The sequence below is a fragment of the Ambystoma mexicanum genome, chromosome 6q (assembly GCF_040938575.1).
Source record: "Ambystoma mexicanum isolate Mex_15411 chromosome 6q, UKY_AmexF1_1, whole genome shotgun sequence".
Classification (NCBI taxonomy): Eukaryota; Metazoa; Chordata; class Amphibia; order Caudata; family Ambystomatidae; genus Ambystoma; species Ambystoma mexicanum.
This window is the reverse complement of record NC_090937.1, coordinates 777,061,286-777,133,374: the sequence shown is the minus strand read 5'-3', so window position 1 is coordinate 777,133,374 and position 72,089 is coordinate 777,061,286.

The following is a 72,089-nucleotide window of genomic DNA, read 5'->3' as shown; positions in this document are numbered from 1 at the left end:
AAAATAGTCCCAAAGAAAAAATAGTCCCTTTCAGGTCTCAGGGAGGCCTGAATCTTGCAGCATGGTCTGCATCAGGTAAGTGCACAAAACACCTTCCTTTATGAGCCTGGCGCGTATGGCGCCAGGACTGATGTCCAACATGAGCCTGGCGCCAAAGGCGCCAGGACAGAGTCCAAAGAGCCCCTATAAGGGGCCGCTGGGCTTTTACCCGGGGGCATGATGCCTGCTCCCGGGGGTGCTGGGCCTGGCCTGGTGCTCCGGGGGTAGGCATCATGACAGCACCCCCCCCCCCCAAGGCCCCTCCCAAGGTCATTCCCTCTGGAGGTTTCTGTTTATTTGGGAAATTCCGATGGAACCTTTTTACCAGCCGAGGTGCATGTACGTGGTCACTGGGTTCCCAAGACCTTTCCTGAGGCCCGTACCCTTCCAATCAATTAGATAGAAAAGTTTTGATTTTGAGAACTTAGAATCCAAAATGTTTTTCACCTCGAATTCAGGCTCCCCATCTATCTGGATTGGTTCTGGTGGCTTTATTAATCTGGTTCCTGGTTGCACTGGTTTCAAAAGTGACACATGAAAAACGGGGTGAATCCGCATGTTAGCTGGTAGATCGAGCTTGACTGCCACTGGGTTAATTATAGCTTTGATCGAGTAAGGGCCCAAATACCTTGGATTAAAAGTTCGAGGTCCCTTGAGCAATAAGTGTTTGGTAGCCAACCATACTTGATCCCCTATTTGGTATGGAGGCGCCTCACTTCGATGCAAATCCGCATTCATTTTGTATTTCCCTTTCTCTTGTTGCAAATGTGCAGTTGCATCCTTGAAGGCTTGAGTTATCGTGGAATGCAAATGGTCCACTGCGGGCATTTCAAGGCTCAGAGGTGAGTCCAGGTCTGAAGTATGGGGGTGATGTCCATATAGGGTATAAAAGGGGCTTTGTCCAGTTCCAGAGTGTATCGAGTTATTGTATGCATATTCGGCCACCCATAAAATATCCTTCCAATTACCCTCCGATTGGTGCAACATACATCGTAGGTATTGTTCAAGGGTCTGGTTCGTTCTCCCCGTCTGACCATCGGTCTGTGGGTGGTGGCTGGTTGAGAGTCTTACGTCGATTTGTGACAGTTGACAACACTTTCTCCAAAAATGAGAAATAAACTGGCTTCCCCGGTCGGAGACTAGTATGGATGGGAATCCATGCAAATGGATGATATTTTCGAGGAATTCCTTGGCAAGGACAGAAGCTGAAGGTAATCCTTTCAACGGAATAAAATGGGCCATCTTGGAAAATAAATCCATCACAACCAGAATAGTATTGTATCCATTACAAGGGGGCAGGTCCGTGATAAAATCTAGTGACAAGGTGTGCCAAGGTGCTGGTGGAATGTCTAAAGGCTGAAGAAGACCGGCGGGTTTTGTCTTTTGGCCTTTGTTTTGGGCGCAAACTCCACAGGACATCACAAAAGATTTAATATCCTTTCGCCAGGAAGGCCACCAGAATTGTCGTTTAATTTTTTCCTCAGTTTTGGCAACCAGGATGTCCTTCCATCAGGGTATCATGATGACGTGAAATAACCAGTTCTTGCAATTCCTTTTCAGGCAGAAATAAGCGTCCTTGGAAGTAAGGTAGGCCATTGTTGACGAAAAGTAAGACCCCCTTTGGATCCAATCCTGCAAGGCTGTAGAGTCCAGGAGTTGTTTTACCCGTGCTTGAATGTCTTCAAGGGTTTGTAAAGAGGTTATCCCCAAAATTCTTTGTTCGGGAATTATCGGCACAGGTTCTGAGTTTGTGTCTATTTCTCCCATTCCTATTCGAGATAGCGCATCCGCTCTGCCATTCTTACAGCCGGGGCGGTAAGTGATTACAAAATCGAACTCAGCAAAGAACAAAGCCCATCGGAGCTGACGTGACGATTGAGCTTTGGCAGTTTTTAAATATTGTAAGTTTCGGTGATCAGTGATCACGGTGATGGTATGCCTGGCGCCAAGCAGATAATGCCGCCAAGCCTTAAAGGCGGACTTAATGGCTAATAATTCCTTGTCGGTGAATGCATAATTTACCTCAGGCGGTGAGAACTTTCTGGACCAAAATGCTACGGGGTGCAGTTGGTTGGTTTCAGGGTCTCTCTGAGACAGGACAGCTCCCATGGCTAAGCTGGACGCGTCGGTTTTGACTATATATGGGAGATCAGGACGCGGGTGCTTCAAAATAGGTGCGGACGTGAATTTAGCTTTCAATTCCTGAAAGGCCTGTTCGGCTTCCTCGGTCCATTCGAAGCATTTATTTTTCCGCAAGAGTGCAGTGATGGGTTGTACCACACGTGAAAATTCCGGGATGAATCTGCGATAAAAATTGGCAAAACCAAGCATGCTTTGGACACCTTTCACCGAACTAGGTGATGGCCATTTGAGGATGGCATCCACTTTTCGTGAGTCCATTCGGACCCCTTTAGGTGTCAGGATGAATCCAAGAAACTCAACCTCGGTGGTATGGAAAACGCACTTTTCCAGCTTTGCAAACAGTTTGTGCTGGCGCAATTTCTCAAGGACGGCCCTGACATGCTTTCTGTGATCAGATTCCGAAGAGGAGTAAACAAGAATGTCATCGATATATACGACAACACAAACATCGATGAGTTCCCGAAGGACATCGTTCATGAAGAATTGGAAGGCAGCAGGCGCGTTGCACAACCCGAAAGGCATCACCTGGTATTCGAATAATCCATATTTTGTACGGAAGGCCGTTTTCCATTCGTCGCCTTCTTTTACTCGCACCAGATGATAAGCCCCCCGGAGATCTAACTTGGTGTATACGCAAGCGTCCTTCACCTGGTCAAGGAGTTCAGGGATCAGAGGCAGAGAGTAACGGTTTTTAACAGTTATCTGGTTCATTGCGCGGTAGTCGATACAAGTTCTAAGGTTGCCTTCTTTTTTGGGCACAAAGAACAAAGCCGAGGATGCTGGAGACTTTGACGGGCGAATGAAACCATTGGCTCGGTATTGATCTAAATATTGTCTGAAATGCAGATTCTCAGGTTCAGTAAGGGCATAAATCCTGCTACAAGGGGGTTGTGCACCAGGCACCAGATCGATTTGGCAATCGTACGATCTGTGGGGAGGTAACGTGTTGGCCTGTTACTTTTGGAAGACGTCCTGAAAGTCTTTGTATTCCGGAGGTAGTTGCATGGAGACAGAGGTTACAGACGCTAGACTAATCTTCAGATTTTCTGGGTAGCAGGTTTGTGCACAATCCGGGAAGGTTATTCTCTTCGCTCACCAATCAATTCGAGGATTATGTGTCTCTAACCAAGGGATTCCGAGAATAACCTGAAACTGTGGAGCCTTGATTACATCAAACACAACTGCCTCCCGATGGCCGTCCGGACCTATAAGTGTCACCTCAGCAGTGGAATGTGTTACCGGTCCAGAGGCAATTTCGGTTCCATCGACTGTGGTGATGACATCTTTGCTGGTTTTAGGACGCAGAGGGAGGTTAATCCTAGAGACCAATTCACGATCCACATAGTTTCCTATAGCCCCACTATCGATGTATGCCTTTATTGCATGCAACCGCTTAGGCTGTTCCGTATCTACGAGGACCATTGGCACAATGAAATGCGAGGTCTGAGAGTTAGTTTTCAAGCTCGGCAAGCGGACCCCTACACTTGTCGGGCGTGGTCGTTTCCCGAAACAGAGTCTTCATGGTTTTTATCAGTGGCTCCTACCACCTTCTTGGGCGGTTTTGCCGGGCAATCTCGTAGAAAGTGTCCAGAGGACCCACAATAAAGACATAATTGCATCTGCCGTCTTCTTTCACGTTCTTTTTGAGTTAAAGGTCCTTTAACCCCTCCGATTTGCATAGGCTCAGAGACATCAGCACCCTTGGGGTTAGCGTGGGTCTTGACCAACACCCGGGTCTCAAACTTGGACCGATCTGCTTTTCTGTTTTGAAGTCTGTGATCCAATTGGACCACTAAGTCTATATATTCTGTGCATTCTTGAGGCGGATTTACAACTTGGGCCAGGACATCTTTAAGTTCTCCGCATAGACCTCGATAAAATAACGTGATTCTTTTATCCTCTTGCCACCCAGTTTCCACAATTAGTCTATTAAAGGTTGCAATGTAGGATAGGAGGTCCTGATTGCCCTGTCGCAGGGATAGAAGTTCGTCATCCAGAGCCTGCCCCTGAGAGTGTCGAGCAAATAACCTTTCCATGCTTGCTTGAAATCCTTAAAAATCACGGAGAATCGGGTCATCTTGAGTAACCAGTGGAACTGACCAATCGGCAGCACAGCCGCTGAGATATGACAATACAAAGGCTACCTTGGTCTGGTCATTAGGGAAGGCCCCAGGTCTGCATAGAAAGTGCAAACGACACTGATTCATGAATACGGCAAATCGTTTGGGGTCCCCAGCAAAGCGTTCGGGTGGGGCCAGCGGCATGTTTCCAGGTAGATTAATCTACACAGGGTTACTGGGAACCACAGGAGCGGGGTTCCCCCCGGAACCGGGTAGAGGAGTGTGTCCAGCTTGACCTTGCAAAAACTGCCTAGCCAGGTCATCAGTTCTTTCCTTTGATATAATCACTTCCCTCCTGAGAGCATTAGTCTCTTGACGAGCGGTGTGTACTTCGGCCCGTAATTCCCCCAGTAGTTGGGCCAACTGATCAGTCTCAGAAGTTTCCATAGCGTCTGGGTGGGAATTTGTAGGAAGGCTTCGCGTTCTGTAACGCTCACCTGACTCCCACGGAGGCGCTGGTCTAGTCTGGGTTGCTGTGGCCTCTTCGAGCGTGATGCGCAGAACTCGGAACACCGACTGAACAGGACCCTCAACTCTTCCTTGTCTGGCCCGTAGGAATATCCTTCTGCAGATAAGAAAGGGGATTAACAGTCTGCAGAATAGTATGCTTGCTCCCCCCTTCCCTCCTTCATTCTTCTCTAACTTCCTCCGAAATCCCCGGTTGAAGCTCACCTTATGGTTTGAAAGGATGAACTCTCCATCCTGATTCTGGTGCAGGGGCGCGTGTTTGACCAGTTACTTCACTGGTTTTCAGAATGGCGCTGGCAAAATCCACTTGACTTTTCTGAGCGGAACGCCGTAAGTATGAAGATTACAAAAGTTCAAGTGTTGAGCCTCCTTTTCTGTTGCCTTCCTAACCTGTGATCTGTCCTTTATTTCAGGTGCAGAATGAAGGCGATGCGTTGAGGGAGTGAATTGCCGATGGTAAACTCAGGTGAGTTAGCGATGGGGGCGATCCCTCTTAATGTCTTTATATTCCTCCAATAATGTCTTTTGTCCTTTCCCCACAGGGGCCGGGGTGCGGTACCTAGCAACGAAGCAGCGCCGACCCGAAATGAGTAATGGTCCACCAACAGAAGGCCGGTAAGTGTTATGGCGGAAAATTAGGCTTTCCTCATATGTTCCTTCTGCTCACCTTTTGTCTCTTCTTCTCTCCCCTAGGCGCAGAGATGTGGCGACCGGTGCAGACAGTCGCGGTGGAGCCAGAAGAACTCCCGAGGGCAGGTGAGTGAAGCGTGGCGCTGCAGCGAGCAACGCGGTGCTTTTAAATGAAAGTCTTTTCTCAGGAACGCTGGCGTGAAGGTTCCGGATGCAGGTAAGAAGTTTGATAAAATTCTTGGTTTTCACCTTTCTCTTCTCTTCTTTCCTTACAGGTGTTCTAGGATCGAGGCGGGCGTGGCTGGAGACCAGATGCAGGAGCAGACACGGTGAGCGTTCAGCTGCTTGGATGCAGAACAACGCGAAGCGTGAGCTACTGTCTGGGCGTGGCTTAAATAGCCGCCAAAGTAGTTCCAGGTAAGTATCCTTCCCTGGCCACGCCCGAGTGGCAAAATAGTCCCAAAGAAAAAATAGTCCCTTTCAGGTCTCAGGGAGGCCTGAATCTTGCAGCATGGTCTGCATCAGGTAAGTGCACAAAACACCTTTCTTTATGAGCCTGGCGCCTATGGCGCCAGGACTGATGTCCAACATGAGCCTGGCGACAAAGGCGCCAGGACAGAGTCCAAAGAGCCCCTATAAGGGGCCGCTGGGCTTTTACCCGGGGGCATGATGCCTGCTCCCGGGGGTGCTGGGCCTGGCCTGGTGCTCCGGGGGTAGGCATCATGACACTTGTCCCCATCAATGCACTACAAGTCCAATCCCCAATGTTATCCTATGGGAGTGAGTGAGTCTGGTGCCACAAGAGCAAGTCTAACTCCGAGTGGTTCTTTGAAGGGATGGAGAGGCCATTAAGGGCCATGTAGGTGATTGTGGCCTGGCTCCAACCTGACATCTTGGAGGGCTGGGGACATGAGGGGCAGAAATCATGACAGCACTCCCCCGCCAAGGCCCCTCTCAAGGTGGCTCTTCTGTCTGGTCCTGGTTTGTTTGGATAGTTTTGATGAAATCGTCTAAGCAAGCAAGGTGCATGGATGTACTCACAATGCTCCCATGTCCTGTCTTGTGGACCATACCCCTTCCAGTCTACTAAGTAGTATAATTTGGATCTTACGTACTTTTAATCCAGGATGCCCTTGACTTTGAATTCTGACTCCCCGGCAACTACTACTGGCTGCGGTGGCGTTGCTACCCGGGTCCCAATTTGAACTGGTTTAAGGAGAGACACGTGGAACACAGGATGAATCTGCATGTTTGACGGCAAAGCTAGTCTGACCGCCACAGGATTTATCACGGAGGTGATGGTGAATGGACCCAGGTATCTTGGACGGAAAGTTTGGGTTCCTTTAATGGACACGTGTTTAGACGCCAGCCAGACTTTGTCTCCTACTTGGTAGTTGGGGGCCTTTGCTCGGTGTTGATCAGCAAACTTCTTTTGGCGATTCTTAGCTTGAAGTAGGTGTTCAGCTGCCCTTTTAAAGGTTTGAGAAATGGCTGTGTGCAAGGTTTTGACTGCTGGCATTTCCAGGGTTGTAGGAACGTCTAACTCAGAAGTACGTGGGTGCCTGCCATACATGGTATAAAAGGGTGTCTGCCCAGTGCTGGTGTGTAGGGAATTATTATAAGCATATTCAGCTATCCATAATAGGTCGAACCAGCTTCCTTCAGCTTGGTTTAACTTGCAATGCAGATACTGCTCGAGCGTCTGATTTGTCCTCTCAGTTTGACCATCCGTTTGGGGATGTCGATCTGGGCCATAGAGCTGCATTTTCTCCAGAAGTTAGATACAAATTTAGTACCTCGGTCGGAGACTAAAACTGAAGGAAATCCATGGAGCCGTACGATGCCTTCAAGAAATACCTTTCCCAGAGTGGAAGCATTTGGGAGCCCCTTAAGAGGAATGAAATGTGCCATTTTTGAAAATAGGTCCACGACCACAAGAATAGTGTTAAACCCTTGACTGGGTGGTAAGTCAGTAATAAAATCGAGGGACAACGTGTGCCAGGGTGCTGGTGGGATTTCCAATGGTTGTAATAGTCCAGCCGGTTTCTGCTTGGATGACTTGTTTTGAGCACACACTCCACAAGATAGGATGAATTGGATAATGTCTTTACGCCACGTGGGCCACCAATAATTTCGTTTTACCTTGGCTAGGGTTTTAGAAATTTCGGGGTGGCCCTCGATCAAGGAATCACGATAACCGGACATGACTTGTTCTCGTAGTTCTTGGTTTGGTAAGAATAAATGATTCTTCGGCAACTTATCTTTTATGATGTAATGTTCTCCTTGTGCACTCCACGCTTGTAATTGCTTCGTACTCATCAGGTTTTGGATTTCTTCATGTAATTCTTTCTGAGTTAAGGTTGCTGTGATTCCTAGGAGCTTGTCACTCGGGATGATTGCTATTGGGTTAGGGGTCTGATACCCTTGCTCTTCCACCCCAAATGGGAAAGGGCATCAGCCTTCCCGTTTTTCACCCCTGGTCGAAATGTAATCACGTAGTCATATTCAGCAAAAAAAGAGCCCAATGTAATTGTTGTGAGGATTGGGCCTTTGCCGTTTTTAGGTACTGGAGGTTCCAGTGGTCAGTTATTATGGTGATTGTGTGTCTGGTGCCCAAGAGGTAGTGCCGCCATGCCTTAAAGGCTGACTTAATGGCCAGGAGTTCTTTGTCTGTGATAGCGTAATTGAGTTCAGGGAGGGTGAATTTACGCGACCAGAAGGCAACAGGGTGTAACTGGCCTGTTTCGGGGTCCTTTTGTGAGAGGACGGCTCCCATAGCCATGCTTGAGGCGTCCGTTTCCACCAGGTATGGGAGATCAGGGTGAGGGTGGCGTAAGATTGGGGCAGATGTGAAACTTGCTTTGAGTTCCTGGAAAGCTTCCTCGGCTTCTGTTGTCCACTGGAACTTTTTGTTGCTTTTCCTTAGCAATGACGTGATGGGATGCACAATTTGCGAACATCCTGGGATGAACCGGCGGTAGAAGTTTGCAAAACCCAGCATACTTTGAACCCCCTTTAATGAATTTGGGGATGGCCAGTTCAGGATAGCATCTACCTTGTGTACATCCATTCGGGCTGAGAACAAAGCCCAGGAATTCCACCTCAGAGACGTGTAATGAGCACTTTTCGAGCTTGGCGTAGAGCTGATGTTGACGGAGTTTCTCCAATACGGATCGGACGTGTTTAACATGGTCCTGCTTTGATGCGGAATATACTAGAATATCGTCGATGTACACTAGAGCACAGACATCAATCAATTCCCGTAGGACATCGTTCATGAAATATTGAAATACTGCAGGCGCGTTGCAAAGGCCAAAGGGCATTACTTGATATTCGTACAAGCCGTATTTGGTGAGAAAAGCGGTTTTCCATTCGTCCCCCTGTTTTACGCGAACAAGGTGATATGCCCCCTCAGGTCTAGTTTTGTGTAGATTTGGGCATCTTTGACTTGATCAAGCAATTCAGGGATCAGTGGCAGGGGGAAGCGTTTTTTTACGGTAATCTGGTTCCGTGCGCGATAGTCGGTGCACGTTCTCAAGTCCCCCTCCTTTTTCGGTACAAAGAATAGAAGACTGGCTGGTGGAGACTTCGAGGGACAGATGAACCCGTTGGCCAGGTATTGGTCAAGATAGGCCTTCAGGTGCTGGTTTTCTGGTTCCGTGAGTGCGTATATTCGCCCACAAAGGATTTCTGCGCCGGGTATCAGGTCGATTTGGCAATCGTATGGTCTATGCGGTGGCAGGGTATTAGCCTGTTCTTTCTGAAAGACATCTTGATAGTCCTGGTATTCACTTGGTAGGTTTGCCGATTGCCACAGTCGCAAGCGTGGAGGTTCTGGTGTCTGTTGGTTGTTTCTCTTGGCGATAAAATGTGTGGGCGCAAGTCTCGGGAAACGCCAATTCTTTTGCTCGCCAATCAATTCGAGGATTGTGAGCTACCAACCATGGCATTCCCAAAATCAACTGGAACTGTGGTGCCTTAATGAGGTCGAAAACGATAGATTCTTGGTGTCCATCCTGGCACAGAAGGGTTAAAGCTGCAGTGCATTGGAATACTGGACCAGAAGCTATTTCCATGCCGTCGACAGTGGTAACAGTGTCGGTGGTTGATTTAGGGCGTAACGGAAGCCCCATCTTTGCCGCAAGATCCTGATCGATGTAATTCCCAACGGCTCCACTGTCAATGTACGCTCTTACTGCATGCATCCGAGATGGTTGTTGGTTATTGATCAAGTCCACAGATAGTGCAAAATGGGAGGTCTGTAGTTCACTTTCTTTGCTTGACAAGTGGACCCCTACACTTGCCGGGCTGGGGAGTTTTCCGATTCCTTGATGGCATCTTCCTTGTCTGTGGCCCCTACCGTCCTCCTCGGTGGCTTCACAGGGCACTCTTTAAGGAAATAACCTGACCTTCCACAGTACAGACATAACTGCTGCTGTTTCCTTTTATCCCTTTCCGCTTTAGTCAAGGGGGATCTGACCCCCCCCGATTTGCATTGGTTCTCCTGAACCTTCCGTTGTGCGGGCAATATTGTCCTTTGAACGCACATACATAGGGCAAGGGTCCAGTCTGGTTCGATCTGCTCTTCAGTCCTGCAACCTATGATCCAGTTGAACAACAAGGTCAATGAATTCTGAGCAGTCTTTCGAGGGGGTTGACTACTTGTGCTAGAACATCCTTGAGCTCCCCCCACAACCCCTGATGAAATAATGTGGTTCCCTCCTCCACTGGCCATTCTGCTTCAACTACGAGTCTATTCAACATGGCTATGTATGTTAATAGGTCTTGATTCCCTTGGTGTAGGGACAGAAGTTTGTTGTCTAATGCCTGCCCATGAGTACAACGGGTGAACAGCTTTTCCATCTCCTGCTGAAAGCCCCTGAAGCCATGCAGCAAAGGATCGTCTTGGGCCACAAAGGGTACAGACCAGTCTGCAGCGCTACCAATCAGGTAGGATAGCACAAAAGTGACCCGTGATTGGTCATTCAAAAAGGCCCCTGGTCTACAAAGGAAGTGCAGGCCGCACTGGTTCATGAACATTGGAAACCTCTTGGGATCCCCCGTAAATCGTTCAGGCGGGGCCATGGGAACTGCCCCAGGAAGGGTTATCTGAACAGGATTGGCTGATGGTGCTGGCATCGAGGGCACGCTTCCCGGCAATGGTGCATGCCCTGCTTGTGACGGGAGAAGTTGCCGCCTTAAATCATCAGTGCGTTCTTTGGCTACTATCAGCTCTGTCCTCAGGGTGTTGGTCTCCTGCCTGGCTGCATGTACTTCGGAACATAGCTGCCCCAACATGTGGGCTAACTGGTCGGTTTATGACGTTTCCATGACGCCCAGGTGGATTTTGATGTGAGGCTTTGTGTTCTGTAACGCTCACCTGGTATCCACGGGGACGTCACTCAGCCTGTTCTGACCTCTTAGGACCTCAAACCCTTCCCTGGAGTCTACTCGACTGGAGACTGGGCCTTTTTTTCTTGGAAAGTGTGCTCTCTGTCCTGCTTTCAGCGCAGGGGTGCGTTGATTGATGCGGGCTCGTTGCTGCCTAGTTACTTCAAGGGCAAGAGTCCGACAGGTAAGTATAATGAGTCTTTTGAACAGTTCTCTAACTTCGTTCCTTTCCTTCATTAGATGATGGCCGGCATCCGGGGATGTCCACATGCTGCTGAGATGAGTAGCGCTGAAGGTGAGTGAGAGGAACCGCTCTTCATGCCCTAAACTTTCCCTTAGTCCAATTGGCCAAATCCTGTGCGGACATTACAGATGAATTTTGTGAACAATAAGTACAATTAATCAAATGACAGCCAAATTAGCTTTTCTTTTTTGGAGAGCTATATATGTGGATTTTTGCAGTCTAAGGGCCTCATTACACGGAAGGCGGTAAGGGTTAACGGTCACTGGTAATGGTACAGGTGACCGTTAACCCTTACCACCTTACTACGAGGTCCCTTTGCGGGTAGGTACTTTAACGCCTGCTGTTTAGCAGGCATTAAAAACCAACCCGCAAAGGGACCAGGGTGCTAATTACGGTACCGCAATTTGCGGCACCGTAATTAGCGCCTTCCCCACTCCCATAGAGCCCTATGGGGCAAAAATGAGAATGGGGAAGGGCAATGGGGGAAGGGGGAATTACCGCTCGCCAACCTTGGAATAGGGCGGTAATTCCCCTTTCCACCAAGGCGGTGCTGGTATTTTACCGGCATGGACCAAGGTGCTAACAGCACCTTAGTCCTCCGCCTACCGTGTAATGAGGCTCTAAATCTAACTTTAATTCCAATAACATGCCTCAAGGGAAGTCAGAGGATGTATATCCCCCTGTGGCATCTGAAGTGTCGCTTGTTGAAAAAACGACTCTATCACATCTTTCAAATGATACTGAGAGGCCATGTGAGACAAATGAGCTCTCTAATGGAGTACGACCCTTGCTTTCCCCAGTTCTGGTCCGGTCATATGATTTGGTGCGGCGAATGTCGCCTGAGAAGGTTTGTTCTGAAATTGTGAACTTGGTAACACAAGTAAGCCAGTCTTTGGACCCGAAACCGCAGGAAAATGTGGGAAACCTTATGTAAGTGCGGGTTTCTACCATTGCTCTTGAGTCGGGGGACCTAGCTACACGTACAGTTGCGTGCCATATTTCACTGAAAAAAATCTAAAAACATGAAAAATTCGAAACAGAGAAATAAGGGATCTCTGCAATTCTTGAGAAACTTGAGGTGGGGTGTAACCTTAGGTCCTACTCAGGAGGAGCAGCCTAGTGTCTTATCACTTGAGGATTCTGGGTCCTCAAAAGAAAATGGCACAAATCGGACACAGGTGGCTGTTGTTAACACCGGTGTTATCACCTAGGAAAGTTAAAAATAAATGTAGATACCTTGTCAAATCTGCCTCAATAGGGGATAAATGTTTGATTAAAAAATCATCTAAAACCGGTGTCAGACCACACTGTACCATTAAATCTGAATACACTATCTGCTGAAAAAACCTTGGGTAATTACAAGGAACTGTCTTCCTTGATAAATGAAATAGAAATACATTTTAATAAAGTGCATCATGTTCACTCTAGCTCATTTGTTCGTGTTTCATCATTGGTGAAATTGAATCCATTAGCCACAATTCTGTTCCCCACAGGGCGCTGGTCTATTAAAAAGGAACAAGTCCCCAGTTTGTGATTTAACTGGGGGAATTCAGCTAAATATTGAGAAGAGAGAGAAAAGTTTGTGGGGGGGGTTCCAACCTTTTCGGATAATCATATTGTATATCTGAAACTAGTCATTACGGATCGGGACTCTCCACCCATAAATCATTCTCATATCATGGCAGTGTTCTCAGAAATTCCAAACCTCTGTTTGATATCTTCTGGAGATTTGGCCCAGGTGAAATTTGTGGCTTAAAGAAAATTTGATGTGGTTAAGGTATATTTTTCCTCACAAATGATTAGAAATGTGGTTCTGTCAGTGCTCTGTGGGATGTATTGACCCACCTTTGCTCTGCTATGCTGCATCACTCTGTTATGATGGTGCCAGAAATAGCAAAATGGCCGCAAAACCCTTGTGCACGCCAAAACCTCTGAAAATCACGCTTTTCAATGCACAAAAATATGGCTGCCCCATCTGCCACGCATGTTGTCAGTGGGGGAACAGAGCTCTGACTCCTGAAATGTGTCACTGGACTTGACAACAATTGAAAATGGAGCACAGAAGGAAAAAGTGCTTTGCTAAATGAAACTCCAAATATGGTTTTAAATCACCTTTTGTTTGTTGCTGAAACTTCATAATGCTGGTACAGAACTCCTTCAAATATTCAAAATTCTAGCTGGATGCTACAATTCACTTAGTTTAAGAAATCATTGTGAACATGCAAGGTCTTGAAAGGCTGAACGCATAAAGAGATTTTCACAGTAAAAGTGGCTGTCTGTGGATTTGAAAAAAATCTCTGTGCAGCAGAGGGCTGCTGTGATGACAGCTGTCAAGGGCCTGCCTAATTACTGATAGTAACCCATATTGTAATTGTTTTGATCCCATGATTTAAAATCTTGGGTGAGAATTCTAGCTGTTATTTGATACAACAAGTTGTTTTGTGCTAAGGAAAAGTCGACAGGGTTAACAATTAAATTAAACCTGGCTGAAGCTGCCAAACTGGAATAGCAGGTTTTTCTCACAGAAGGAAGGTCTTTCCCCCCAGCAGGAAATCACATAGAGGCATTAATTACAGGGTTGGGAAAGAACAGAGGCAAAAGGAACAATGGCAAGCTGCAGCAGCAGGAAATTCGAAGTGTGAAGACAGTCGTAAATGGCCTCTGTAGGAAGCAAACATGGGGGATGGCTCCTGGGCTTCCAGGGAGAGACTAAGGGGTGGAGCCAAACAACCATTTGTTGCTTAACATGGACAAAGAACACATTTTAAAAAGACTGATACCTTACTATCCAAAATTGTGAAAAATATAAATAATAACAGAGTTGTCAATGTAATTTCTGGTTGCACGGGCGAAGAGGCTCCATGTTCTGGACAGCAATGGCAAGAAATGTGATTTTACGCAAAATGTATTTCCGCTAGAATTGTGAAATTTCATACACTTATTCCCATGTTAAAACGCACACTTGCAGAAATTTGCTTAATAATGGGACATTGTGTTCCTAGTGAAAAGGGCAACATTTTGTGAAAAGCAGGGACAAGATCCCACAGCTATGGGGTTTTGAGGAATAGCTGCTATGTAAAATATGCAATATGTATATGTGATTTTTATAGAGGTTGCACATGTAGAAATATGTATTTTGCCAAAAGTAGATTTTGTGTTCCAGGGGCTAGGGGTGGATTCTCAACCTCATAAAATTTTACCATAAAGGTGACACTCTGTTTCTCTCCTCCTATCAAGGCAGAGAGTAGACTCTGTCCCAATCACCTTTCAAAGGGGAAAGCTTGGCTAAACCGGCCCACACACCCACTTTATGATGTAATTTCAGAGCATAAATAGACACAGCTCACCACACATAAGGACAGACAGATTCACTCACTATCCTGATGCTGGCAGAGCACCCTACTGCTGTACTCTACATCTTCCTTGCTCCAGACTCCAGAAACCTGGCAAAGCAAAAGGCCTATTGCATAGCTGAACCATTCTCAGCTAGGCATCAAATTCTAGAACAGAACCCCACAAGCCTAAGGGGAAGCATCATAATACAGCTGGTCTGTGCTGTTACTGCTTGCCTGCTGAAAATAAATATCCTCAGAACCAAGAAGGGCAGATCCGATCCAGTCCTGTGCCGTGCTGTGACCAGAGAGCCGTGCTGATGCTGTCCTGTGCCGTGCTGTGACCAGAACGCCTTGCTGACCCTGCCCAGTCCAATGTGCCCAGCTGTCTTTCCTAAACCAGATCCAATTCCCTAACCAGAATTGACGGTCCCATTTAAAACTTATCCATTGAGTATAAATAGGAAGAATTGTGTCACTAGCATATGTACTTTGCATAGTCTTATCCCTATCTTAAACCCATCCTATCTTGTATTCATAACCAGTATTGTAAAAACTATCTTTGCGCTGATCCTTTTCTCATCTGAAGAAGGCGAGTTTCCTTAGCAGGCAGTTACCCTGATCAAGTGACTGTGTTCCTGTGTGGTATTTGTTTTGTGCATAGTCATCCTCTAGTGTAAGAAGCCTTTTGTCATTTTTAAAAGCGCATTCCTGTTTTCCATTCTTGCGCCTATCTAGAAAAACGACATCTACTAAAACGCCTGTAACTCCCTCGGTTTTTGTGATAGAAACAAAATCTCTACTCCTGCCTGTAGCTAACATCCATATCTATCCATAGCATTCCAAATGAATGTGATTCTCTTGTTATCGCGAACATCGTGCAGTGAAAAGTTTGCTGAAAAGTTTTGGTTTGGGAAATTTTTACACGTGTAAAACATCTTTTAATTGCTTCCGACTTGAATTTTAAGATTTCAAATGTTTTCTTTGGATTAATGCATTGCTTGTGTTTGTGTGCAACTATCCAAAGTGGATACCATAGGAATTTAGAACAATATCAGCAATTTTGACCATATTTGGTGTTTTTGCCCAGTCCATTCTGAAGATTACTTTAAAAGCCATTCTGACAGCTTGACAGTCAATTCCGTTTTTCTCTTGTGTTTGCTGTGGGAAAGTGGGATTGATATTCTGTTTGAATTCTGCCATTCCTGAATACCTGCTCTCTTCCCCTATCTCTTTACATTGCCTGTTGGGGATTGAGGGGTGTGCAGGGGAACCTCTAACCACAGTGCTATCTGATCTGAACCAACACAAAAGTATTATTTTCTGTGCTGAATTGTTTTGCTCACTGCTTACTCCTGGTGTATTAGAGAGATTATTCTGTGTTACATCACCCCATTGGTGATTGTTGTGTAACTATTAAAACATTTGGTGATTAAATTTTAAATACATAAATACATATTTACCTTTGCAAACCAGCCTGATTCCTGGTTCAGTGTGACCGGGGGGGTTCCAGGAGAAGGGTTTGATATAACTGGTATTTCGTTCAGAATAAAGAACTTTAGACAAAAATAAATAAGGCTTTCAGTTGTGCACTACATGCTAGGCGTTGACTTGGGTGTGTGCCGGATTGAAATCACTTACAGCTAGTTTCTCTTATTTCACTGGGTTATGATGTGATGCAAAATCTAACTGAAAATAAGCATACTAGTGAGTCTTTTTGTAGCCCCAATGTGTCTACTCAATTGCAACCTTGGAAGTGATGCAGCGTTATCAATTAGATGTAAGTATAGGCTCAAATGCTGACTCAGTGCATCAAGTATCTGGTCAGAACCTGGTGGAAGTGTGTTAGTCATATGATTGGAGCTCTATATTAACTGCCCTATATGGGGAAGATCTGGCAGTTCTAGATTTGATTGAAAGAGCCTGTTCTCCTGGCCTCATGGAATTGTAGGGGGTCACACCTTTTTGTTAAAAGAATATGAGTCTAGGGCGCTGCTGAGCATTGTTGCTGGCAGAGCTCCGTGAGCTGCGAGAGACAGGGGGTGACTGGTGACGTCATGTGATCGTCAGTGGGTGATGCCGATCAGATCGAATGGTGAGTCGCCTCGCATTGTGTCAGGAATGTTGCTTACAGTTCGTGTTGCTTTGCGCTGGTAATACACGGCACAGCGAAGAGGCCATTGGGATCTTGGAGTGACTTTGGAGTAAAGGACCTGAGGAAACGTCCTAACATGGTCAGGAAGCTATGGACAGTGAATTCAAGGCTGCGTCACACAATGTGAACCTTAAGTAATGGTTGTTGGCTGATGTGGTTGTATGTGAGGAGGGACACGTAAGTGTTTACGGTCCATTGTTGATACAGTCGAGAGTATGGATTGCCCATTTCAGGTTTCCAGGAGTAAGCGTTTGGTGTGAACTGTTGCCCGGAGGATAGAAGGGCGTAGTTCCATGAAGTAAACGTGTGAAGTGTCTTTCATGAGTTGTCACGGTGGGTGCTGTGGACCTGGTCAGCAGTCTACGCGCATCAAGTGGCACACATATCCTTTAAGTGTTATTTGGGGACATTCAGAATATATGTAGTTTGTATTATGCTGTTACCGTTATGGAAAGCGGTATGTCAAAATGTGAAAACTGCATGGAATGAGCATGAGTGTGATGCTGCGACGCAGAGTTACCCTTTTCAGGATTTGCAGGTAGGATATGTGCAGAGGAGCCAATGTGGACTTGTATTTTTGGCCAGGGATATTTCAGTAAAAGCCGCATTATACCTGTTTATTATTGAGGGAGTGGTGATACCTGAGGTTGCATCTGAAGGGCAATGCCTATTGCAGAATGGTGTGTGTGTGTGGTTATGTTGCATGACAGGTTTTATGGGCAGTTAAAAGTGGTTAGATGGCGCCTGACATATACAGGCCGATTCATGGAATTAATGTGCACCGAAAATCTGCGTGCAAGCATGCGAAAGCGTGCGAATCGCAGCGCAAGTGCGAAAATTGCACCGCAAGCGTGTGAAAGCCGTGCACATTGATTCATGGAAGTCCGTGCACGTGTAAATCCTGGGATGTGCGCTAAAATCCTGCGTGGCGCATGCGGGGGCACACGTCATCAAATGGTGTGTGCTACGCAGACAGCGAAAGCGCACATAGTGCAGCGCACACAACAAAAGTGGGCGGAACACGGGGCGCAACATGCGAAATGGCGAACAACGCGTGAAAATGTGGGCGTTACGGGGAAGTACAGGAGTTAAATACGCGGAACGCCCACAGGCGCGTTCAGCACGTATTCATGGAATCGAACAGGGGAAACGCATGCGCCAAAAAAGATGCGCTAATCCAGAAACACGTACGCCAGCAGGAAGCAGGCGTACCCGGCCCTGCGCAGCGTAAAAGGGAGTAAAAAACAACAAACAAGCTCAGACACTACGATTAATATACCGTACATTGCAGCAGTGGCCGTGGGACACCGCAGGAGGAGGAGGATAGTCAGGCCCAGAATTTTTACACCCAGGACCAGCCTTTTTGGGATGCCTGATGACCAGGTGTATGGGAGGTACAGGTTTCCACCTCTCATAATACTCGACCTGGTGAGTGAGTGGGAGGATGACCTCACATCACCCACCCTGTGCTCCCAAGCACTGAGCCCCTTGGAAAAGGTGCTCAATGTACTGCACTTCTTGGCCACTGGTTCATTTCAGCGGACAAGTGCCATAGTGGGGGGGGTTTCACAGGCCACGCAGTCACGCTGCCTACACCAGGTGTTGGGCATCATGACTGCACGTTCTTCATTCCGCAGGCACATATACCTGCCCAGAACACCTGCAGAAAGGCAGGCTGCCGTCCAGGATTTTTACAGGGTGGCACACTTCCCCAAAGTGCTAGGTGCCATTGATTGCACCCATGTGACTCTACGTCCTCCCAGGGCAACAGAGCACATCTATAGAAACCGCAAGCACTGGCATTCCATCAACGTGCAGGTAGTATGTGATGCCAAGGGAATCATCCCCTCAGTATATGCCAACTATCCAGGGTCCACCCATGACAGTTTCATTTTCAGAATGTCACCCCTAAACCGGGACCTAGAAGCTGGGCGGCATGGCGATACATGGCTGGAGTATAAATGCCTCTGCACATGCATGCATGTCAGATACTGAGTAATGTCACAACCTCATTAATGATACCCATCATCACCTCCCCAGGGGACAGTGCCTACCCTCTGAGCACCCACATGATGATGTCAATTTGGAACCCCACCAAACCACCCGAGGTAAGATACAACACAGCCCATATTGCAACCCGGGGCATAGTGGAGCGCACATTCGGAGTGCTCAAGTCACGCTTTCGCTCCCTTGACCGCTCTGGTGGGCAGCTGCTATACGCGCCCCCAGTAGTGTGCAGGATCATAGTGGCAGCATGTGTCCTGCACAACGTTGCAACCCGCCGGGACCTGCCAGTGGACATGGTGGTGCCCCACATCCCCAACCACATGCACGGCCGCTGCGCATGGGAGGGGAAAGGGCATGTGGTGAGGCAGCCCGTACGCAGCTGGTGGCTAATTACTTCACCTAAAATCACACCCCTGTGGAGTGCACACAGCCCTGGCACATACCAGCTGACAATCGATGATGATGACATAAGGGACAGTCAACTGTCACAACAAACCAGCCTGAGATTGGTCACCTGGAATTGTTACATTGTGTGCATCCCTACCTACCGAAAGACAACCAATGCTGTGTCACAAAAAGACACACATTTATGCTGCATGAATGACTACCCCCTTGCAAAATACAACATGAAAATAGTGCCATGTCACCCAACCCCTCCCCATCTCCGCTACCCAACACACCATGGCATGTCATGCAATGTGAAAGCAAACAAAGGAATGCACAACACATGACACAAGTGTCACAAAGTGCACTGTCCCAAATGGAAACAGGCCACAGACAATATGCTCCCAGTAATCAATAACAAACAGCACACATGACCAAATACTTACAAGCAACACAATACAGCAACACAGGATGAAACATTGCCAAAATATGACAGTACAAAATCAAAGTAGTGCAAGTCTTACAACCTGAATAAGCCAGCACATCGACCCCTTCCAACTTCAGAGTGTTGCTGTCAGGCAAATGTGTCAGTGTACTGCATACAACATGAACTGCATCTGCTTTGGAGTCGGCCTTGTGAAGACGTGAAGAAGGTACCTGTGAATAAGGAGGAAGACATGGATGCACAAGCACATATCAATACACCATGCAGTGTTCAATACAACAACAATGCCCACTAGGGATGTACACACAGTTTTGACTAAAGACTGCCCACACAGCTCATGGGAGCCCAATGTCACTGTGTAAGTCACTGTCACTTGGTCACACCTTTTGCAAGCCCATGGAAAGGGGAAGTAGGAGGGGTGTGTGTGTCAAGAACCCAAGCATCTAAACCAAACACAGGACAAGCCTGCGTGTGCCCAGCTGGAATACACAGTGGATGCCCACGGGAGCCACACAAGGAAACACACTGTAAAAAAAAAAAAAATAAATAAAAGGCCATGTGGGGGTGAGAGGGGGATGCCACCCAGGAGGTTCGAGGACAGGGTGCACACCAACACCCACCTGCGTGGATGTTGCAGAAAAAAATACCTCCATGGGCTCATGGCCTGCACGGCTACGCCAATGTGGGAGAACTGCTGCCGCTCTCTTCACCCTCTGCTGCTGCATCAGGAGGTGGTGGTGCTATGGGAGGCAGCCCACGCAAAGCCCTGGTATGGTCCTCCATGGCAGCAAGCATGCGGGTGTTGAAGGTCTAATTCTGGAGGATGATAGTGCGGAGATCCCCATGCAGCACCTCACGGGTTGCCTGCATTTCTGCACGCATGGCCTCGCGTGATGCCCGGATCTCCTCACGAGTTGCCTGCAGCTCAGCTGAGAGCGAACGTGTGAGCTGCTCCAGCTGCTGTTCTGCCCTAAAATTTCGGGAAGCCTCAAGTTCAACCAGCCTCTCCCTGAGGAAATGGAGTTCTAACCTCAGGGCTTCCCTGTGGCCCTGGGACTCTAGAGATATGGCTTCATGCAGAGTGTCCAGTGCCGCCCGTCGGTCCCTGTTGGATGCCAACATGTCTTCCCTGTGTGATTGGCAAATGGAGTCTGTTGCCTGCTGTTGTTGCTCCATCTGCCTTTCAGGGGGGAGAATGGAAGTGGCCACCCTCTCCATTGCCTGAGCCATCATTTCAACCAATGCTCCCTGTTGTGCTGCTATACTGTACATGTAGTTTTCCCATACAGTATTGCCTGGTGGAGTACGGCCACCGCATCGGCGGGCACCACACCTGTTTGGGGCAAGGCGATCTGCACCTTGCTGTGCTGGCACTGCCTGAGGCTGCAGGACTGCATTCCCCCTATGATCTGCTGGCCCAGGAACAGGATCAGACGTTGTGGAGTGTGACCCTGCATCTGTAACCGTCAAAGGCGGATTTACCAACACTGACATCCCCATAGAGGGTTCTACCCCTGGTGCAGGTGGGTTGGACAGAACAGAATCCCTGCCAGAAACACTCACCTGCGACAGCACATAAGTCTCATCAGCCGATTCAGCACCTGAATCATAGAGGTCTGGGGAGGTGCAACCAGAGACACCCCTGGACAGTATGGTCTGCAGTAAGATTGGGTGTTCACCCACCACCACACCACGTCCTCCACTGGTGCCCGGTCATGGCTGAGATTCCTCCTGAGTCTGCACCATCTCCTCCACCTCAACAGCATCAAGTGCGTCATCACCTGCAAAAACATGAAAGACAACAAATGGAAACAGGCATGAGCACCATAGCACACACATAGGCCTGACAAGCCAGAGATCCAGTACATGAATTACACATGTCCCACATGACTATAACCCTGGCATGCATGCACTGTCAATGAGTTGGAAGGGGAAGCAAAAAGCAGACACTGAGGACACCAAGATGGAAAAGCAACACACTTGCTGCATGCTGGGTAGCACTGGCATCACACATTAGCCTGTGAGTGGCATGTCCAATACACATACATGACACATGCCAGCACATAGATGGCATGTAGCATAGCCATGGTACATTTGACAAGTACAGCCATATGTCAGTGAATGAGTACTGTCACCCATCCATGTGAGATGGACATGATGAGATGAAAAATGCAAAATAGTGTGACAAAATACGCATGTGCCACACACTGCAACACATCCAGTGTACAATAATACAGTGATGGCATGCAGATGGATACATCAATGGTTGGTCACTTCAACATGACACGAAAAAACTATCATGTTCAACATTCAAACAGGCCCCAAAAATGTTTGTGAGCAGGCCCTTACTCAATCAGCCTGAATGGTCTAATCATCCCCATAACAAGGTAATAAATATGGCCCAATGTGGGGTGTAATCAATGACAGAAGCATGTCACATATGTGGCATTAGGGCTGAAAAATGCGTTGCAAAAATGGGAGAATTGAATCAATCAGGCTGAATGAACACTGAAAAATTCAGAACAATGTTGTTGCAAGATGACAGTTCAAGGGCAACTGCAGTAATGCTGCGCTAATTGGCTACTGTGGTCAGAAGGGATACTGTCATACCCAAATCCAAGGCCGCTGAATGTTTTGGAGGAAGCACATGGGTGACCCATACCACTCAGGACTACACACCCTCACCTGGCACTCAATCTGAACACATCACCCATGCAACATACACATGGATTACACACACATGCATAGGCACTCACCGGACAATGCTTCGTAATTTGGTAGGTCTCCCACGCCTTGGATCTGTTCCTCTATGACGAAGGTTCCAGCAACAGACTCATGTTCAGTGAGTTGGTTGTCCTCTGGTGGAGACCCACCGCCAGTCAACAGAGTAGAGGCATGATTGGAAGCCAGCTTGTTCTTTGCTCTGCGTTTCAGGTCATTCCACCGCTTGTAGCAATCATCAGCTGTGCGCCTCACAAATCCAAAGGCACTAATGTGGTCCGCGATGGTCTGCCAGTGTGCCCTACGTTGACCAGGTGTGGTCTTGCACCCTGCAGTCACCACCATTTCGGGGCTATGTGCCAACACATAGGCCACAAGTGCATCAAGTTCGGCGTCATTAAAGCTAGGCTTCCTTGACATGCCGGAGTGTGTAGCCGTGTCTGGGGTCTCAGCCTGTAGTGCGAGAGCACCCTTCTTCCTCTTCTTGTAAGGTGGTGCGGATCCTGAGTGGCTTACGCCGCTCTGGTCAGTAGGGGCAGAAGCGTAGGTGGACTGGTAACAAAAGCCTGTAAAGGCACAATGACCATAGGTCTTGGTGCAGGCATTGGCTGCAGGGTGATGTTGGCATGGACAACGTCGGTTTGATGGACCTGGACTGACACTGTCCCGGCTGGGAGACTCGGAGCTGGGGTGGATTGAGCTGAAGCTGCTCCTGCAGCCTCCCCACTCTGGCTACTTGGGGCAGCAAATGACATTGCTGCCCCAGATCCACGTGGCCTGGTGACAGCAACTTTCACCGCCACATGTGGCTTAGACTTGCTGACCTGGAAGTCAGCCTCGGAGTCATCCTGTGCCGGTTCAGGTGCCAAAATGCGCCAGTCCAACAAGGGCTGAGCTGGGATGGTGTCAGCTACGTTTCCCACAACCATTGGGGGGGGGCATGGGTGTCCCCGATTGGTCCTCCACACACGGGGCTCTAGGGGCACCCTGCAAATCCTGGCCACGTCCCCTACCGCGCCCACCACGCCCACCTTTTGGAGGTCGGCCACCTTTGCCTCCCTTACTGCTTGGTCGCCTCCCAACCATGGCACTGATGTTGTTGTGCGTATGGGATTTGCAGTAAACAATTGTCCTGGGCAATTGGGGTGAAAGGGGTAGGGTACTAGATGGAATTCGTGCCCTAGTGCTCTAGCAAGGCTGTATGTGACCCCTGGGGGAAGATGATGGGTCACGCAATGCACAGGCACCCCAAAAACAAAAGCACACGTGTACGCAACCCCTGGTAGACCACGTGCGTGGAAAAATAAACCCGCACTACGCTGTGGCACCCAGAAACACAAAAATAAGCATACGTGTGTTACATGCAGCCTACAATGACCTCTGAAGGGGTATACGACACACGGGGGCAACCACAGTTGGAAAATACGTGTGTGACTCACTGTCTGCCTTGAAAAAGAACGTGAAAAAGACACACATGTGCGTGTTGGCAATACCCCCGCCAAAAGAAGAATAGAACGCAGTCTGAGGAAACAGTGAGTACGAACTGGAAACGTTGTGAAGTAATCGCGTGTGAACTGACAAGAAGTACAAGATACACCCTCTCGCTCTCCACAAAAAGCCCGTACAAGGAAATAGCGTGATACTCGTACCTTTTAAAGCCAGCCCACACATGAAACGTCACTTACGCGCTTACGCGCTAAGGCCCTTTCCTCCAATAGCACGGTGATGTGCAGTTTTCTCACGTGCTGATTCACTATGCACCCGTGTTGTGGGCAACGCCTGCGCGCGTAACGTCACTGATGCACTTATGCGCTAAGGGCCTTTCCTCGAATTACACGCTGACGTGCAATTTTTTCACGTGCCTAATCACTCCGTATCAAGCTGGCCATGCGAAAACACACGGAAGACGACGCTCCTGCCCAAAAGGCCATTTTCCTGCCCCCAAGAGCACCAAGCACGCTCCCACCAGACATCTGCTGCTGCCTGCCTGCCTGCTGCCCACGTGCCCTGCTATTTGGTGCCTGCACGTCAGCCATCTGCAGGGGTCCAGTTGCTGTGTCCACCCCTGCTGGAACAGAAGACTCCCGACTGGGATACCATCGCTCCACAGCCCAGCCACAGGACCCAGTTGCCCACCCACGCCTGCCTCGGGGGTCGCCATGTCGGGGCAAACACCATCTGAGACCACTGGTGACCCCCAGTCAGAGAGGCAGAGGGCCACCAGCTTCAGTGAGAAGGAAGTTGGTGTCCTGGTGGAGCATGTCCTGGGGCATTATGATGCCATCTTCGGAACATCACGCGCCAACAAGGAAGGACGGTCGAGGATCTAGGCGGGCGCAGTGGTTGCCATCAATGCGGAGGGGGTGGCAACCCGCGACATCACGCACGTCAAGAAGCGCTGGGAGGACTTGAGGTCCAGGACCCTCTACAAGCCCCGGCGCCTCCCGGAGGGGGGCTGGGGCAGCAGGAGAAACATCCAGATGAGGGTCCTGGAACACGTAGCCCCAGTGCTCCACGCCCAGATCCTTCAGAGGCAGACCCGTCTGGAGTTGAGCGGTAAGTGGCCAAACATTGCTGTGTGAGACAGGGCATGTTGCAGTGTGCTGGTAGTCTGATACTTGCCTGTATGTGTGACATAGGCCATGTATGGATGTGTGTGTGCAGGGACATCATGGTCATGCATGTGAGACCAGTGATGTGTGAACCACATGGATGGTGCATGTTTTCCAATGCAACATGGGGAGCTGTATGCGGAATGCATACATGAAAGCATGCCAGTCTCTGTTCTTGGACATGGAGGGGGTGTGAGGGATGGGTGCTGCTGTCATGTACATGTATGGTGCACATGTGTGTGTGTCTGAGAAGTGTGTGTGTGACTTTGAAACACCATGGATGCATGACATATGTCCGTGATGATGTGTAGATTCACTCATGCAGTGCCGTCACCGTTGTATCCACTGTGCCTATCCACTGTGTCTGTGGTGTACAAGCCATGATGCATGACCCCCCGGTGATGTGTGTGCATGGGATCAGTGTGAGCCATGATGCATGTGAGTTTGAATGCAACATTTTGGTTAACAGAGGCCCTTGTACATGGATGCTGATGTTGAATGCAGGCGCCGGTTTCTGCATGTGTGTTGTGTGCATTCACCCATGTGTCGTGGAGGGACTGGATGGAAGTGACATTTGACAGTGCCACTCATGTGTTATTGCTTCCTGTCTAGGGGAATATTGTACTGTACCCTGATGCTTGTGTTCTATGTCTCCCTCTACGCAGCGTCAAGTGAAGAAGAGGGCGGAGACGGTGCTGTGCAGCCAAGTGGCGGGGATGCCTCCATCGGGCGGCGACGCAAGGCCCATCCACCCTCCCAGGAATTGCCATCATCTGGGAGCGAGGGGGCTGGTGCCGCGTCTGCCACTACGGCTGTAGCGGAAGGGCCGGGTGAGCCCCCACAGGGGCTTGCAATGGCGGAAGACTGTGTGGAGATATCCAGGTTGGTGGTCTCCACAGAGGAGGAGGAGCCCGCTACTGAGCCGCACATGGGGCCTGGTGGGGGTAGTACCACTGGTGCAAGTGGTGCAGTCCAGGGCCAGGGTCAGGAGGCAGCACAGGTCACCACGGAGGGGCCTGTGCATGTCGCTGTCCTTGACCCTGTGACTGCACCACCATGCACCAGCAGGGATGCCACGTCCCAGGCCCGTCCGCAGGTAGGGGGGAGTGCCACGTCATCTGTCTCTCCACTACCTGTGGACGAGGGGTGCCACGACCGTATGGGCTCCATCCTGGTTGGTGTCGCGTTGCGCATGCGTGACATTTGTGATGACGTGCGTGCTTCCTGGGCGGAGCACGCAGGCAATCATGAAGAGCAGCGTCGCGACGTGGCACTGTTGGGAGGGGCCCTGGTTGGTGGGTTCCTACATATGTCGCGCACACTGGCGGACCTCTCCTCGTCTGTGGAGACTATGTGCCAGTCGTTCTCCCTGCCGTCTTCTGGCCCAGATTCCACCAGGGCCCCCTGTGGACCTGGCCTGACCAACACAGCCAGCTTGGTGGAGATCCCATCCCTGCCACAGTCAGGAGTCAGCGGTCCAGCAGGGGTGGACACCCCAACAACTGGAGACCAGCAGATGGAGGATGTGCAGGTATCAGACAGGGCACATAGACAGCAGCAACAGCAGCAGGCTCTAGGTGGGAGCAATGATGGCTCAGGGCCATCGACATCAGAGGGGCAGGCATCGGCCAGAGGGCAGGGGAACCCTGGAATGGGAGTGTTTTCCCTGTGGCTGCAGTTGGACCAGCGCATAGATGCGGAGCGGAGGCGGGCGGAAGAGGCGCGGATCACCATGGTCAGGGCGGAGTTCTCCATGGGTCGGGCGTTGAGGCGGGCAGAGTGCCTCGAGGCAACTCGCAGGGAGTTGGAACAGGCCATGAGTGCATCCCTGCGAGACCTCAGGGCCAGGGCAGAGGCTCGCTTCCGGGACATCGACATGGAGTTCGATGATGCCCTGGCCCGGGGCATCACAGAGTGAGCCGCAGGACATGCCCACCGCCATTGTATATAGTTAGATAGTGTTAGGTTTCCTTTGTTTTTCTTTTAATTTGGAGTTAATGGACAATGCTCCACTTCGTGTTTATATAGTTTTTTCTTCATAGGACTTTTTTGTAGGTTTCCTTTTGTTTGTGGATCATGGACCATTTGGACTTACATTGTATATAGTTGCAGACTTGTACATACTTTCTTTTTCTATATTCCCATGGATCAATGGTTATTTTTTATTTGGATTATAATATATATATATATATTTCTACATCGGTCATTGTACATTGATTTTCATTTTACTATTCCTCCAAGTCAGCTCTTTATGTCTTTAATACATTTTGTATTACTTCTAAGTTGGTGTTGTGTACTGTAATTGGTTTTGTGTATGTCTCATTGAACATTTCCTCAGTCACGTGTTGCCACTGTGTGGCTACGTTGTGCATTCCTGCATGGGCATGGTGGTTCATTTCCACTATCATGGCATGGGTAATTTGGGAGTGGGTTCTGTGGATGGTTGCATGCTTGGATTGGGGGTAAGGGGGATTAGGGTTGGCTTTAGGGACATGGGTCTGTTTTGTTAGGACATGTTGTTTGTTTGGACATGAGTAGGGGCCTGCTGGCAGGTGCCCCTCACTGCTGGGTGGGTGGGGGTGCTGGGGGACATGAGTTGGGGCCTGCTGGCAGGTGCCCCTCACTGCTGGGTGGGTGGGGGTGCTGGGGGACATGAGTCGGGGCCTGCTGGCAGGTGCCCCTCACTGCTGGGGGGTGGGGGTGCTGGGGGACATGAGTCGGGGCCTGCTGGCAGGTGCCCCTCACTGCTGGGTGGGTGGGGGTGCTGGGGGACATGAGTCAGGGCCTGCTGGCAGGTGCCCCTCACTGCTAGGGGTTGGGGGTCCTGGGGGACATGAGTCAGGGCCTGCTGGCAGGTGCCCCTCACTGCTGGGTGGGTGGGGGTGCTGGGGGACATGAGTCGGGCCTGCTGGCAGGTGCCCCTCACTGCTGGGTGGGTGGGGTGTTGGGGACATGAGTCGGGGCCTGCTGGCAGGTGCCCCCCACTGCTGGGGAGTGGGGGTGCTGGGGGACATGAGTTGGTGATCACTAGTGGAAGGTGACATGTGGGCTGGCTTGGGGGCATGCCCATGGTGGATGGGCTGCCTGCGGGACATGACCAGGGGTGCAGGGTAGTCCCCTGTGGTGTGGGTTGCCTGCAGGGGCCATGGAGGGGGTAGAGGGCACACCTCGGAGGACCCACACTGCCAATTCACATGTGGGACTCCCCGCGCACCCCACTGGATACACGTACCCCGCTATAACAGTGAAATCGCGTGTGAATCTTCCCACGCACCCCCGAAATCCACGTACCCCACTCGCACAGGCCCATTCGCGTGTGGAACTCCCCGCGCACCCCCGAAATACACGTACCCCGCTCGCTCAGGGCCAATTGCGTGTGAAACTTCCCACGCACCCCAGTAATACACGTACCCTGCTCGCACAGGGCCAATCGCGTATGACACTTCCCGTGTACCACAGAAATACACGTACCCTGCTCGCACAGGGCCAATCACGTGTGAAACTTCTTGCGTACCCTGGAAATACACATACCCCGCTCGCACAGGGCCAATCGCGTGTGAAACTTCCCGTGTACCCCTGAAATACACGTACCCTGCTCGCACAGGGCCAATCGCGTGTGAAACTTCCTGCGTACCCCTGAAATACACGTACCCTGCTTGCACAGGGCCAATCGCATGTGAAACTCCCCGCGCACCCCCGAAATACACGTACCCCGCTCGCACAGGGCCAATTGCGTGTGAAACTTCCCACGCACCCCAGTAATACATGTACCCTGCTCGCACAGGGCCAATCGAGTGTGAGACTTCCCGCGCACCCCCGAAATACACGTACCCCGCTCGCACAGGGCCAATCGCGTGTGAAACTTCCCGCACACCCCCGAAATACACGTACCCTGCTCGCACAGGGCCAATCGCGTGTGAAACTTCTCGCGTATCCTGGAAATACACGTACCCCGCTCGCACAGGGCCAATCGCGTGTGAAACTTCCCGCGTACCCCTGAAATACACATACCCTGCTTGCACAGGGCCAATCGCGTGTGGAACTTCCTGCGCACCCCCGAAATACACGTACTGCGCTCACACAGGGCCAATCGCGTGTGAAACTTCCTGCGCAGCCCCGAAATACACGTACCCTGCTCACACAGGCCCAATCGCGTGTGAAACTCCCCCGGGGTACGTGTATTCGGAGGGGTGCGCAGGGAGTTTTACAGGCGTTTTCCGTGGTTGGGGGCATGTGTGCCATGTACGGGATATGTGCGCTGTACATGGCGCACGGGGAAGGGTTGAGGGCGTAACTGGCGCTGCTGCAGATTCGCTGCGCCACTCTGCGCCACGGCTGGTAATGGATGTTAAAATCCATGAATACGCTGTGCGCGGAAATGGATTTTGGCACACGTGGCTGGCGCAGACTGTCACACACGCACACTGTGCGCCAGCCGTGTGCGCCACGTGTGCACTGAATTCTATGAATTACCCCCTTAATTTAATTTGCTTGAGGCATTGCAAGTTTTAGAGTTACCTTCTTAAAGTTTAACATCGACTTGTAAGAACATGAACTGCATTTGAATGTGATAATCAGGTGCACAATATGTTAGTTTAACAACTTCTTGAGGCATTGTAGGTTTTGAGCTGCTTCTTTGAAGGGCAACATGGACTTGTAGATTTAATTTACGGATTTGTATGAAGTTACATCTAACTTTCCGTGCACCCCTTGGTTTCTGCTTCAGCGACTGCATTCTGTGTAGGGGTTGTGCTTGTGTCTATCGTGTGTTTGGATTTAATGCATGATCAGTGCGTCTGGTCAGGAACTCTGCAGATTTTGAGGTGGTTGTTTACATGTGTGTAAATTTAATGCATGTTCAGTGTGTCTGGTCAGGGACTCTGCAGAGTTTGAATTAGTTTGTGTTCTTGCTGTGGTTTAGGTGAATGATCAGTGGGTCTGGCCAGGAACTCTGTGGAGTTTGAAGTGGTTGTGTACTTGCTGTGGTTTAGGTGCATGAAGAAACTAGTGGCAGGCTAGTTAGGTGGCTCTGTGGAGTCATGTATGATCACAGGTTTTTCTGCTGAGACCCTTGAGATGTAGGTGCGCCTGCATCTTATTATCTGTGTTTGAATATTTTTGAGTGTGGTTTTTGGAATCATCCAGGAGTACTTCCTTGGTTGATTCTTGAAGCATGGCAACGTACCATCCTTGTGGCTGTGTTCACCCGGTAGTGTTTTGTGTAGGTATGGTGGGTTCAAGGGTCTGGCCAACACTTGAAGCTGTGGGTGAATGTTTTGGTTGACTGGTGTGACAGCTGGTTGCAGTGTTTGTGGTGATTGAATTTCTTGTGTGAGTGCTTGCCCAATTTAACAGTGGTATGGTTGAATTCTTGTATGGGTGGTGAGTAAATGTATACTGTAGTCTTCCAGTTGTTCCTACACGATCACCCAGGGTAAATTGTTTTGGAAGTTAGGTTTTCTTCTCGGTTGCGGCGGTAGGATCTTGTGCCAGTCCCTGGGGAGAGTTTCGTGCTTGGGGGTGGCAGTCCCATGATCCACTCATGGCAGGGGTGGATAGGAGGTGTTTAGTGTTCCTTTGAGGGTTGTGCGTTGTGTTTGTTTGGTTGCCCAAGTTGGGGCTGGTAGTGCTTGGATGTAGAAGGTTCGAGACTCAGTGGTGAGTGGAAGGTGTCTTGTGTTGTGTTGTGTGGTCTGTTTGGGTTAGTAGTTGTGTTGGTCGGGTCTGTCCGTCGGTATGATAGTTATTTCCGTTGGTACAATTCCCTCTGATAGGACCTGGATTGTTGAGGTGTGTGTCCGGTAGGTCTGTGGTTTGTGGTTTGGTGTGGGTATGCTTGTTGCAGTAAGGGAAGGAGCTGTTCGGATTGGATAGAATTGGTCTTCCTTGTTAGGATTGGCTTTCTTCCCTATTTGTTGTGTGTGGGTATGCTTGTTACAGTAAGGGAAAGAGGTGTTAGGATTGGCCTTCCTTCCTGCTTGGATTAGGTGTGCATGGACTGGGGTCATCTGTGGAATGTATCCTGTGAGTTTGGAATGGTGAGTCTGGAATGTTTGCAGTTGAATGTGTTCCAGCCCAGGCAGTTGAGATGTCAGCCTGGGTGGTGGGAGCCAGTGGGCCCTTGTCCTGATTTCCTCTTAATCTCCTAATGGACCTGGCAGGCGATGCGTGGTTTACGTTCCCACAGGTTAATGCAGGAAGAAAAGACCTGGGTTAAAGGGACCAGGGTTAGAGAATGTCCTATCTCCTCGTGAGCCTCCCAGATAGTGACTCCTTACCCAGTGAAACTTGAACATGCCGAGGAAAGAGGGAAACAAGGTATGTTGCCCAAAGATGACCTGTGATATAAGCAGAAGGGACAGACAGGGGAGGCCGTGTGAGTTGTGATTACAGAAAACGTGGGAAGGGCTTTTTCTCCGATCGAGGAGAGTGTTGTATCGTAACTGAGGCCGCCAGTTTCCTAGCTTGTCAGGTAAGTTTGTCAAGAACCAGGAGATGGTTGAACAGGCTTCAGTTGTTTTCTCTGAGAGAACGGGAATACGAGGATCGGCATTAAATGTGCGTGGGTGGCATTCTGTCAGAAGGAAGCAAACAGCAAGAAAATGTAATTGTGATTCGCGAGTTAGCTGTTTTCTAGACAATGGGTACGCGAAAGCCTACCAGGAAGTGCTGTGTCTGTGTCATCGCGTAGAAGATAAGGCCGGCGAGACGGCTGTAAATGCGCAATCTGATATACAAGATGAGTTCGTGGAAGACCAGAAGGAAATGACAGGATAATAGTATAGAGCAGTGGTATTCAAACTGTGGGGTGCACAGTTGGCAGGTGGCTGCGGGTACATCCCTGGGGGGAGGGGGGGGCTGTGAGAGCCCAGCACGAAATGTAAAAACCAAAAAAAACCCTTTTTTTTTTTAGATTGGAAGAAATGGGCGGGGGCGATGGGGAATCTGTAATTAACATGTAACAATGTACCTGGGGCAATACGAAACTGGCCTAAAAAAAAAGGAAATGTGAAATTGCTGGGGGAAATATCCTTAAAGCAAAGTAAGAGTGGCATGGGGTAATGTACTGGGGCTGTGTGAAAGTGGCATGTGGCAATGTTAAAATGTCATGAGGCAGTGTTCTGGAGAATGCACAAGAGGCATGATAATGAAGCAACAATCTGGGGGCAATGTCAATGTGGGGAAGGGAGTTCATTTGGAAAGAATGTCAAAGTAGCATGCAGCAGGTTTCAGGAGGCATGCACAATTGACAGTGGACAATGGTCTGAAGGCAATGTGAAAGTGGCAAGTGTTGATGATCTGGAGGTAAATCAAATGTGCCATTGCACAAGTGAAAGTGGAATCAAGTAAGATGGAAATTACATTGGGCACTGAAGACACTGCATGTAGCATGGGAAATCTTATGGGGCAATATGGATGTGACATGGGACAATATTCCGGGGGAAAATAAATGTGCCATTGATCAGATTTCTGGGGGAAATGTGAAAGAGGAATGGTGCACAGGACAGTGTTTAGCATCAGGTGAACATGAAATGCGATGCTATCCTGTGGCAATATACAAGTGGAATGGGGCAATGTACTTGGGCCACCGTTTTATTGGGCAGTGTTGATGAACGTTGTGGAAGTGGCCTGGGGAATGTTCAGAAAAAATATGTGCCCCCCACCACCAATTGCAAACTGTTTGGCTATTTACCCATTTTTTTAAAAGTATTCTCTACAATGCAACATTTTAACCCATTATTTTAAAATAAATTCACAGGGGGAACCCCCCCGAACCCTCTTTTGATTGGTTGGGGCTCCCTCACTGCACTCGATCGCTATGGCATTTTTTGGGGAAAAATAGTTATGCCCCTCCACTTAAAGAATTCACCAGCCGCCACTGGCCCTCAGACTGTGTTGGGAACGGGATGGGGGATCCCACGGACTGTGGTGCGAGTAGGATGGGCAGGATCCATGGGATAGTAGTGGGAGCAGGGTGGGGAGAGCCCAGGGTGTGTGACCCGGGGATCTAACCTGTGTTGCTTCATGCCGTCTTGCTTCCAAGGCGTGCACGTTGCTGCTGAAATATACTCCCGGGGTGGGGAGAGCCCAGGGACTGGGTAGGAGTGGGATGAGGGAGCCCAGTGACTGTGATGGGAGCAGGTTACGGCGCACAATGCATACTGTCCATTTGGCATTTTTGGGGGGCCCGGCCTTCCCAAATTTTGCTCCGGGGGGGCCCTGCCCAAATAAGTTTGAAGACCACTGGTATAGAGTAATAGATCAGGACAACAAACTCACGATGCGTGTGCTTAGAGAAGGTACGCGTGGATCTCCAGGAAGCGTCTCTGTTTGAGCGCCGGCGACTCCAGGGGGTGTGGCCCAGGAAACATGATTCTGCCGAGAGACTGGAGCGTGCACCTTACTTCTAGCTGCCATCATGGAGAGCCTCAGGAAATAGCCAAAATTATTTTCCAGTGCTGCCAGATAGGCCACCGGTGCCCACGCCTCATGACAGAAATCTATAAGATTTGCCTCCCATTCCCACTCATTTTTCCTCCAACCATACCGCTTTTTGCACTCTTTGGCTGATTTTCTACCGTGTGGTGAATTTGTCAGCCATTTTTCTTTCGAAAATGGCAGCTGCCATGTTTTAATGTTATTCAAAAGTTATTTGACTTGATTGCTGCTTTTAAAAATATTTACTGTATATTTTAAGTTATGTTCCATATGTTTGTTAATGTATTTGTTTTTGAAAATAAAGAAGTTTTGTTAAAGATAATTGTTTTGTAAAATGGCTTTCAAATTGAATTGTCCACATACTGATTTGTGGGTGGTGTTCCAGTGTCTCGTGATGTAAATACAACCTGATTGGCTCTGCAGATAATGATGTCAGGAGAATGCCATTGTTTCTGCAGTCTGTGTTTCTGTATGGAGGGCAGCCCTTTTATTTCAGCATTCGATCACTGTTGCCGTGCTGTTATCGAGGATGGAATTCTGAAGAAATGTCAGTTTTGTTTATCCAGCCTCAGCCATGTGTTCTCTTGCAGCCCCTGGTTGAAATGAAGAGTTCCAGCCTTTCGATACCGTGGACGGATCATTTCAAGATTGCTCAGGCATGCATGGAGTTGATGGGTGCTGGGCATGCGGGATTGTCACCCTCGGTTGGAGGCCTTCATGGCCTGGCACTTTCCTCCACGCTGCAAAGGGATGTACAGTCGCAACTGCAGCTGGGGGAGGAAGCAGGTTTATGCTCTTCTTCTTGCTGTGCACAGAGGTGCCTTTGTCACATCTGCTCTGTGACTCTAACACACCTGAACTGGCTCAGGGGATTGGGGTACGTTTAGGCTCTCAACAGGACGACACTCTCGCAGGAATGAACTGCCAGGACTGGAGTTTGCACACAACTCTAACTCACTCAGAAAATGCGTGTCCAGGTTCAAATCTGGTGCTGGAGTTTGTACATACCGTATTCTGCGAATAATAGTCCCCAATTGCCGAATAAAATCCAGGAATTTGTAAGTATGCTTAGTACTGAGACATGTATCTATGACATGTCCATGTGCAGCGGTTCCTGGCTTTGGAGATCAATGCTGTACCTGTGTTATGAGGCTTCCTTACACCTTCTCATCCTGGAAACCAGCATTATAAACGACAGATCAAGGTGTATGTGTGTGCGTGTGTGGACGCATACCTTGCTGTGAAGGAGGGTTCCAGAGCAGGCAGTAAAGGAAGCAGTGGTTATGTATGGGATTGTCTCGGAGAAGAGAGGGTTCCGTCGTTCCACCGTGATTTAGCCATCAGTGGTTGGTGAGCTGGACTTTGAAGAGTAGGGTCTTTCATTTTTTCAGACAGCAGTGTTCTGGTGTGTTTGGAAAGTTGTTGCCTAGTACTGGTGTGTAGCTACAGAAAGCTTGTTGTGTGTCTCCGTCTTGAAAAGATTTGGTGACATTTTAGAAAACATACTGGGATATGGGGTGTAATATCTTCAGTTGTTGGTCTCAGTAGCTGTCTTTTGGGATGTCTGTCTCGCGCTCATCCAACAGGGACATGGGATTGATTTCATGGGCAGAACTGTTGTCGACCGAGCTGCCACTCGTTCTTGCAATCTGTTGCCTATTATTTGCTCTTCTGTCAAATTAGAAATTATATCGTGCCTCCTATTGCTATGAATATATGCATATTGGCCTACGCCAAGCTGCTAACAAGCTGCTTATAAACTACATGTGAATAAACTCACATTGCAAGGTCCTGACCTTAGAAACCATGTAAACTGTCATTTTGGGTCAAGCCGCCATTTTAGGTTTTCTTGCTCTATAAAGTCACCATGTGAGCTAAAATGGTAGCCTATGTTATTCAGAACAGAACTCGATTGTCATGACCTCTGTACAGCTAATGTATAACTTTCCTGCAGGTCACCTGTTAGGGTCATGAGCTGAGACCTTGTCCTTCTGCTGACCTGTGTGCAATGGATTACCTGTATCACCGAAACTGATCTATAATTGAATGAGAACACCTGCTTAACTATATTGTATAAATGAAGTCCTGCATTGTAATGTTAGCCTAGAGCATACATTATTACCATTTCTTCTTGTTAATGTATAAACCTAAGATGAACTAGATTTGACCTGGCAAGGGACCCTAGAGCAGTAACTTATTTATGGAATGGTTAACCCAAAGGAGGGCTGAACAGCAGGCTTGAAATGTATAAAAGTCTGACTGTTTCAATGAATTTTTGCACTCACTGAGCACACCGAACCACGCCAGAGTTCGCTGTGTTGTACTGAGGGTCGATAGCTATCTGAATTTTGTTCTGTTCTTTTGTAACTGGATTCAGTATAAAATAAAGTACTTTGTATGTTCCTTTGTAACCTGTGTTTGGTGTGTTTCCTTTTTGGTTACCCTGCCTCATATTATTTCCTTGTTTTCACAGTTGGCGCCCGGAATAGGGACCCTCAAGATTGATGCCGGATTATTGAAGGTTGACGCACGCTATCAGACCGGGATCGGACGGTGTGACATAACGGGCCCGACTGAACGAGACGCGACACCTCAACAGCGCTGCACGATCCGTTCCCTGGACGATAGCCGTGTGGTCTGAGACGGCATCTTGACGAGGGTCAATTTTTTGAGGCGGGCAGATTTGCCGAAATCACCATACACAAGGTAAAATTCGTTAGGTAAGTCCTTTGTAAACCGATCGGTCCTCCTTAGGTTTGGTCAGGTGAGTCGTTACCCGACTCTTAGTTCAACCCTGACAATTTGAATTTGGCGCATTGTATCTGCAGACACAATTATTGACCAGGTAACACCGAGTATTTGAGAAATGCCTGGGAAATTGTCTATCTGCTTTAGGGCATTATTCCGCAGCGATAGACAATTTTTGGAATTTAGCCATCCGGCACCACAGGAGGGGTCACTGGCATGTACTATGTACTGTAAGCATGGCATTGGAAGTGTAGTATTTAATAAAATTTGGCACAGACAAACCAGACATGCCTCCGAACTTCAGTGGCCAGTCAATGGTAGTTTTGAGATCCCTCGTATTGAATATTTAGAGTCAGTCTTGTTAAAAAAGAAGGCCAGACCTGCAGCATTTGATGTTTTGCAAAATTGGAAAAGAGAAGCGTTGCAGCAGCTTAAAAGTAGGGAAAAACATGTGCGCCGTCATAAAACAAATGCTGAAAAGGCGTTGTTATATGATCAGGACAAACAGTCTGAGTCGGTTAGGAATATGGACAGGGCTTTCTCACTCGGTATTCAGAAAATCTATCCTTCTAAAGATCTTCATGTTTCTGATGAGTTTATCGACAAATTGTTAAATGAACGAAGGCCTGGTGCCTCTGCACCACCTCTGTATGTTCCTTTTCCTCCTGCTGTACCTCTTCCTGCTGTTATTCCTGCTCTTCCTGCTCAACCTGTTGTTCCTATTCCTCCGGTTGTTGTTCCTCCACCTGCTGCTCTGCCTCTTCCCATTGCACCAATAATAGTACCTCCATTGAATTTGCCTGCACCCTCACTCCCAAGTAGTTCTGTACCGCTTGTAGTTGATCAGGGCGCGGGGTCGAGGATTGTTACTCGTAATACTGTTCCTACAGAAAAGAAACAGGATTTGTTTGCATGGGCTAAGCATTGTATGCAGAGAGATGATCGAGCTAATGTTCTTGCCACACTTTCTAATATGGATAATTTTCCTGAGAAAAATGTTTTCATTGAAGGTTTAGGGATTCATTTATGTGTAATGTGGGGTAAATTAAATAATGCAGACCTCCCACAAGGGTTGAGGGACCTGAATACTTTAGCGTTTTCAAGAGACACTGTGGAGAAGGTACAAGAGCATGTTGAGATGATATTTGAGTATAGAAAGGAGTTGGAAAGGTTACGGAATGAGGATGACGAAGAAGAAAGTATGTATGTACAGAAACGATTTCTTCCGTGTCGTAAATCGACATCTGAGGAGGAGCGAATTTGTACAAAAGATGCGATTAGATGGATTTCAGACATATCGATAACTCCAGTTGAGGTATATGACACATACAGTCAATATACGCTAGAAATGCAGAGGAAAGTGATACAGGTAATGGTAGAGTACCTGCAGGATGAATGTTTAAAGAGAAAGGTTAGTTGTCCCACAGAGTTATTGAGCATTTATAAGAGAGCTTTTTCACTTGACACTTCTTCAACTGCTTTAGCGCTCGACTTAGCTCTGTTGCTTAGTAAGCGTTCGGAGTTGTCTACATCTCAGTTGCCTGTGAGAGAGGTTCCTCCGACATTTGTCCCAAAGGTTGAGATTCCTGCTAATGCTGCAGCAGGTACACCTGCTGTGGACATTCCTGCACATTATGTATCGCAGTTTGTTCACGTCCCGTTTTCACGACAGGAAGTGAATACTATTAGACAAACTATTCCTGACATTAGGAAAAATCCGACAGGGTTCTATAAAGAGATAGAGTCCGTTTGGCAGTCCTTAGTGTTTAACCTAGGCGACATTGATTTGCTATTCCCTGTACTCCTGCCTGTAGATTTGTGGAAACAAGTTAGAACTATAGACGATGTACCAGGGTTGGGAGATACATGGGCTAACATAGTTAGGCTTGATGGGGAAAGGCCAGCTGGTGAGAGACCACCTCAGGTGATACTAACTTTGCCTGACAGAATCATTGCAAAACTGAAAACTATAATCCCCGAAAAGAGAATTATTTGGGACAAGCTTACGGCCTGTGTCCAAGGAAAATGTGAGGGTGCTACCGAGTTCTTTAATAGGTTCGAACAGGTATTCTCGGATTTCAGTGGACAAGACTTAGGCACAGAGTCTGAGAAAAGATTATTTGTGGACAAATTTGTACGTGGATTGCTGCCTGACATCCAGTCACAAATTATGTCTTCTGAGAGCGCTTGGCAGGCGAAATCCCAATCAGAAGTACTGCACATGGCTCAGTACTACGAGAACCGTGTCAATAATGAAAAAGATAGAGTCGAGAAGAGAAAAGGTGATTTGAAGACTAAAGTATTGTTACAGCAAATTGTTAGAGGCCCCAGAGGGGGTAGTTCGCAGATTAGAGGTCAGTATGTTCCACAAGGGAATGTGCCCTTGGGTCCTGTGAATATTAACCAGTGTGCCTATTGTCGCCACGAGGGTCATTGGCGTGCACAATGCCCCGTCCTTCGACAGAGGTCGAATAACACATTTAGAAATATGGGTAGACGATCCAGAGGTCGCCCGGGTGTAGGGGGCCCTGGTAGAGGCCAGTTTTCGCAGGTTCCCCAACAACTTTTTTCACAGGATAATCAGACTTCGAGTGTGGATACTAGAAACATATTTGATCATCCTACTACTGCATATCTATCTGAAGAGCTAACTTTTGATGATATTCTGTTTCGTTAGGATTGCCCGAAGCAGGGTTTGGAACCTACACCTATTCCCGTTAATCAGAAAGGTCCCTACGTTGAAATGGTAGTGGGAAATAGGAAACATCAATTTTTGGTAGACACTGGAGCACAGAAGTGCTCCATTGATCATTCTCGGGTTCCAAACATTCCACTGTCAGGGCAAACCAATGTTTCTGTAGGGTTTTCTGGCACACCAGTTGTTTGTCCGGTTTCTTCACCGGTACCTATTTCTTTGGGTCCCTTTACGGACCACTGTCCATTTCTCTTGACTACGAATTGTGGAGAGAATTTGCTCGGGTCGAATCTGTTGAAGGAATTAAATGCGGTAATTCATTGTTCTTCTGATGGAGTGCGTTTGACGATTTCACCACAGCAATGTTCTGTTTCGCAATTCTTGACTAGACCTTTGCCACCAGAATTCAGTAATGTACCAGAGTGTTTGTGGGCAGCTGATGACAATGATGTCGGTGTTTTGCAGATTGAGCCTGTTAAAATAGTTTTGAAACATGGAATTAAGCTGCTCCGTATTCCACAGCATAAGATCTCAGTTGAAGGCGAGCAAGCTTTGAAGAGCATTGTTTCCAATTTTGTGCATCGTGGGGTGATTGAGGAGATTGCAGGAAGTTTGTGCAATAGTCCGATTTTACCCGTGTACAAAAAAGGCGATAATGCAATTCCATTTCGTTTTATAATTGATTTACGTGCCATTAATAAAGTCGTCGCTCTGCAATTTCCAATTGTGCCTGATGTGACGACAATATTAACCATGATTCCAGCTACAGCTACTCACTTCAGTGTTGTGGACCTAAAGAATGCTTTCTTCAGTATTCCTATACATGAGGATAGTAGATACTTGTTCGCGTTCACCTTAGGGGGACGCTCATTCACATTTACTTGTGCACCTCAAGGTTCTACTGAGAGTCCTAGTATTTATAGTAGGGCTTTGAAAGAGCAGCTTGATACCCTTGAATTGCCCCCTACTTGTACGTTGCTTCAATATGTTGATGATTTGCTTTTAGCCGCTGACTCTGAGAGTTCTTGTAAAGAGGGCACTGTGCTGTTGCTCATCCATCTAGCTAAGCATGGTCACAAAGCTTCGCTTAAAAAGTTTCAATATTGTTGCCAGGAGGTCGCCTATTTAGGCTATCTCCTGTCAAAGGAGGGAAGAAGATTGACACCTGAAAGAATAAAACACATTTCTGGCATGTCTGTCCCAAATACACAAAAAGAAGTTAGAGCCTTGATAGGTATGGCTTTTTACTGTAGGTTATGGATCCCAAACTTCTCACTAGTGATAAAACCGATGTTGGCCTTGACGAAGAAGGGTATTTCTTCGCCATTGCCATGGAATACGGAGCATCAACATTCATTCGAGTTGCTCAAGGCTGCATTATGTTCGGCGCCAGTTTTGGGCACACCGAACTATGAGAAGGCCTTTGTGTTGTTTGTGCATGAATTTGATGGATGTGCTTTGGCTGTATTAACGCAGGAACATGGAGGGAAGAATAGGCCATGCGGTTACTACTCTTCCGCCCTTGATCCTGTTGCATGCGCTTTGCTAAGATGTTTGCGTGCTGTCGCTGCTGCTGCTGCGTCTGTAAAACAGAGTGAGGGAATGGTCCTAGGCCATGATTTAACCCTGATGGTGCCTCACTCTGTAGATATTCTATTGAACAAAACCCAAACGCAACACCTCACTTCCGCACGACTGACAAGATATGAATTAATCTTGTTTGCTCCCCACATTCAAATTAGGAGGTGCTGCATTCTTAATCCAGCTGAACTCCTACCTTTCCCGCAAAATACTGTTTGCAGTGACAAAGAGTCACATGACTGCCTGTATACTACTGAATAAGATACAAAAGGCAGAGTTGATTTGAGGGACACTCCTTTGGATAACCCACAAGGGGAGCTGTTTTGTGATGGCTCCTGCTTCAAACTACTGGATGGTACATCCACAGCTGCTTATGCAGTCACTACATTGAGTACGGTTGTGGAGACCAAGAGAATTACGCATAACTCTGCGCAGGCCACAGAGATTATAGCATTGACTCGAGCTTGTGAGCTTTCCGAAGGGCTAACAGTAGACATATATACTGATAGCCAGTATGCCTTTGGGGTGGCTCACAACTTTGGGAGACTTTGGTCAGAGAGAGGGTTTTTAACTTCGCATGGAACCAAGATCCAACATGGCTCCCTGATAGTACAATTGCTTTCAGCGATTGCGCTCCCTAGTCAGTTAGCAATCATTAAGTGCGCAGCACATCGCAAGATTATAGATGATGTAGGGAAAGGGAATGCTTTCGCTGATCAAATAGCTAGACAAACTGCCTCTGATCTCTTCACGGAGATGTATGTTTCAAGGGAGACTGTAGATGCCTATGCAATGGATGAGGGTGTTGGGTCTGTACGGGATATCCAAGCCGATGCCACATTAGAAGAATCCAAGAGGTGGGCTGAGGGCTTGGGGAAACTCGATGATGATGGGTGTTGGGTGGACATGGTTGAAGGGAAATGGTTGCTTCCTAATGCCTATATAGTAATGATGGTTACCATGGCACACGGTCCCACACATGTGTGCGCTCAACAGATCACGAGAATGTTAGAGAAAGTCTGGGTAAATGATAAGATTTCAAAAATTGCCCAGCAGTATGTCCAAAATTGCATGATTTGCCTACAACACAATGTGGGAAAGGGGACAGCAACTCCAAGAGGTAGCTTTGGGCCTCCTTCTGTCCCGTTTGAAGTGATTCACTTTGACTTTATTGAAATGGAGCGATGTAACAATCTAAAATATGTCCTTGTGGTCATTTGCGCCTTTAGTAAGTGGGTCGAGGCTTTCCCTGTTAAAGACGCTACAGCCATGACCACTGCAAAGACCATGTTAAAGGAATTCTTCCCACGGTTCGGTTTGCCGAGAGTTATCTGGTCGGATAATGGTCCGCATTTTATCGCTGCTGTAATTCTACAGATATGTACGGCATTGCAAATTGACAAACGATTCCATTCGGCCAGACATGCTCAGAGCGCCGGATTAGTGGAAAGACACAATGGTATCATAAAAAACAAGCTCGCTAAGACGTGTGCCGGCACCAAATTAAAATGGCCAGACGCCTTACCGATCGTGTTACTAGCCATGCGTACAACCCCTCAAACTAAGACTGGGCTATCTCCATTTGAGGTGTTAATGGGGAGACCTGCCAATATCTGGGGTCTTCCGAAGCCTAGGGCATTGAGGAATGTAGAAAATGTATTGCTTTCAGACTATTGTAGCCAGTTGACTAAAAACCTGTATTTCATTTATCACCAGGTACGAGACGCTTTACCCGCGCGATACGAGGGCCCAGGCCACAGTATACAACCTGGAAGTTGGGTTTTGGTCAAATCTTTTGACCGATCTTCCTGCCTTGCACCTCGGTGGCGGGGCCCGTTCCAGGTCCTGCTGGTCACCCAAACAGCGGTGCGTGTCGCAGGCCGGAAGCATTGGATCCACGCGACGCATGTCAAGAAACTTCCTCACCCAGTGCCACACGTTACAGAAGAAACAGAACCCCTCGCTAACGCTGCAACCAATGATCCCAAAGCAGTGAGTAGCACTGAGAGTGCATTGGAGAATCTTACTGAGCCCGTGAGGCTTGGGGAAGCTGCCATTTTGTCTCTGCGCTCTCCGAAAATTTTCCTCCCGGAAATTGCTGTTCCAACTTCACTTGCCTCTGATACGTTGCTTCCAACGGGAAGTGACGACATCTTGTTCTCAGATCAAACAATACCAGGCACAACAAGATACAACTTCCGGCCACGAAGATAGACATACGGCACGGTTTTGCTGTGCTTCTGATAGACATACGGCACGGTTCGGCTGTGCATTCAAGGAAGGAAAGGATCATCAAGGGCTTGCTTTTTCCCAAAAAAGTTGAGGAAGGGGATTCTGTTGGCTAGGGGTTGTGGAAGGACTAAGAAGCTGCGCGACCGTAGTGTCGCCAGCAACGAACATTGGGGTCGTCAATTGAAAATCTACAATGCCTGCTACCGCCACCGCTGCTGCTCGTATTGGACTTATAAATAAGGGGGTGACCAACTCGGACAATGAACAATGTGCCTGGGCCCCGAAAATGTATTGCTGTGTTTTTATGATAATATTTGGTTTTATAATAGTCACTGTCTTAGGCCTTTGGTATTTCGAAGAAACTCATCCTTTAGAGTCTTTGCTGCCGACTGAAATTGTACCCACTGTTCCTACAGCTTTTGTACATTTGCATACTCTGTCACCTAGAGACTCACAGCATAGACAGAAGTATCACAATAATACCTTGTTGCTTATAATGAATGCAACACATGCCATTTTTAATAAGACTAATTGTTGGGTCTGCTCACATTTACCGCAACATGGGGATAAGGGGCTAGGTTGGTATATTCACCCTTTACCTTTGACAACTGCTTGTTATGCTTCACTTAGAGCACTGTTCTTTGGCAGATGGAACGATAGCATTTCGGGGAACTTTGATGGCACTAATTTGAATAGTTTTGAGAAACGTGTTCTGACTCCCCTGGGATGCTCGCTTTTCGCAAATAGGAGTAAGCTCAATATTGCTTCTATTAGGCCTTCTGATAGACTGTCTCGTCCTTTCCAATCTTTGATTTCCTTTAAAATGGCTCCGATAGGCAATAAGGATGCCGTGCCTCCTTCTTATACTGTTAACCATAGCCCCGATTCAGTTTCTTTCTGCATACAGAGGAATGGCACAAGGTCAATGGGAGATTTTAAAGGTTGTGCCAACGTTGCAAATTTGACTGGGGAAGACAGACCTTTGTATGTAGGCAAACCTATCTATTTTGTTTGCGGTAATGTAGCATTTCCATGGTTGCCCAGGGATTGGCAGGGAACTTGTTATCTAGGAATCCTGTTACCTGGAGTGTTTATAGCAAGTACTGTAGAGGTTTCGAAGGCTCGTCCATGGCGGGACGAGAATGGCGACACTCCAGCACAGGTTTTAGGAGATGTAGCAAAATCATTCCTTCCATTCTTTGGGCAGATAGCGAATTCCGAGGATATCAGGAAACTAGTAAGAGTACTGGAGAGAACCATCAACCGGACCACAGATATACTCTATAATATGACTTTAGAGCAGAAAGCGATCAGATTGGTAGCGCTTCAGAACCGGATGGCATTAGATGTCATTCTGGCTGAACGTGGTGGAGTATGTAAACTAGTGGGGTCCGCTTGCTGTGTTTTCGTACCGGATTCCTCCCCAACTATTTTTAAGGCAATACAGAATCTGCACATTCTTAGTTCAGAAGTGCATGTTCCCGAGGGAAGTTGGGATCTTAGCGCTTGGTTCTGGGACTTCTTGCGGTCTTGGGGTTGGAAAGTGCTTTCAGTCTTGCTGATTATTTTGGGAATTCTGCTATTTCTTTGTTGTTGTATCCAATGTCTACCAAGTATATGTTCAATGCCAGGGGGATGTTGCGCTCAGGCGATAGGTACAATAGGACATAAAGTGTATGCCCTGGATAAAAACTCTAAGGAGTATGTACTGAAAGAGATCTTAGTAAAAGATCTAATGGCGATAGATATTTCTGACAGCTATTCAGGGTGATTGGACGATGACACATGGAGTTATTTGCAGGGAGATCAGAAGTAGTTTAGCACTTGGCATAGGCCAAAAGGAGGGTTTGTCAAACTAGAAATTATATCGTGCCTCCTATTGCTATGAATATATGTATATTGGCCTACGCCAAGCTGCTAACAAGCTGCTTATAAACTACATGTGAATAAACTCGCATTGCAAGGTCCTGACCTTAGAAACCATGTAAACTGTCATTTTGGGTCAAGCCGCCATTTTAGGTTTTCTTGCTCTATAAAGTCACCATGTGAGCTAAAATGGTAGCCTATGTTATTCAGAACAGAACTCGATTGTCATGACCTCTGTACAGCTAATGTATAACTTGCCTGCAGGCCACTTGTTAGGGTCATGAGCTGAGACCTTGTCCTTCTGCTGACCTGTGTGCAATGGATTACCTGTATCACCGAAACTGATCTATAATTGAATGAGAACACCTGCTTAACTATATTGTATAAATGAAGTCCCGCATTGTAATGTTAGGCCTAGAGCATACATTATTACCATTTCTTCTTGTTAATGTATAAACCTAAAATGAACTAGATTTGACCTGGCAAGGGACCCTAGAGCAGTAACTTATTTATGGAATGGTTAACCCAAAGGAGGGCTGAACAGCAGGCTTGAAATGTATAAAAGCCTGACTGTTTCAATTAATTTTTGCACTCACTGAGCACACCGAACCACGCCGGAGTTCGCTGTGTTGTACTGAGGGTCGATAGCTATCTGAATTTTGTTCTGTTCTTTTGTAACTGGATTCAGTACAACATAAAGTACTTTGTATGTTCCTTTGTAACCTGTGTTTGGTGTGTTTCCTTTTTGGTTACCCTGCCTCATATTATTTCCTTGTTTTCACACTTCTTTGTTGCAGTATATTTTATTTTTATTTTTTACATTTATATAGCGCACATACAGCCCAGGGGCATTGTGGCGCTGTTACTTGCAGTAGGCTTAGTTACATTATGCATAAATTACAGCATTGGGCGCAGAGATGGTTTACATGTTATGCATAAAAACGTACACAGTTCAAATATTCATATAGGGGATGAATGTAATGAACGGGGTAAAAGAGATCAGGCAGTATAGTGTACTTACACACACATGGCACTGTTCATCTGCATCCCGGGATTGTAGCTAGAAATGCAGTTTTGCTCACGCTATGTAGCATCTTGTTTCCTCAGAGGAGTCTACAGACATTCAGAGGTGTAGGCAGGGTAGGGCCTGAGCAGGCAAGGCCCACCCAAAATCTGTAAATGCCCACTCAGCTCAGCTGTGTCGGCATTTACATATGTTAATGACAGTGCAGTGGGCCCAACAACATTAGCTTCAGGCCCCACTTGTTAGACAGTGCTGGCTACGCCTCTTTAGACATCTACTGTGCGTTGTAAACGTGGGGGTTTCTGGACATCTACTATGTATTTTATTGCATTTATGAAACCCCTTTAGCTGTTCATTTTTAAAAATGTTCTTAACAATGCCTTCAGTTTTTAGTCAAAAGTAAAATACAAAGTTGTGTTTGCGGCGTGTTGTTCTCTGTAAACTGTTAAATACATCGAAAGATAACAATTGCAAGAGCAGATTCCACATGATAACATTGAAGTATTTTGAACAACAGCAATTATGTTTTATGTTTTTTACTGGTAGAGGGCATGCAGGAAAGAGAAATAAGATGCAGTTCCCACTAGCTGTGTTCTAAAATGCATTAGTACCCGGCGAGGGACAATGAGATTGTAACATGCAATCTCATTGGCCATCGCCGGGGCGTTACCCAACTGGGAATCCGTCTCCCCATACCGTTCCTTCCTGTCCCCGGCGGCGGGTAGGAGGGTGGACGCCACTCGGCCGGTGAGGAGGCTCGGAACGGGGTAATCCCTGCTTCGAACCACCACACGGCTGAAGGCTGGCATCTTCCCCTGCCAGGGATTGAGGTAAGTGTTGTTCTCTCCCCTGCCACCCCAATCCAAAGAATCACCTCCCCACCCTGCCAACCCCACTTACCTTCTTTTTTGTCCTTTTCGGGAGCAGACGTGCTGGGAACACTTCTGTCCCCAGCGTGTCCGTTCCTGATCCGCGACAGGCCATCATGGAAAGGAAGAAGGGACCTACATGTAGTCCCTTCTTCCTTTCCATGGCGGGCATTTTCTTTGTTTACATTTTTCCCTATTTTTTGAATGGCTGCCATGGAAAGGGAGTCCCTTCTCCTTTTCCATGGTGGCCATTTTGTTTATTTACCTTTTTTACTTTGATTTTCAATGGCCAACATGGAAAGGGAAAACAGAATTCTTTTTCCCTTCCCCAGAGGCCATTCTTTAGCCTTTTTTTATTTTTATTTTTTTGTTCCGAAACACCAGATCTTTTCAGAACAGAAAACAAATGCTCTTAGTACCCTGGTCTTATGGGCCGTGGTACTAATAGCAATAGGCCCCGAGCAGGGGGGCATTACTTCACTCGGGGCTGTAACTATGGGCCCCCGGGGCATTACCTGAAGTGGTAATGCCCCCCCTACTCGCGGCCTATTGCTTAAATCTGCTGTTGTCTCTGGTAGAAGCTTTTGTGCTGTAGAGACAGGGTCTCCTTGGGAAGCTCCCCCGCTGGCCCAGAGTTGTACACTGTTATATGCTGTATCGCTTTGCTGCTATAATAAGCCAGCCATCCTCTGATATCTTGCCTGCTTTGTAAATGACTCAATTGCCCCTTTTGTGTTTTAGAGCCATGACTTCAGACTGTTTCAAATGCGTGGATTTGCCTTTTATACAATGCTTTAAGAAAGATTGTTACTTATTTTCAGTAATGGCTAAAAGCTAAAAACAAGTAAAAGGAGAAGTTCAGAAAATAGTCTCCCTCATGCACCTCATGAGGAAATGATGAACAAATGAACAAGCATTGGCAATGGCAACAGTTTGGGCTGTTGTGTAGGTATGGGAAATGCCCTTACCAGGCACTGACCTAGTGCTATTAACTGGCCAATGATAACATCAGATGAGAAAACGGTGCCAATACCTGGGCATCTAATAGCAGTGCCTGGCAAATGCCTAATATTTATACACATGCCAAAACTGTTGGCTTTGCCAATGCTTGTTTATCTTTGGACTTGCATCTAAAGGTACATAAGTCGAACATTTTAATGATAAATTACAATAAAATAAGGAAGTTATATTTTAATTGGTTTTTGGATAAAGTACGTTTGGAATTGGTCCAAAATGTTAAATATTTGGGAGTTGTGATTACTGCAAACAGAACAAAGTGAAATTATTTGGGCATCATGAAAAAGAAAATTAGGATGTATACTTCAGATATAGTGGTCTTTGGGCCTCATCATGAGTTGGGCCTTAGCCCTCAAATGCAGTGGTAGCATCATTACCACCACCTTTTGGGGTCCGCCCAATCTCGAGTTTGGGCACATTTATTTATTTCATTTGGTTATACACCCAAACCCTTGGGTATCACAGCGTAGGTAACAATCATTTTAGGCATCTGGACAGTTTAACATTTACCCCCAGCTCAGAGCGGTAAAAGCGCCCCCAGGGCAATTGGGTCCAATGGACCCATTGGAAAATGGGGATTTACTGTTACCACACTACCCGTGATCTGACCAGGTAGTGGTAATGCTATTTGCCCGGGCCATATCCCAGCGGTATTACTGCTGGGATACCACACAACCCATAATGTTGCTGTTTGACAGGAAATGTGTACTTTTTTTTTATCCCATTTGTCAAATTCTATCACCAAAAGACAGTGCTTTGTTTGCTTTATGGTGCCGAAATGGGCCTGTTGATACATTTTTGGGAAACGTTTGAAGCACTTTTATGGAAAAGGGTTTTAACTTTACCACAAGGGATCCCAATAGCAGTGTAAAGCCACGAGGTTGGTTTAATCTCACTTGATGCCCATCTAGATTGGAAAAGATACCAATTGTTGAGATCTCTTTTAATACCTCCAGAAAAATCTGCATTCTCTGCTTTAAGATTTTAATTGGTTCAAAAGTCCCGTAAGGGTTTGACTGAGTGGTATCTTTTAAAAACAGAATCATTAGGTACTAATGACATCATAGTGGAGGATCTTCTTATCTCTCCAAAGAGAGTAAAAAAAAGCAATCTTTGAATTTGATTGGATACAAAACCGGCCTTAGCTATGGATAGCCATCTTTTCTACCATTTTAAACATGAAATTAAAGCCTACAATGGTCTACCTTTTTATTTACAAAAGCACCCATCTAGAAAATATAGACAAGATATGTTACGTTTTAAACTAAATTCATTCTCTACCAGAGAGGTAATGGGTGCTAAGGAAACATTTTGAGGAATGATCGTACTTGTAGGTTTTGAAGTAAAGACACTTTTCCATCTTGTGATTGTTTGTGAAGTCCTATGTGAACTACGTTATGAATATTTTGGTAAGTTTGTTTATGATGAGTGTTTTTTAAAGACATATCAGTTCTGGTAAAGTATTTTAAATAGTAATGACATTTCGTTGAATATTGTCATTTAAAATGTTTGGGAAAATATTTTAAAATAGACCATTGATTGTATGTGGGAAGGTTTTTTGCTCATGAATTTTATTTTATATTCTAATTATCTTGTTTTAGATTAACCTGTTTGTATTGTAACTAATAATGTTTAAATGTTAGTGCGAAGGTTTGTTACAATGTATATGCAATCAAATAAATAAAACAATAGAATGTAAACCAGGTAATTTAATCAACTATATTCCAGCTCTCATGTTTCCCCAGGCTGTGTGTGTGTGGGTCATCCAGTCCTGTTTTTTGCTTTGAATTCTGGACCCTTGTAGTTTTGCATTTATGTTATGTTACAACGCTTTTCACATTGCACCAAATCACAACTGTTGTTGTCTCAGAGCGCTTGGCTTGTCTGGTGGTGTGAATATTTAGACATGTCACCAGGTAGCCAGACCTTAGTCTGCAGAGGAAAAGGAGTAGAGAGAAGATAAAAGAAAGTGGGTGAAATGCAACAGACATAGGCATGGGGTGAGGTAGAAGGGGAAAAGGAATGTTTTAGTTTGGGGGCATGTGGATCCTTTAAGGTGGGTCATAGATAAAGATTGCAGAAAGGAAGGTATATTCTAAATGTGTCTGGCATCAAAAAGATTGTTATGTTGCTATGCTTTGTAATGCATCAAATCACCACTGTGTAGTTTCAAAGTACTGATGGTGTATTGTATCCAGGTATTTAGGTGAGCCAGGGTTAGCAGGGGCGGAGCCCTGACAGTATCATAATAATATTTTTGATAAGGGGCTCTGGCTGGTTGTCCTTGGACCCCAACTACCGATTTCCTCAATAGATAATATTATAGCGAGCAATCCATCACCACTGTATGGTTAGAAAGTGAGGTGTGCTTTGGTGGTGTACCGCAATTCCGTTTATTGGACATTAACTTTTTACCACTCTTGCCCAATGACTGCAGCATGCAAACCTGGATTACACAGGCTGGACTGCTTCTTCGTTTCTCTGGCCAAGCCTACAGTGATTAACTGTGTTTAGAAGCAGAGAAAACACAGTCCTCTACAGCTTGATGGGTGACCATTAGCACATGTAGAGTAAAATACTCACGTACTGTGAGATGGTGTTAGGCCCAACACATCATTTAGGACCATCTTTTGTCTTCTGATATTGCAGTTATTTAATCTGGTTTTCAGTTTAAGAAAAGGTTTACTTGGTAACTTAATTTAGTCTATTTATGTTAGAGGCTGGAATACCGTATTTGTAAGACACACATTGTAGATAGTTTTTTTGCTTAAAACAATAACAACAAATTCTTCAGAATTAATAACTTTTATACAATGATGTATAAAGGGTATTCAGTCTGAAGGTCCTGTGTTGTTTTTTGCTTATAAATATCTGCACTGTTCAACACAATATTAAAATGACCCCAAAACAACAAAAAGAGGTTAGGTTATAATGGACAGTTACAAAGTAAAACAATTTTCTAACTTTGAAATTCACCAGATGATTACGATAATTTGCTGTATACTTGGTGTTTTGTTGGAATTATATAATATGATATAATATGGCATTTATAGCACGCCTATACACAAGTGTTTCAAGGCGCGATGAGGCAAGGGAGGGGAAACATGGGAAGACAGAGACAGCGATCCTACTAGGTCAGGTGACATTGAGATTGCGCAAGTGTAGGGGAGGGGGAAGGGGAAAAGTGCAGGGGGAAAGGGGAGTGGGCAGTGCAGTACATAGGATGACAGTTAAATAAATAAAGACAATGAATAGAATAAATAGATGTGCAGCCAGCTGGTGGTAAGGGCAAGTGTCAGTGCAGACATCACGCTACAAATACACAAGGCCGGCTCTTTGACCTGTTACCTCCACTGTAGGACAAAGATTTAACAGAAATCTTAGCAATGTTTGTAAGATCCTGCAAATGTGTATCACACAGCGAGGGAGACCTCCTGTGTTTTTATCTGTTGCAACAATGGACTGATAGTGTTTGTATTTTGAATATACAGAATCAGCCACAGAATTGGCCATTCCCTAATCCAGATTTTTTTTCTTATGTTTGAATCTATTATTTATCAATAATGAGACATCTTCCTCAATATCTTGAAGAATTAACATCAATTTGTCCACAAACAATTGGTGCGAGATGGCATTTTTGGCAGATTTAGATACCATGTAAGTATGTAAATCCTCATACAATGAACCCTAAATAGGTATCATTATTCTTGAGCTAAGGTCGAGGGCTTGCCACCTTTCATTAACTTGCATAGAGGCTAAGCCTAGTTACATATTATGACAGAAGATGGTTCAGATAGTGGTAGCTCAAGAACTCTTCTGCACAGGATTCCTTCAAGTTTACTAAAAAAAATCCCCATCCTTATTTTGCAGAATCTTTGATGAATTCACTAAGCTTGCTTTGACTTTCCGTTTATACAAATTTACTGAAGGTAATGAGGACTATTTTCAGAATTTCTATTTATTGCTTCCATGTGTGCCGATAAGACTTAGATTTTTCCTCTTAGTTTCTGTTTAAGTGAAATCCAATTTGGGGTCTTATAGATATTGAAACCCAAGTACATCAAATTGTTAGAAACTTCTCATTTGTTCCCATTGATCCACCAGCAATTGGAAGACAGCTTTCTACTTAATGAAAAGGACATTACTTTAGATTTGTATGTATTGATAGTGAGATCATGCTCACTGACCTAGAGTATTCAATGATGACTGTAGGCTACGGTAGTGTGATCAATTAATATAGCCACACCTGAATTGTGTTGTTAGAGTGTAGGAGCACTAGTATAGAAAGTAATCCTAATGGAATTCCCGAGCTCTCCAGCTTCTTCCTTCCAAAGCAAAGAGCGATTAACTTCATCAAAGGTGCTGCTTAAATCTACACATGTAAAACACATGGTTAGACTGTTTTTTTAAAGTCCCTTCCCCCCCCCCCAATGTATTATACGATCGTACAAATACTTCCTCTTCGGTTTTTCTTCAGATCCACGTTTTAAGATTGAAACACAATTAAGAGAATTAAAAGAACTTATTATAGTTTAGAGAAACAATATACACTGATCCTAAAATTTCTGAAAAAGGGCGCAGAAGTTTGGATAGTTTAGCATTATTTAGTTGGATTTTCTAAGGTGACCACTTCAGTCTGTTCTTAGTGTATTTAACTTCCAACTCCATGACAGTCAAAGTATAATGAATCATTTATATATTCCAACTAAATACCAGACACAAGGCAGCATGATCACTTTCATTAGTTAATGTCATTCAGCCTAGTACCATAGTCGCTTGTTTTTTTTCCGCCTCTCCCTTTCTGCACCCCTCTCCCTCACCTTTTGTTTTTTTCTCGCTCTACCAGAAATGTTGTCAGGCCTAGTACGGTAGTCGCCTGTCTGTTTCCATTTCCTTCCCACTCTCCCCCACCCTTCCTTATCTATGTCTTAACTCTTGCACTATCTGAAATGTTGTCAGGCCGAGTACGATAGTTAATTTCACATCCTTACTCTTCATGGCCTGTAAGAATGTCATTGTATTTTCCCTTGTTCCCTCCCTTGCCTTGAAGCGCTTTGAAACTCATTGTGTATAGGCGCTATATAAATAAACTATCACATCACATCATCACTGTTTTAAAAATGGACATTTCGAAAACAGAGATTGGGATACATATAGAAAATCCGAAATATGGGAAGTATCCCCTCTGAACCAGGTAGGCTGGCTGGGAATATCGACACATATGTTGCAATTGGTTTGGAGTAAATTCCAGATTTACATTAATTCCACCCAGTGCAGCCCTTTAATAGCCTTTGTATGGATATTCCCTAACAGAAAGTGTAGTGTTACTTTTACCCTGGCTCAGCATCCAGGAAATTACTGTTCAGCTTGTCTCCAAATATAACATTATCCAAACCAGACTTCATATTGCAATCTAAAAAAAAAGCATGCATAATATCAAATAAATCCTGTACAGTAATCACATCTGGGTTCCAATAAATATTGAAAAGTCATAATGCCATCTTGACACCTTCCCCAACCCAAGTAAAAAATAAAAACTACCAAAACACCAAACACGCCATGATGAACAACTTCTGGTTTTACAGATAATGCGAGGTGAAAATACAGCCCCAGAGTGACCGAGTGTCATGATGCCTACCCCCGGGAAACCAGACCAGATCCAGCAACCCCGAAAGCAGGCATCAAGTTATGTTGAGCAAGCCCAAAAGCCCCTGCTAGGGGCTGTTTGGGTGCGGTCCTAGCACCTATGGCACCAGGCTCATATGGAGAATCAGTCCTGGCGCCATAGGCGCCAGGCTCATATCGTAGAACCTGATGTAGACCATGCTGCAAACTTACCTAGTGCAGACCATGCTGCAGAGCTCCAAGCCAAATGAGGCTTGGAAGGGACTATTTTACCTAGGGACTAGGGTGGGGCTGGGGAAGAATACTTACCTGGGACTACTTTGGAGGCTATTTAAACCACGCCCGATGAGCAGCACACGCTTCGCGTTATTCTGAATCCAGCAGCGTAACGCTCACCGTGTCTGCAAGCCTGCATCCAGTCTTCTGCCACGCCCGCCTCGAGTCTGCAGCTCCTAGAAAAAGGGAGAAACAGAAGGAGAAAGGTTAGAATAAGAACACACCTTCGATCCTTACCTGAATTCCGGATCCACCGCATCTTCGAGCTGGAAGAAAGAAGCATTTATGCGCTCCGCCTCGCCTGCTGCAGCGCTGCGCTGAGCTCACCGGCCTTTGCAGCATCCTCACAATCCACCGCATCCTTCTGCACGTTCCCGCCGCATTCTGGCACCTAAGGGGAACACAAGAACAGCAAAGGTGAGCCAAGGAAATAAACAGAGGCAATAGTATCTACCCCCATAGACTAACCTGATTACCGCCGGGGGTACTATTCCTCTTCACGGGTCGGCGCAGTCTCCATTGCATCCTCGCCGCACCCCGGCCCCTAAGGGAAACAAAAGGACGACAAGGTGAGACAACGGGACAAATAAGGGGAACTCTTCTTACCGCAATAGACTTACCTAATTTTACCGCCAGAGGCATAATTCCCCGAACTTAATATTTTCTCGCCACACCTGAATAAGGGAACAAGCAGCTTACATTCTGGCCTTATTTTTATTGAACTGTGTAGGATAAGCCAAATCCTTACCTGAACTTCGTCAGCTACCACGAGGAACTCTTCGCTGGGGTCAAGCTGCAACCTTTAAGGAATCGGACAAGAGTGAAAGTCAGACATGTGAACTCTTACGAACTACATATTTTTGGAGTCAATATTGTTCTGGAACTCACCAATTCCTTCGGGCCAGTGAAGCAACTGGTTATCAACGCGCCCCTGCGCTCAATGCAGGATGGAGAGCTCATCTTTTCAAACCATCAGGTGAGACTATAGAGGGAACATCAAAGGTGATTGTGGGGAGAACAGTGGGGGTGGGGAGAAGTTACGCTCAACTCCATGGGTGGTTAATTCCCTTTCTCCTTGCAGAAGAATATTCCTACAGGCCAAGCAACCGAAGCTAGGTGGGCCAGTCCAGTCCGTTATCTCGGCCCTACGCATCACATTGGTGGAGACCGCAGATGTCCAGTCCAGATCGACGCCTCTGTGGGAGCCAGGTGAGCGTAACACCAAGATGGAGAGGCCATGCTAGACCCCTATTGGGAGAGTGAAGTTGGCTAATGTGGAGTTCCATTGAAATGTAAAAGCCAGTGCAAAACTGTGAATTTTGACATAAGCCTAGTGAAATGGAAAGAAATGGGCCTAGACAACTCCACTAAAATGGACAGGTGCAGAAGTGAAGGAGAATGTACCTGAGAGCTTAAAACTGATGCATTTGCCCAATGAATAAGATATAACATGTGGTGCTGCAGATGCTGACTTTGTGTAAACTGGGAAAATGCACCTTTTGACAGATTCAAAACTGCAGCCGTACACATGGAAAAAGATACATTGAAATAATAGGCATGTGAAAAATACCAAGAAGGAATTGTGCTTCACATTTGAAAAGTGAAGCCAAGTGACATATTTTGGTGAAAGACACTTACTTTTCACAAATAATCTGACATTCAAATAGAAAGGCCCACTTGTTGGATTTTCTATGTAACTGTGGCTTATGTGTGAATAATACCTAAAGTGAACTTATATCTGTCCAAACCGTATGTCAAAATGATTGTAGTTTAAACAACATGCCCAAATGTAAAGCTAAAATGTTGCATGTTGCATGTGAGCACATCTTGTCGATTTAAAGATGTATTTTCTGAAGTATGAATGCAACTGGTGTCTCCCCCCCCACTGAAGTGAAAGGTATGTGACTTTGAAACTATGAACTTAAGACCTGGGAGCTGGGTTCACCAGGAAAAGCAGGCCTGGTTCAGTTAGAAGTACAAAGAAATAATGGAGAATTAGATCAAAATTGTGGGAGTTGTAGATAATGCTTAACTGTGCATTATGGCCAACAGAAATGACCTTTTCGCGCCTGACTCGACCTCAAGATATGGCTTTAGAGCTACTAATAGATGATCAAACATTTTGTATGAAACAGACCTTGCTGATAAGCAGATGTTCATTTCAGGTGACGATGGAGAAATGAAATTTAGGAATATGTGGGCGCTATGTGAAACTGAGGGTCACATGGGATACCTTGCCGTATGATTAACATTGGGCCACCTTTTCATTAATTAAAAGAGAACCATATGTCCCAGCAAGCTCAAACCAGACTCATATTAAAGGGTATAAGAAGCCATTCAATACCATGTACATATGAATCCTGCGTGATGTATACAAGTTCAGTTATGAAGACAATGAGGATTCTGGTCGTCTCATCATTCCGAGGGAATGGAAAGTTGGTGTGATGATAGGTTATGGAAGTATGGTTTGAATCAGGAAGGAGCAGATTTGTGACTATTTCGGCTCAAGAGTAAATCGATAAAAATGTTAGCTCCTCCCAGGTAGGGCGTGCCGAGATATGAATAGTATTTTCTGACTCGCCATAAAATATAGAACTCAAATATATATATATTCAAGGAAAAAACGTTGTTAAGTGGACGTTATGGTTAAGTTGCACTAATAAAAACCTTTGAAATTCACTGAAAAAACTTTGTTAAAAGGACATTATGGTTATGTTGGACTAATAAAAACCTATGAAATTCAAAGAAAAAACTTTGTTAAAGGGACATTATGGTTTCAAGTAAAATCAAAAAACCCCAGAAATTCACCAGTTATGGTAAGCTAAACAACCATAACTCGCGCCACCACCATGCACTGCTAATACTAACACCCAGGACATCAAAGTTGACATCACAAATGTTGTTAGATTTTTAGGAACACTAAAAGTTAAACCCACTTGTCATTTAGGGATGATGACTCTTTCACCTCCCCCAGCCTCCATCATCCACACCTCCTAACTCTTTGTCCAATCAACGGGCAGTGAGCATATTGGGGGAGAGGGAGAGAGAGAGCTGGCCAATCCGTAGTGTGGGAATTATGATAATAATGGAGTGTCACCAACCCAATAAGAGATCAGTTTTCAATCTGAAAGGGACTTCTCTTTGCCTTTTTGACTCTTGGGAACATCCTTTGGATGTTTGATTTTCTCTTGACTTTGCGACTCTATTGCAGGAGGTAGACTACTTTTGGACTCTTGCAAGGAACAAATAGCAGAGAGGCAGGGAGAGCGACCAAGGCCTTAAACGTTGCGTGGGAGATAGAAACTTGGAAATCTAGAAGCTAGCTGGGCCTGCCATTTGAGGAACGAAAGGAAGTCTGGGTGCTGTGTACTACCCTTGACTGAAGCCTGTGACCAGATCAGTGCTGTCCTTAGAGGAGGCCCACTGTGTTTCCCTGGAACCCCTGTAACCAAGACCTCCCATGTAAGTAGATTAAGCCAAATGAAAACAAAAGTGTGGGGGAATCTGCCAGCCTTTATCTCCATCTTGCATATCGGGGTGGGGGTAGAACTGGGGAGACCCTTGGCACATTTTATTAAATCTAACTCAAATCAATTCCACTATAGAAAATGACCCTACGCATTAAAATTGAATTGTGTTGGGAACTGCCTGTCTTAATCCTTTCCATTAAATTGTGGGAGGGGGGAAGCTGTTTAGATCCTTAGCACATTGAGTTGAAGTTAAATCAATGAATTCACATATAGAAAATCATGGGATGAGTGTTGTTAGAGTTCGAAACTAACAAAGTTAATGTCCAGTGTGTTAGAGCCGGTATTGACATAAAGTACTTGGGTGACACTTCCTTTCTGAAACCCCTGTCTTCTGTATAGAAGAGGGGTGTCCATAATCCCACAATAAGTAACACTAAAAATCTGCATTCAAGTGAATGTAAGGTGTGCAAAACACAACATTTCACATTTATGTACTTGCATCCCAAAATGATTTTCCAAAGGACCTACATTTTAATTGTCATAAAAAGCCCAAAACGTTTTCCCCATTGAAATCCTTTCCTAAACTTTGCCTTTCAAGTAAAAAGCCCAACATTTTTTTTCATTGTGTCTATTTTTCAAACCCTGCCTTTTAAATAAAAAGCCAAAACGATTTTCTTACTGTATTCCCACTCCCTATACCTTGCCTTCAAATTAAGGGGTCATATATAGAACTGTTTGCCTGGGTGGGGTTGCTGGGACAGAAGAGCATTGTGATAACCCCATGCAATCACTGGGGGTTGTTTCAAATTTAATAATTGTGAAGGTGAAAGAAATCCTGTGTGTGTTTTGATGTAAAGTCTCAACATTTTACCTGTGTGTTGTAGCATCTGTAAGTTCATTAGAAATGCAAGTAAGTCAATTGGTGCAAGTAATTTGAAATTGTGATATTGTGTTGAGCCACAATGTTGGTGGATGATGTTTTGGTTGCGTTTTGGTTCTTTGTCAAACCTTAAATAAAATATATCCTTACTATACACCAGCCTGGTTCCTAGCTCATTGGTGGTACACAGGGTATTTTCTGGGGTGGTGCGAGATAGGTTAGAGGCCTCACTAAAGTTGAATCTGTATAAGCACTTTGGGTGCATGCCACCTTGCTTGGGGGGAAGGAACTCCCAGAGTTGAGAGTGACCACCTAATAAATCATGACAAAGCTGGGAGCTTGTGACAGTCCAGTAGCAGCAGACTGTTAATTTGGCTGTAATTGCATTGCAGTGGATGGACAGTGGTATTGTATTGTGAAGGTGCCATTCAGATCTGTACCCTAGGTTCCAGGGTGGTGTATAGATAAAACAGTGTTGATTTTGAGTTGTCATTGTTAGTGTAAACTAAGCAGGAACATGGTTCAGATTGTTGCCCTTGCATAGAGAGTTTATAAGGTGCAGGACACATTTCAGAATGAGCACCGTAGAAATTTAATATGGACAGAAAGCACCTCCAATTCAAATTGTTTATTAAAGGTGAATGTGTAGAACCAGAACATGAAATGTGGCAAGTCAGAATGATGCATGAGGCTACCTCTGCAAATGTGGACATGTGGCATCAGGCCGTGGCAAACCTTTACATGACACAAATTAGAAAAGATGAGCAAATTAAAATGGCTCAGCTCACAGCATACATGTATTTCCACATGCTGATCATGGAAGAAAGACACCAAAATAGTGTGGCCTCTGTGCAAAACCAGGCTGAACTTTGAATCAAACCCAGAAAGAACTGAAACAATTAGAAGTGAAAGTGAAACAGAGACAAAATGTTGTCATGGCCACAGGCCCCAGAACACCAAACCCACACCATCTAGTGTTGGGGGCAAGGGGTCACTTGACTCACGTATGTCCCTTTGGGAACCATAAACACAGGGGCCCGGGCTGAACTCAGTCCTGGCACCTTTGGCGCCAGGCTCGTATAGAGATGTGAGCGGGAACACTTTTTTTCAGTGCAGGAGTGCTTTTATTTTACAAGAATTTTCCAGGAGCTGATACATCCTCATGTGCTGACTCATCGGGTGTGGCTCCCTAGGCCTGGTCTTCATGTGCTGACTCATCAGGTATGGGAGGGTGTGGCAGGCAGGCTAAACCTGGTGGGTGTGGCTTCAGAAGATCAGCTACATAAGCTGCTTCATCCTTAAGGCCGGTGCTTCGCGTTACTGTGCACTCGCGTGCAACGTGACGCTCACCGCCACTTCTACCAGTTTACTTACCTTTACCAGGCATTCTCCTGCATACTCACCTCCGGGAAACTGGTGCTTCATTGCTTCATCTGCAGACTCATCTCCTGACATCCAGTGATCTTGATCCCGACGCTGCAGCACCGTGCTCTGCATCCATGAACTCGGACCCTGTGAAGAAGAAGAAAGACAAGGTTAGAACATTCGTCCTAGGGCCATGCTGCATTTGAACACCACGCACCCTCTAGTTAACAATTTACCAGCTACGGTACCGCTGCAGCTTCGTTCCTCGTTCCCTCCGGCTGCCGCCTCAAGCTCCCCAGCTTCTGCCTGGCCGGCAACATCACCTGCAAGGAAAGAAAGCAAAAGAACAAACATCAAAAGTGGAACAGACAGCAATACAAGGCAATGAACTTTACAATACAACAAAAACAGACGAGGAAAGACAAAGGCAAACAGGAACACTTACCTGAAAAATAGTGGCTTAGTCGCAGCAGGACTGGACTACCACGTGCAAGGGACCAGTGAAGGAACTTGGTCCAGATCATACAAGCGCCCCTGCCAGAAGCAGCAGGACAGAGTGCTCGCCAAAAATAATCAACAGGTGAGCTTTCCAGGGACAGCGCATCCCACGGGTACCACGGTTTGGGAGAAGGGGCCTGGAAGGGGATCAGGCGCACAAGCTGGCATACTGATGCACCCTATTCTCCGCGCAGGACCAGTCCCGACCAGCATCACCTATTACCACCAGTCAACTCATAAGTTCAGAGGGCGAAGTCTGACCTGAGCGACCTCACCCCAGGGAGGGCTGCAACCATGCCCCAACGCCTCTGCAGAGACCAGTTGAGCATACTTGCAGTTAAAATTAGGAAATATTATTGAACAGCTAAAAGATTAGTTGAAAACACTGCAGCAAGAAAATGTAGAGTGAGAGACTCAATTTTATGCACTGGAAGGGGAGTATAAAGAATGTGATGAAAATCTGACAGCAAGTCAACACAAATTAAATAAGCAGGTTGTTCACAATAGAGCCTGCTTAGAGGACATTTTCACATTTCAATCACAGGTAAAACAACTGAAATCTGAAAACAGCCAGTTAATTATTAAGGGGGTTGATTCTCAGGGTGAGTTTGATCAGATGCACCAAGATCTGAACACCTTGAAACAACAGAGAGAGTTAAGGGAAGAAAATAATAAATTAAGTCAAGAGAATAGTGCCATGTTTCAGGAAGTGTGCCAGTTAAGGATGGGTGTGGAGAAAAGTGAGTCATGTTCTCAGGAGCTGACTAACAGTAGGCTACAAAATGCACAATTAATGGAATGAGTGAAGCAAGCAGAGATTGACCTAGAGCAGGCAACACAGGCCAAAATTACACAAGGGGAGATTAGTTGCCTGAAAAATAAATGCTTTGAAATATGTGCAGATGATGCAAGCCTCACAGAAGGAAAATGAGTCCCACTGGGAAGAGAACAAGGGACGAGGAGACCAATTAATGACACAAAGTAAAGTGTTAGAAGCCACTCAAGCACTGGTGTCAGAACTGAAAACTCAGGCCTCCTCATACCACTAAGAGATAGGGACTGAGAAAAACAAAGGAGAGCAGTTGGAAAGTGAAATAGGCAAGTACAACAGGCTTCGATGCACCCCAACCAATCACGGTATGAAAAAGCACCCTCCGATTACAGAGTGATGACCTTATTTCCAAGAACCTCAAGCCAACTCATGACCTCGTATGTATACAGTGCAGCTGACTTCATGCATACCACTTCTTAAGTACAGGGACACTTGAGGCTGCTGGACTCAACCAGGCCTAGTCCAACTGATTCAGAAGGCGAGTCATTTTCTGACATCGATGATGGTTCAGGGTCACCAAGTAGAAAGGAAGGTGGCTGGACCAGTGGTCTTTGGGAATTTAAAAATACCCTGGCATGTACTTCTGACTAGGAGGGCACCTATGAAGAAAAGATTATGGAGTTGGACTGGTAGAAAATGAAGTTACAAAGGGACCACCTGGTCCGCTTTACAGAAAGAGAAGAACCAGAATTTAGACCTCAAAAGAGCATCTTAAAAACCTCTACACATTCAGGGAGGTGGGGGGAATTCCCCACCATTGCTGGAAGGAGGGATAAGGAGGATGAGTACTCTCCAGTGCAAAAAGGAGAGTACAAGGGAAATTACCCTGAGAGCCTACAGCACCACAAGAGAGAATTCTGGGAGGTATTCCTGGTCTCATAGAGGTAGGGAGCACTTAGAGGACAGGGAATGAACCACACAAAGTAGCAGCTCTTGGTTAGAGGAGGAGTTGACTCCCTACCATAAGAATGCAAAATACTCGGTATGGGGGCATCTAGAGCTTTATGACCAAATGCTGACATCATTTGGTAATCAAAATTATGGGAATTGCATGTAATTTGCTAAGTGGACATTCTCCCCTGAATACTCCAGCTTCTTTGCAGGGATGGAGGACAAAGATCACCAAAAATGGTCCACCTATAAGGCGGCCATTTTGAAACACTACTCAATTCATAGGAACCCACAGGAGGCCTGCAAGGTGGCACACCACTTACAGTGTTGGGAAGACCAAGCACCTAGAGAGTTCGTGGAGGAGCTGAAACGAGTATTTGCACAGACTTCTAGGCGGGTGAACACCAATAGCTGGGAATTCATCAACACATATTTTCACGCACTCCCTAAATACATAATGACCCAATTAGTAAGGGATTTCCATGAGCACAGGAACTTGGATTGGGTGAAAGAACAGGCCACCAGAATCTATGAGGTCCAAAATTCCATCTGAAAATAAGAATAAACAGAAAAACCCCAAACCATCAAACACACCTGCCGTTGCAAAGGTAGCAGAGGTGAAAATATTCCCTCATTGGTCTTGGAGATGGGGCAGGCTAAAAATACCCCTCCCACCAATCAGCAGAACGAGAGGCATGAGAGACTCTCAGATTCAACCCAATCGGGTGGTAGCCAGGCAGGATACTAGACCAACACTCCATATGACCCTGCCACCTACATCAGTCCGCGATACAAGGGTGACAGACCCATCCTGGGGTATGTCTGAACTCCCCCGGTGCAGAAAGGGGGGGCCCGACAGCTATGTACTGCCCCAGGAAACTTCCCACAAAACATCCCTTCAACCTTCCCTCAGGATGGAAGAAATACTCCACCCCCCTAACCTAAGCTTCTTTCCCAGATACTCTTCAAACTCTAATTTCCAGAATAATCCTCCCCTCTCTCCCCACTTTCAGGACAATAGATTCCCAAATCCGGGAGAAGGAATACCTAGGTTGGAGGGTTATCAGGGAAACTACCAATACCCAAGCTACTGCGGGAGAAGTGAAAGGTATACTTTCTGGGAGCAGCAAAGGTATGAATCCAGACCTCCCTACCAACCGCAAAAAAAATCACAACTGGAACCACAAGTCCAACAATTAACACATGACCTGGTTCGCATGCTGACGGCTCAGCAGAACCCACATCTGGAAACTGCGATCCAGAATAACTCAACACCCGGATCTGGTGCCCTCGGGCAGCAATGATGGGAAGAAAACTCTGACAACTAACAGGTTCCAGAGGAGAGGGCCCAGGTGGAAGGGAGATGCGAAGTCCTAGCGGAAGCTGCCTTTCCCACTGGAACAAAACACTTGGAAACCTCTGAGCCTGAACATAAATCTTCTACCCCCGAAAAGCTGGAACCTAAAGAACGGACGGTAAGTAGGAGAAATCGAAAGCCAAAGAGAACCCACTTTGTGGAGGAAGTCTGCATCATCCCTTTCGAAGAAGAAGAATCCCTGGAGGATTCAGGGAAGAAAATATTCTCTTTCAGGGATGGAGGGATCCCTCGCAAGGAATAATGGGTCCCAAAAGACTCTGATTTTGACAGGGTTAGTATGGAAACAGACCCAGAGCAAGAAGTGTTTAAATCCAAACAATGCCAACCAGAGGATCTAGAAATCACAGAGGTATCCACCGCCAAACAGCTTCGGGTAACTGTCTCTAGGAAAAGTGGGACAGCAAAGAGTCGGGGGGAAAAGGGGACTTCCCAATCCCACCTGTTTCTAGGTGCAAATTTTTGTTTTACAGATTCCTGGACTCCAACACAGAAAGTTGTCCAAGATCACACAGTGACAGAGTACAATATAAAATAGTTAACCACCAAGCTGGAACAGAATGCACATTTTCTTTGCCCCCTTGAGGAGAAAGAAGGAAGATGTTATGCTTTCATCAAGGTACAGGGATACTGGATCCCAAGCCACCCTCCTGTCCTAAAAGGCCTTCAACCAGCTAAATTCAGGAATGGGGGAGAGTCACCAAATTCCCCTCAAACCTCTTCCCGGACAACTCCAAAACTTCAATGGGAATGATATTTCCGTTGAAGGGACTGCGGATCTGGAGATAAAAAGTGGGTGACATAGGGTAAAACACCCGGTGATAGTCGTGACTCCAGAGGGCGCAACTTGTCTCTTCAGAGGTTGTTACACCTGATTGACTGCGTGAACAAGGTCCTCTGGGCTCAGACTAACCGGTCAATTAAATTAAAACAAAGCACAAATTATTTGAGTTTGAATGGCACATGCCACATGATTGAACAGCGGCCTGACAAAATAGAATTCCATTTTAGGAATAATCAAGTCCCAGACATCATTGTAATCTCTGTAGAAGAACAAACTGGTGATGGGAGCCCTTCTCCGTTCTTGAAAATCAACCTTCCTCCCAGTTTTAAGTGGCATTCCACACTGGAAAGGAATATTAGTCCAAAATCAGAGGAAAACCCAAATCCCATGACAAAAGTTGATGAAAATCCAGCTCAAGGTTTTACCGACATCCAGATAAAGGGTGAACAGCTGTTTTTCCCCATTCAAAAGAATGAGGAGGAGGAACCTGTATGTCTGACTAATGGAAGAAGCTTTATCAGCGAAGCATTATTCAGGAAAATCCCAAAAGATCAGACCATTCCCACATTTAAATTGATTGATAAGTGGGAAATGGGCCTGAAAACTCCAAATTCCAAACATCTTCTGCCTAGCAGGTATATGGAAAAAATGTCCATTGGCGACAAAAGCATAGGACATAATGGTTGGGTTGTGAGAGTTGTCCCCTCTGCCTTTTACTTAGCTACTGACATTCTCAATCGATTCGTAATTAATTTGACCTAATTAAAACAGTGCCTGGTCCCGACTGGGGAGTAACCCCATGGGCTTGGACAACACTGACAAAGCATTCTGGTCAACTCAATTGCTGCCTTATGCAGTTGAAGTTCAAGTGGGAGAAGAGGTTACCATCCCAGGACAGGTTCGACAATTTACAATTCACCTAAAAATTAAGTGAGGACAGAACCTCAACAACCAGGACGCCTATACACATTTGAATTATCATCTCCAACAACAAGGTTTGTATTTACATCCAACACTCCTAGTTGACTTAGAACACAACACCATTTCAATATTGGTGGATAACAGTGACCCTCAAAGTATCACTTTGGGCGCAGACACCTTTACTGGAATGGCAGTTGATGCCCAACATTATTCTATTGATTTAGATAATGAGATCCTTGGGCCAATTACAAATGACTGCTACAATTTTAACGACGGTATCCCTCCCGAAAGATTTTCATCATGCAAGGGGGGAATTTCTTGGTGGACTCTTCCTGCCCTTATGGTGGGGCTGAGCTGACCTGTGACATCAGGAAGGATGAGGTGGTGTTCCAAGTCAACAGTGACTACCTTGCATCTATGAAACCTCATGTCCAGGCCAACACCATCACAAGAGATCTCTCCACCCAGCCAACATTATTCTATTGATTTAGTATCGCTATAATATAGTATAATATTATATTGATTGAGGTACCGCAGAAATTGCTAAGTCTGAGGTCTTTTCAGGCTTTAAGCACATGGTCGAAGAATGAATCAAAGTTTGCTGATGCCCGTGAGACTGAGGTGCAAAAACAGAAGTTGAAACAGGTGTTTATGCATTTTGAAGATCTCTTTTCAGTGGATTCATGAGACTGTGGATGCACAGCACAAAGATACATTCAACCACCATATCTGTGGACCCTGAGATGGTTCCAGTATTTATGGAGCAATACTGGTTACCTCTCGCATCAATGGAGTTACTCACAGAGATTACTAAAAACTTAGAATCCTGTGGGATAATTCATCCAATCCACAGTACCTTTAACAATCCATTACTGGGGATAGTCAAACCTAATGGCCAATGGAGACTTTGTGCAGACCTAAGGGAGTTAAATAAATGGGTCCACATGTCAAGATGACCCCTTCCCTACATTGATCAGGGACTGGTCAGAACCAAGGCAGTACCCGTAGAGAAGGGAGGACCAGTATAAGCTTGCCTTTACCTTCAGGGGGCAGCAATACACGTGGACCCGAACCCCCTTCGGATACATAAACTCCTGCAACATATTTTACATCTTCTTACATAACGCCATGCCTGATTTGGGCAAAAGGGGAAACCTGCCCTGTGTAGATGATGTCTTAATCAAGAGCTCTACTGTGGAGGAACATATAGCAGAAATACGCTATGTCCTGACCCATTTGCAGAAAGCCAGAGCAAAACTGTTCTTTCCGAAGGCACATTGGTGTAAGACCTGTGTGAACCTATTATGGCACAAATCACCCCTGAGGGTCTCAGTCCCCAGGATTAAAAGGTGGAGGCATTATTGAAATTGAAAGACCCTGCTACGCTGTGAGAACTAAGAAGCCTTCTTGGGCTCACTATTTATTGTAGAAAGTTCATTGAAGGCTACGCAGAGGTCACTGACCCTTGGTCCATTTATTAATTGCTGGGGTCAAGTGGGAGCAGGGTCTGGAACAATCTGAGACAGTAAAATAACTAAAGAAAAGCCTTTCCCAAGTCCCTTGTTTGGCTTACCCCATAAAGAACAAGGAGTTCTTCTTGGAGAGGGGGGTTCTCAGATACTTGCAAAAGCATGACAAGGTCAACAAAGTAATCTCATACGCGAGCAAGACTTTGTCCTCTGTGGAAGAAAAATTCAATGATTACGAAAAGGCCCTCTTGTCAATGGTGTGGGCGTTGAATAATTGCCACCCATTCATCCAGGGTGAGCACATGATAGTGGAGAGGTTTCATGTGATAATGTCCCTGCAAAAATGTTGCCAAAAATGGCGGTGGTTTGCAGGGACATTATCAATGTCCCTGCAAAAATGTTGCCAAAAATGGCGGTGGTTTGCAGGGACATTATCACATTGAACATGCTGGGACACCCCTGCAGCCCCCAAAACCTTTTTATTTTTCAAGGTGAGTGGTGGACATCCCCACAATCCCCGGTCCCCTTGACCCCATATATATGGTCACCATATATAAAGTTGCCACAGCCTTTTCACAGTGACATATGTATGGCAACCATATATGGGAATATTTCCGAATACCAGTGGAGACTCCTTACCAACCCTTGCAATATCTCCAGAGTGACCGAATCCGAACAGCGAACGTGAGTAATTCCAGAATTACTTCCTGGGTTCTGTCCATGCAATGCTTTCCTGTGACGGTCAGATATGGCCAAAACAAGAAGAGTCCTCTAGCACAAGGATTGGTTGACTTGCATGATTGTGCTTAACAAAACTGTCTCAAGGACAAGAGTCTAAGGACCAATGACAATATGGAGGCCTATCATACTTCTCCACACAAAGTCTATGAGGAATGCACATGTCAGGGGATACCCACAGTTTATGTGGATGGGTGCTCCTACCATGGTGGCAATCACAGGGAAAAATAATTAGTGGCTTGCATTGGGAATGCCTGGGTGAATGATGCCCCGGAACCCTCTGCTGGGTACAAAATAGGTCCCCAAAGTAGTCAGGTGGCAGAGTTGATGGCGGTACATCAAGCCATCATAGCTGAAGCACACCAGCAACTCAAACAACTAGTCATAATTACTGACTGGTTATGTCAGGAAAGGGTTTGTGGAACACCTGATTAACTTACAAAATTGCATGTGTGCAAACAAACCGCTAAAGCATGGGAAATTAATTAAATCAATTGACGATCTGGTAACCTCTAATGAGATGACCATCTATTGGAAAAAGTTTGGCGGTCACTCCAAAATAGAGGGACCAGACAAAACTGGAAATGTCTTGGCTGACCATTTGGCCAAAACCAGAGCCATTCATGGGGGTCTCACAGAAACTGAATCCCTATTTGGCGAAATCCAGGTCACTGCTGTCACTAGGTCCCAACCCCATGCCAATAATGAACTCTCAGCTGCCCAGTGGAGTAAAGAAACCCCAGATGCAGATTTGAGTGCTGCACAAAAAGAGGAACAAATTATTTGGACATTTTATCAACATATTGAAGACCCAGTGAATTCTCCTCTGACAGAATCTGATTATATCGAGAAGGAGGATCTCCAGGTGTTGATGAATTTTTCCAAAATGTTCTGAATTCAAGATGGTTTGTTGGTACGGAGATCCATATCTGCATGCGACCAGTGGGTGATACCTACCGCATTCAGAAGCCTGATATTAAGTCAGAACCATGACTCGGCCATTGCCGGTCATAGGGGGTTTAATACCACATTAGAAATCTTGTGCAAGTTTGCATATTGGCCACACGTGGGCCAGGACCTCAACATCTACTTAAAGGGGTGTCTTGTGTGTGTGCAGTTTCAGCCAAGTTCTCTCACACTCCGAGCTCTCCTACAGAAAAGGGGAATGACACTGCCTTGGTCAGATTTACAAGTCGATTTCATCCGGCCAGTCATTCGCTCCTCTAGAGGAACCAAGTACATGTTGACTGTGACATGCTTGTTTACCAAGTGGGTAGAATGTCTTCCGGCCCAGATTTGTAAGGTGGAGACAGCTGCCGCACTAATGATCAGCCACATATTCTCTCATTTCGGCCTTCCCCAAAGGATTGAGTTGAACCGAGGAAGTCATTCTACCAGTGAGGTGATGACCAAGATGTGGGAAATACTAGGGGTAAAAAGAAAACTCCACATTGCCTACCACCCAGCCTCAAGCGGGGAGTTCAGAGGTACAATAAAACTATTGTGGGCATCTTGAAGAAGTTTGTGGCAGACTCTGGACCAAGTTGGGACATCCGATCACTGCTTATCCTAATGGCCATTAGTTCTATGCTGTCTTGTACAACCAAAATGTCTCCATTTGAGCTCATTACTGGTTGAAAAATGGTGCTACCTCAGCATCTGGTATATAGAACTCAAGAGCAGACCCTGATCAATGGGTCCTCTGCAGATGAGTACATTCAGAATTTAAGGAAACACCTTCAGCAGGCTTTTGCTTATGCTCAGCGAAATTTTGAAAAGTCGGCAGTAGGAATGAAACCCTACTATGATGTATAAACCACCAAGAAGGAGTACAAAGAAGGAGACAGGGTCTACCTGTACAATCTCCAAAGGAACCAGACCAAGGAGTGGAAGTTCCTCCACCTTGGTGCAGTGCCTTTGAAATTGTCTATAAAATCTCACCTGTCGTCCATAAGAACATACGGAAGAGAAATCGGTTCATATCAATCAGTTGAAGAGCTGCCACACCAGACAGACTTTATGACTTTACGACTGATTGAAGAGCCCAGTGAGGGTAGAACCCAGGACCCATTTTAAGAATGAACGGAAAGGATGGAAACCCGGATGGAGAATATTGCACATTACAGGGAGTAAGGGAATTCATATTCACAAAGAATGGTATAAAAATAAAAAAATAAAGAAATGTAAGATGTGTAGAAATATTAATGTAAGAGAAATAAATGTCAATGTGCTATGTGATGTTGTTTTGTGTTTCAGGTTGTATGCCTATTTACCGGGGAAAGAAGTACTGTATATACTTAACCTCTCTTTTACTAACTGCAGACTCAATAACTCCTTACCTTCACAGCATGGGGGTAGGAGGTTCTAAAAAGGGAGAGTTTCCAGGACCAAATCCAAAAATCCCAAAAGAGTGGAGTGCAGACCAGAGTGCCACTCCCTCAGGACAGGAAAAAAAGCAGACGTGCTCCAACAAGGAAATTCATGGAATGAGCTAGAGCAAAAAGAAAACAAATCCCCCCACTCTCCTTTGGTTTCTTTCTATGGGCCAACCGAGTCAAATATCCAAAGGGGGGACTTGTGGGGTGAAACTTCAGCTCCAGAGTGACAGAGATGGACAGGCCATGCTAGGCCCCTAATGTGAGAGTGAAGCTAGCTAATGTGGAGTTCCATTGAAATATAAAAGCCAGTACAAAACCGTGATTTTCAACATAAGGCCTAGTGCAATGGAAAGAAATGGGCTTAGCCAACTCCGCTAAAATGGACAGATGCGCAAGTGAAGGGGAATCTACCTGAGAGCTTAGAAAGCTTAGAACTGATTGATATGCCCAATGAATAAGAAATAAAATGTGGTGCTGCTGATGTTGACTTCATATAAACAGGGAAAAGGCACCTTTTGACAGCTTCAAAACGGCATATGGGAAAAGATACATTATAATAATAGGCATGTGAAAAATACCAAAGAGGAATTGTGCCTTACATTTAAAAAGTGAAGCCAAGTGACATATTTCAGAGAAAGACACATACTTTTCACAAATAAACTGACATTCAAATTAAAAGGCCCACTTGTTGGATTTTCTATGTAGCTTTTGCCTATCTCTGAATAATATCTAAAGTGAACTTATATCTGTCCAAACCGTATGTCAAAAAAGATTGTGGTTTATACAACATGTCCAGATATAATGCTAAAATGTTACATGCAAGCACATCTTGTCGATTTAAGTAAAGTATGGATGCAGCTGGTGTTTTTTCCACTGAGCTGAAAGGTCCATGCCTTTAAAACTATGAACCTAAGACCTGGAGGCTGGGTCCACCAGGAAAAGCAGCCCTTGTTCAGTTAGAAGAACAAAGAAATAACAGAGAATTAGATCAAAATTGTGGCAGTTGTAGATAACACAGCCAGCAGAGATGACCTCTAAGGTCAGGTCTCCAGATTAACTGTGCATTAGTGGCCAACAGAAATGACCTTTTAAGGGCTGACTCAACCTCAAGAAATGGCTTTAGAGCCACTAATGGATGATCAAACATTGTGTATGATAAAGACCTCACTGATAAGCAGATGTTTGTGATGGGTGACGATGGAGAAATTCATTTTAGGAATAGGTGGGGACTATATGAAACTGACGGACACATATGTTGCCTTGTGATATGATTAATATTGGCCCACCTTTTCTCTAATTAAAAGATAATCGTATGTCCAAATGAGCACATCCTGTACTCATATTGAAAAGGATAAGAAGCCAGTTGGTATCATGTAAATATGAATCCAGTGTGATGCATGCAAACTGAGTTATACAGACAATTCAGATTCTGTTCTTCTCATAATTCCAAAAGAATGGAAAGTTGGTGTGATGGCAGGCAATGGAAGTAATGTTTGAATCAGGAAGGGGCATATTTGTGACTTTTTTTGCTCGGGAGTAAATCAATAAAAACAGTAGCTCCTCCCAGGAAGAGCGTGCCAAGATATGATTAGTATGTTCTGACTCGCCATAAAATATAGAACTGAAATATATATATGTGCCTGAAGTTATCTGAAAAATTAGGGTAGGTGCCATGTTGTTAGATATTTAGGAACACTAAAAGTTAAACCCACTTGTCATTTTGGGATGATGAATCTTTCTCCTTCCTCAGCCTCCATCATCCACACCTCCCCACACCTTGTCCAATCTACAGGCAGTGGGTGTATTGGGGTAGGGGGAAGGAGAGAGCTGGCTAATCCGTAGCATGGGAATTCTGATCATAATGGAGTGTCACCAGCCCTATAAGAGATCCTTTTTCAATCTGAGAGGGACTTCTCTTTGCCTTTTTGACTCTTGGGAACTTTCTTTGGACTTTTGATTTTCCCTTGACTTTCCCACTCTATTGCTGGAGGTAGTCTACTTCTGGACTCTTGCAAGAATAAAATAGCAGAGAGGCAGGGAGAATGTGACCAAGGTCTTAAACATTACAATGGACACAGATACTGCAAAATCTAGAAGCTTGCTGGGCCTGCCATTTGAGGAGCCAGATGAAGTCTGGGTGCTGGGGACTACCCTTGACAGAAGCCTGTGACCAGATCTGTGCTATCCTTGGAGGAGGCCTGCTGTGTTTCCCTGGATGCCCCATAACCTAGGCCTCTCATGTAAGTAGATTAATCCAAATGTCAACAAAAGTATGGGGGGAATCTGCCAGCCTTAATCTCCATCTTGCATAGCAGGTAGGGGGGGTGAAATTTTGCAGACCCTTGGCACATTTGATTAAATCTAACTCAAATTAATTCCACTATAGGAAATCACCCTACCCATTTGCATTGAATTGTGTTGGGAACTGCCTGCCTTAATTCTTTCCATGAAATTGTGGGGAGGGTGGAAGCTCTGTAGATCCTTAGCACATTGAATTAAAGTTAAATCAATTAATTCCCATATAGAAAAACAAGGGATGACTGTTGTTAGAGTTTGAAACTAACAAAGTTCATGCCCAGTGTGTTAGAGCCGGTATACACAATAAAGTACTTGGGTGACTCTACCTTTCTGAAACCTCTGTCATCTGTAGAGAAGGGGGTCCATAATCCCACAATAAGTAACCCTAAAGCGCTGCCATTCAAGTGAATGTTCAAAATGAAATTTCCCATTTATTTACTTGCATCCCAAAATGATTTTCCCAAGGCCCTACATTTTATGCAAATAAAAAGCCCAAAACGATATTCCCATTGAGTTCCTTTCCTAAACCTTGCCTTTCAAATAAAAAGCCCAAAACAATTCTTTTTCATTGTGTCAATTTTTCATACCCTGCCTTTTTACGAAAAAGCCAAAACGATGTTCTACTGTATTCCCACTCCCTATACCTTGTCTTCAAATTAAGGGGTCATATATAACTGATGCCTGGGGGTGGGGGTTGCCAGGAGCGAAGAGCATTGTGATAACCCCAAGCAACCACTGGGGTTGTTTCAAATTTCATAATTGTGAAGTTTCAAGAAATCCTCTGTGTGTGTTTTGATGTAAAGTCTCTAAATGTTACCTGTGTGTTGTAGTATCCATGAGGTTTTTTTTTAGCAATACAAGTAAGTCAATTGGCACAAATCATTTTAAATTGTGTTGTGTCAAGGTGTTGGTGGCTGATATTTTGATTAGTTTATGGTTCTTTGTCAACCTTTAATAAAAATATTTCCTTACTATAAACCGGCCTGGTTCCTAGCTCATAGATGGTACACAGGGTATTTGCTGGGGTGGTGTGCGATACGTTGGAGGCCTCACTAAAGTTGAATATGTATAAGCGCTTTGAGTGCACGCTATCTTGCTTGGGGGGGGAGGAACTCCTTGAGTTGAGAG